Source organism: Barbatula barbatula (genome assembly GCF_947034865.1).
Source record: "Barbatula barbatula genome assembly, chromosome: 10".
NCBI classification, from domain to species: Eukaryota; Metazoa; Chordata; class Actinopteri; order Cypriniformes; family Nemacheilidae; genus Barbatula; species Barbatula barbatula.
In genome coordinates this window covers 15,562,309-15,634,397 of record NC_136773.1, presented here as the reverse complement: position 1 = coordinate 15,634,397, position 72,089 = coordinate 15,562,309, and the positions used below count along the sequence as shown (strand labels likewise).

At 39.5% G+C, this 72,089-nt stretch overlaps 1 long non-coding RNA gene across 1 annotated transcript; it reads right to left on the bottom strand.

Moving 5' to 3' along the window:
- Positions 1–25,548: 25,548 nt before the first annotated feature.
- LOC306899349 lies at positions 25,549–70,943 on the bottom strand. Its single transcript, XR_013787191.1, has 4 exons — positions 70,846–70,943; positions 27,618–27,696; positions 26,978–27,507; positions 25,549–26,561 (listed from the first exon to the last, which is right to left on the bottom strand). It is a non-coding gene; the product is annotated as an uncharacterized lncRNA (long non-coding RNA).
- Between the last annotated feature and the right edge of the window lie 1,146 nt (positions 70,944–72,089).

Genomic DNA, 72,089 nt, shown 5'->3' with positions numbered 1-72,089 from the left:
ATCCATGTCTCTCCCTCAGACAACAACTCCGCCACCCACCAACCCGACCGTATTCCATTCACCCCCAAAGCTCTGTGACACCAGCAGGTGCTCTTTGTCACTGGACCTGCGGCACATGCTCGCAAACTCCAGAATTGCAGCCAAAGGGCCCCTTCAATCGCCCTTCAGCGCAGCACTCTTTTGTTTCACACTGTAGCCTCGGCTCAATGCCATTTTTGTTCTGGCGTGTCAAGAGTTCGCAATGAAATATGGCTCTGCAGAATATTCATTTCAAGACCCATAAGAGGAGCACACTCAAATGCACATTAAATTGTGTTTTATGCCTTCTAATGACTCTTTGATAAACTTTCGCTCTGTAACCTAGGGCTCAATGAGAGGGGGAATCCTAGTCTGAAATATGAGAAAGCCATTCTAAGCTTTACATCTGTCATGTACATAACAGAAAGGAACGTTTCAGACTTTGCCTCACAGGTCATGGAGATAAATCTTGCCTGGGCACATGTGTATTGATGCTCTAAGAACAGACATCAATTGTGTAAAACACAACACTTCTGGCATATGTAGCCAACACCAAAATCTCTCATAACACAAATGCAATGCACACAAAAGCCAAATGCTTTGTAAAAGAGCACACAGAAAACAAGACCCTGGGAAAATACTATAGAGGTGTCCACATTGTTTATAATACAGAGACTTTTTGGACAGTACTTGACAGAGCAATTGGAGGACTTAGCGGCCCCTAGTGACAGGATTGCGAATTGCAACCAACGGCTCACTGCACCTGTCCCTTTTGAAACACTACAGCCAGTGAAAGAGGACAAACATGTCGTTACGTTTTCGCTTCTTTGCCATTATACATTATAATATAAAAAACTAAATCCTATAAAAACACTGTCCACCTCTGCTTCCTGAACATTGATTGTAATCTTTGACATACACGTTCTATTAAAGGTTAAATATTAAGGAAAGATTCTTATCATGATATACGATGATTTCATTTTAGAGAACATTAAATCACAAAAATGACCTTAGCTTTATTTTTTACAGACAGGGTCACAAATATTTTTATGCCATATTACCATTTAGTATCATTACATTTTTAATAAGTCTTTTAAAGTGTATCGACAAGCAGTTCCACAGAATAATTCAACATTAAAGCATGTTGCTGTTTGCCATTATTACTGTAGACAGAACTTGCAAACTTTATTTCTTATTTCCTGCACTGACTTCAGGGAACATACTCGACAGAACGGATTTAGATGCATTAAAATATGTTAACAGGAATTAAGAACATCAGACACTTATCAGTAGCTCAAAGCACAACCAATAAACCAAAATATTATATAAACAGGCATGCGGGGAACGTTGTGTGCTTTCCAGTTCTGCTGTAAACCGTGGCACAGATTCCATGTGGGCCCACTGTTGTAATTACAGTTAATATAATTAAAGTGTGACCATTTGTAAGCGCACTATATGCCCTGGTATTTCTCTTTCCCGCCACTCCTAGTTTGCCCTCTGATTTAATTTGTTTTGTTGGTTCGCTGTTCTCCTCAGAGAGCACTTGTTCTGACAAACACGCAAAACTAGGTGTTCTTGTAGCACAAGGGCATCAACACAGACCCCCATTCACCTTCTGTTTCAGTGCTGTTTCTCTCACCCATAGCGGCTCCTAAAAATCAATACAAGTTCAGGATCTAACTGTGTCTGGGGCACAGATGTACACAACTGTGTGTACAAGTTCAGCCGAGGACAAGCAGCCACAGAGGATTAGTCTCCAACCATATTATTTCCTACGTGACAACTGTACAGAGAGCGTGTGAGTGATTTGCTCACTCAGAGAGTAGGAAATGAGAAATTTTATGGCATCTGGAAAGCAACACTATTCTTTCCCCTCTCACTCCGTTCGTGTCAGTTCCATTTATTTACACCTCTTACAGACCGGCCTCACATCCCCCCCGCAAAATCCATGTAGCCACGAAATAGAGTCTGACCCTTTGGTATTTGCATGCCTCTTTATAAACACCGCCATGGCAGACTTCAACGGTCATGAATAATTGCATACAGCGTGTATACCCTTGGTTAGCGCCGGGCGGATGGTAGAACAGAGCATGTAGCCACCACTTTGATGTGGAACTCTAACCGTGCAGTGCAAGAGCTCGCCGACTAACAAGGGCTCGCAGCCCAGCGTGTATGTCATGGGGGGAGGGAGTCACGGCGCATGCCACATTCATCAAAGAGAGCCTGAGCTGATGGAACCTAAGTGCAGTGTCATCACCGGGAAAAGGCTTGATAATCACTCATGCTGGAGTGGGATTCGCACAGGCCGAGGAAAATCAATAAGAGTTCACTGGACAGCAGCCTAGACAAAACAATCCAGAGGGTGCGTCTTATTCATCTGCCTGGTCACTCACTATGCAGTGAATCGCTATGTAATTTGGGCACTACCAAGGGCTTAGATTCGCTAAACTCACAATGACTCAATTACATTATATTACAGTTATTAAAGGAAAAATTGTACATGTTATTATCGTTATATTGTTCAACTGAATCATATGTATTGAAAAATACTAGCTAGGGGGACCTAGGTACTTATAAAGCGACCTTTTGAGATGGCTGTAGCGGTGATAGCTGACTCGCAGGGAAGTAGACTTACTAGTGCACTAGGGTGTCCTTCATTAGGGTGTCCTTCATAGGCTGCAGAGATAAAAATACACGATTAAATAAATACTGCATAAACTCAATAGCAGAAGGTTAGTTAATCCAAATATAACCCACAAATTTAGGTTCAATTAAAATGGACTTTGTTGTTTTTTAATACCATGCAAACACATCCTAATCTTTACATCCCAATAAACTTGCACTTAGAAATTAGTGTCACAGACTTCAGCTAGATTCACTTTGCTTCTTTGATTTATCTAAAACGCATTCAATCATCCGTTTATCAAAAGCCTCTATATTTGAAGTGGCAAGAAACAGAATTAAACACGTTTCACATAACATCACATGCCTTTCAAACCCCTTTTTTTACAGGAAGAGACATTGTTTTGCTCATTCAGAATTCTCGTCTTGAAAGAAAACTGTGACTCAAGTGGACTGTACGATTACAAATCTCTCTGAGCAGTACATGCTTAACTAGAGCAATGGGAACATGTGGAGAGGGTCTCTCTATTCTAAGTTGTGGTTGACCTCATTCTTTTCTGGCTTTCACTCGAAGAAAATAACTTTCATCTTCTCTCGCCATGGCTCTGTGCTTTTATGAGCAAAAAGAGAAGCGAACAAAACTCATGACCGACTGTGGCCTCACGAGAGTTTTTTAAGATTATTCAACCTGTTTTAAGATTATTCAACCTGTTCTTAGAAAAACTGTATTCCGTTTAATGTTTCTTTCCTTGACTTGTATATGAAGCTTATCAAATGACTCAATGCTTTATAAAAACTCATTTGCTACCAGTTACATGGCACAATCTTAATCTTTTAATTTTTAAATGCACCATGAAGCAATAAATTGTATGTTTTAGACTACCACTGCCGCTAATAATTCTATATTCAAGATTCACTTCTGAATCTGAAGAATTCACAAGCTCCCTCCGAGAAATGGCTCCCTTAGCGATCCATAACGAAAAAAAAACATTCAAACCAGCGCTGTCATGAAATGACGCTTTGCACTTCCAATGGGAAACTGCTGTTGCGTGTCCCGTGCTGGCTAGAGACATGAAAAAACGCTGAATGGAGAAGAAAAACGGGGAGGGGGGAGACGGATCAATACTGCTCGGAAAATAAGGTAGAAAAGGTTATTTACTTGACATTGATCTGTTGCCACGGCAGCAGAGCCGGTCCAGCGTCTCTTTTGTTAACCTTTAAGCCTGAGTGTACTCACAAACGATAGGGGAGTCCACTAACAGGTGTAAATTATGGATCGAAGGAGGTCGCCATACCTCTGTCACTGCCTGGTGCCTGTGTACTTACAGCCCTGAAGAAATTTAAACATCAATAGGGATAATAAGGACAAATTTATCACAGTCAGGTCCTGCTGCCGCACTGCAAGGTCCGCCTGGCGTCCAGAGCAAATGTTTCTCAATCCGAGTTTCAATTGGTTCAGACATTCTTTTCCCCCTCAGAAATGATCAATTGTGACATAGCACATTTACTTTCGCTCTCTGTATCGGGGGGGGGAACGGACTGATAGTGTTTCTTTTACTAACGCACTAATCATTCAAAAAGCGTATAAATCACGGGTGTAATCGCATGTGTGGAATCAGATGAGTCTGGAATGAAGAATTCTCTTGTTAATGAGTGCTGTGGTGTTTAAAGGTCCAGTGTATGAAATGTAGCGACATCTAGCGGTGAGGTTACGAATTTCAACCAACGGCTCACTCTACACTCCTTTTCGAAGCACTACGGAGGTTGACACAGAACTAAGATGTTGTCACATTTTCTCTTCTTTGCCGAAGGAGAAAACGTGTTTATGAAGAAAGCAGTTTGACCATTTAGGGCTACTGTAGAAACAACATGTAAGATGACATAGAAATAGCTCATTCTAAGGTTATAAAAACATACCGCTTCATTATGTAAGGTCCACCTTTGAAGATATAGATATTTTCACTTCAATTTTATAGCGCTTTTCACAATGTGCATTGCAGCTTTTTACACGAGACAAAAAGGTTAAACACAGCACAGTGCATGGTGTTTATAGAACAAGCAAGATTATTCTAGTAAATAATATCTAATGTCAGCAGTCTCCCGGTGGTTTATTTAGCATATTTTGCATGATAGTGAATGCTTGGCTGAAAAGATGCGTCTTTAATCTAGATTTAAATTGGGCGAGTGTGTCTGATTCTCGAATAGAGTCGGAAAGGCTATTCAAGAGTTAAGGTGCTACGTATGAGAAAGCCCTTTGGTGGATTTAGTTATCGTAGGTGTTATTAAAAGTCTGGAGTTTTGAGATCTTAGAGAGCGTGATGGGTTGTAGTGTGATAGAAGCTCTGTTAGGTAGGTAGGGGCTAAACCCTTTAAGGCTTTATAAGTGATTAAAAGAACTTTAAAGTCAATACGATACTTAATGGGTAGTCAGTGAAGGGGTGATAACATTGGGGTTCTGCGATCATATTTTCTGGACCTGGTTAGAACTCTGGCAGCTGCGTTCTGAACTAACTGTAGATTGTTCCCTGATGATGCAGGACAACCACTAAGTAGTGCATAAACGTCACAAATGCACGAATAAGCTTTTCTGCATCAGCAACACACAGAATATTTCGTAATATGGCAACATTTCTGAGGTGGAAGAAGGCTGTTTTTGTGACATTTGAGATGTGATTTCGAAATGATAGATTGCCACCTAATATAACGCCTAGATCTTTTACTGTATTTGTTGGAGTAAGAGTGCAGCCTTCAATTTGCAGGTTATAATCCGAAGTATTCTGTTTACGTGTCTTCGGTCGGATAAGTAATATTTTCTGTTTTGTTCTAATTTAAAAGAAGGAAATTACATTTACATTTAGTCATTTAGCAGACGCTTTTATCCAAAGCGACTTACAAAGAGTTTCGGGAGCAGTCCTAAAAGAGCAAAAGTACAATAGGTGCTAATACAAAGTTACTGTTTTCAACAAAAGCTAGACCACTACCTGTTGAGAGAAGAGGGTTAGTGTACCTTTTTCATTTTTTTTTTCATTTGTCTGTCAAGTATTCACAAAAGAGGTGTGTTTTAAGTAGTTTTTTGAAGGTTGTGTCATCCAATTACAAGTCATCCAATGTTTTATATCTTCGATTCACTCTGCCAATTCGGATAGCTGGAAGGAATCACCTGGTCTTGATGAGAAGTATAGCCGAGAATCATCTGCATTACAGTCGAAGCTAAGTTTTCAAAGATATTTATATTACGTTGCATTTCTGTCGATATATCCACACAAAAATCACACACTGCACCTTTAACTGTAAAATGTTTATATTAGACCATCGACTCAATTTGAAATATTTCATGGTTAGCTCAAACTCTACTCCCAGTCTCCTAAACAATATTTCCTCATTGACAGAAATTTTGAGTTCAGTAATGAAAGAAATGAAGGTGCTCCACAAATCCGATAAATTACAAATGACAAGTACAAAGAGATACAGTTTATTGAGCCATTAACAGTGGCTTTCATAAACTAATAGGCTTGGACACTTTCATTTCCAAAGCGAGCCTCGGGCTAAACAAGGCTGAATCAAAGTTTTGATCAATCTCAGACGACATAACATGCTAATGTTAGCCACTGAAAGTAATTCCCGCAAAGGGCATTGGGTTACTTTTATAAGAAAACCAAGACACCCTGACAACGGATATTCCTGGCAAGCCCTCCCAAGCCAAGGTTGCTGTAACTCTAACCCGGCTGTTAGTAACTATTGGCCGAGAGTCTTGCTTGGATCCTTCCCAGCCTTCATCTTCCAACATCCATCATGTTCCTTTTTTGTGCGGGAAGATGGCACAGACCTGATGCATTGGGTGAGAGACTATTTGTCCTTCCATATGTTGATCTTGTAAGCCGCTGTACACTATCCTGCCAAATTTCGTCCCGTGCCAACGAAGGACACATGTTTTTACAACACTAAGTTTGGCAACTGGTCAAACAGCAGACCTGCAATTTAGGGCTTTGAAAGGCCCAACATGGCTGCATAGGTCAAGAGGAACAGATTTGAAGAACGGTCATGAAGTACACCTGAAAGAGATGATGCGAGGCAAAAATATATTACTGTACAACATGCTTTAGACGTCATACTTTCAAAGGACGGACGTTGACTAACTATGCACATGTAGGGAGAGTGGTGTCAATTGTGCCACGTTTTACATGCAAAGCCGAAATAAGATATAATTAATATAATAAGATAATGTGAATAAAATAAACTGATAATTAATAATTGTTTATTAGCGTCTATAATGTATGGCAACAAAAGTATGATAAACAAGGGGCTTGAAAAGTCAAGGGTAAGCAAAATATCATGTTTTATAATGCAAATTTAGAAAGATTCTGAAGATTATATGTCTATTGTCTACCAATGACCTACAAATTTACAAATTCACTTTACACTTTCCCAAGCAAACATTGTAGACTTCAACAAACACAAAGTAGCAGAAACAAATATTAGAATGCTAACATGCTGTTGCTTCCGAGAGTAAACGCAGAGATTACCTTGCTATTGAGATCAACCTCAGCCACCCCATTTTGCAATAAAAAAGGGGGTAAAATCTAATATTAAGTGTCAAGGCCTCAGAGGCAGGCAAAGCACTTTGAGTATTCAGTCTGTGTATCCGGGTGATTCATTCTCACGGAGAAAGCAAGCCCATGGGGTGAGGTGACCCAAGAAGGCAAGAAATTTGTTTTTTCTTTCCTTTCTGCTCCCTTCTGGACCGCCTATATCTCACTTCCTGGAAGTACCTGTCCCTCTCACTCACTCTCAAGGACCCAACCAATCTCCCTTTGTAAATAGAACTATGTTTTATAATTCTCTCTCTCTCCGAGATGACCGTATCAATAATGCAGGGGAACTGCATCTGTCCGAAGTGATGAGATTATTTTACTGATTCGGCCTGACAGTTATGGTAATAGTTTGCCAAACAATCTACTCTGGCGACAATGACCACAGATTACAGCTGTTTTTAAAACAGCATGGCTGAACGGAGGTCCATGATTGATTGCACATGAAGAGACGGAGGCGGGTAATTCGGCCCCGCCATCTCACTTGCTTTTAACTCCACTGATACTGAAATAATCTCTTTCGTTTATCCTTTTGGGGAAATGCGCAATATGGAGGATACAGAGGGGCTACAGAGTGTAAAACAATCTGACGGCAACAAGTGTGCTGCTGTTGAAGAAAAATAGCATTGTGTTGTTTTTGATAACCCACGGTAAAGACGTGATAATGGACTTTGTAAACCTTGGAGATTCCGCTCAGCAAGGCCTTCCACGCCTGGTACTGAAGTGCATTATTTTAAAAGTCAGTGGCTTTCAACTTCGAAAAATACAATCAGATAGAACGTAAATCTTAAAATTCTTTCACCATTAATTCAACTAAAAACCTGTTTATGACTCTTCTTCTGTGAAACACAAGATGTTTCTAGAAACAGCTTAGTGGCTCTGTGTCCGCACAATGTAAGTCAATGGGAACAATGTTGTTTGGTATGTAAAATATCTTCTTTGGTGTTCTGCGAAGAAAGAAAATCATATAGGGTTGAAATCATGAAAATGATCATTCCAACCAATTAATTTTAATACAGTCAGGAATTTGGTTTAGCCAAAACAAAGAGACACATCTCACCTTTTATAACAAATTTAAGTATCATCCTTGAATCAAAACAACAATCAAACATCATTGCCGTTTCACTGCGCAATACACTTCTTCACAATATCTCAGTTAAAATAAGAAAAACAGACTGAACTGGCCATATTGCAGTTATGCACAACAGTACATCAATATTAAATCGCATTAATGTCAAAAGATTAATATGCAGTACTAATGCAATAACTATAAGAACAATCTGTGCAAATTAAATTCTAAATGCAAAAACAACAACCTTCAAGTCAACTTCCATATGCTTGTATGTTGCTATCAAAGAACACAGACTTTGTCCACACCATAGCCGCGGAAAGTGGGGGTGCTGCGGGCGCTGCGCTATTTGTACTCTGTGTAAATAGACAATCAGTAAATGAAAATGTTTTATCAAAAATAAATATAATACATTTTTCTTAATGTGTCTATTCACTAATATCCATTGAAAACATTATTAACGTTTCAACACAGGTCAAGTGTCACAAGCGGTCTTGTCCAAATGGCACAAAAACGAATACTGAATATTAATGTCCTCATACAGGACTTCATCATCGTCAACACTTTAAAGAAAGTCCACTTTTGGAGTTTTGCATGATGGCCAGTAGTAATGTAAGACAGTTATTTCATTATAAGAGATTGTGGCTAATAGTTCTACTGGCAGAATGTGTAACATGATGGGTTGATTTCTATGTGCTGCCGCCGTGCAGCATGCAGTTGTGTTTAATCGCGTGACCGGTTTGTCCATGTTTATTATAGGTTGATGTTTGGGTGGTTAAGCTGCGCTGCGCAGCTAGTTTCGTACAACAGATTGTGCTTTGGCTATAGGCATACATATAACATGCGTTTATGTGTTTGTTTTATGCTGTATCCTATAATCACACTGGCATCCTTCTTTATTCTCGGCTGCAACTAATGTTTGCCCCTGTTATTTATTAACATTAAACTAAGCGGCTCGCCCATGGCACAGTCATAACTTCTGCACTGGCAAAAAAATTATTCCCCTGCTCTAAATACGTCCACAACAGGTCCACATGTACAAATGTACAAATACTTTCCTTGTCCTTTACAAAACTGTTTTGACAGATGTTTATATAAAGTTCAATATGCTGTCGATAAGTTATTAATTCATCTGTATTTTCTAAAAATAAGCACATGAGAGGGTCAAAGTCCCACACATGGGCACTGGCAGGCTAAAACATCCCGTCATTAATACACAAACAAACACATCTTTTTGTGTCCAGCACTTGCGGTCAAGTACAGTGACATTGCTGGTCACAAGGTAGGTTAAGATGCTATAATAATTCCCTACAATAATGTGCCTCAGGCCCAGTGAATAAAACATGACTGTAATCCACTTCCTCGCCCAAGAGGTCTCAAAAAGGCATGGATGACACTTGTCAGACATCATGACCTAATTACTTTCATAAATAAATGATTGTACTTTTCAATTTTATGTTGCATACTGTAATGGGAACAGAGTTTGAATTAATATTATTAGTTGGTTTTGCGGTGTTAAACGTGCCCGACGAAATAGAGCCAGACAACGCTGCTTGGATTTATAGAAGTCAGAGTATTTAGCATTCCAGGATGTTCTCTCTATCTCTGAATGTTTGTTGTCCCAAACATTGGCAGGCTGAGAGCAGAGAGGCTCATGTTTTATTAATGACACATTAGGAGTAACACCAATCGGCTAATATAAATTTGCATTTTTATTAAAAAGAAGACATTTGTGATTAATGGGATTTTGCTATGCTACATGGAAATGAGGTGAAGACTGCTGGCGAGTAAATCCCTGATCTTTGCTTTCGGATGTGGCCCAGCGTTGCTCTTCTTAAGCCCTGACAAGATTTACAGTATAAATATATCTACAACATTAATAATATGTGTGTTTAGTCAACACAGTCGCCTTAATAATTCCCTAGAACAATGATCCTGTGAAGAAAAAAGTCCAGCGATATTCAATCATAAATCATAGAAGACATAAATGGCTAAAATTATTTTTACCCATTTACTACATACTCTGTCTTTTGGCTGTAACTTGAAATGGTCTCACCTGTTCATTATGCAGATTTCACAATAAATATTCCTCCCTCGCTTCAAATGCTGTAGGAATATCGCTGGATTTACAGTAGTCTAGGGGCCGAGTCGACGACAGGGGCTGGAGCGAGTTCTGAGGGCTCCGTCTACCATCGATTCAAATCCGTCCTATAAAAGAACAAAAACAGGGAGAGTGGGAAGAAAAAACAGAATAAGAAATTGTCTTGACGACAAGGACATTGTCAGATAAGTGGAGAAGGGCAGTCAGAGAGCTATTTAGAGCGCCGGTAAATGGCCTTTTTACCATTCCGGCTCCCTCCAACCCCCCTCGGCTTCCTCCACCTCTGTTTGGGGATGGCATTAGAGACTGGAGACTGACATACATTTTTTATAGCTTCATAAAGTCGTCCAATGACCAGGTCACCCTTCTCATAACTAGGGAGCAGAACGCTTGAAAAAAGCCATTCATCACTGTGAAAGGGCCTGCTTGTCCAAGCGCCTTCAAACATGCAGAGGGTCTGGTGAGAGACGCTCAGCGCAAATGCTAACGTACTTCTGCCGCTAATGCCAGATGACCTTCTCACATCTATTAGCGGGCTGGCTGACGCGGAGGGCAGACACGTGCCCCGCTTGTCTCCTGCGAAAATCGCAACCGCAAAGATTACAAATAGCGTGCGTGATTCCACGTATCAGCATAACCATCGTTCTCGAGCACGAAAAGGAGTACGGAAAACAAAACAGTGATGCATCGGTGAAACAAAACAAAAGCGGCCTGCTTGTTTCACATTGCGCGAGTACGTTGAGAAATTCATTTGCGCATTTGTTTTCGCCCATACGTGGATGAATCTCCCCGCTTTACGATTTATTTGGATTTTAAAATGATTTAAGGGAAGAGCATGACGTGCCTTTTAAGTATGTCCCCTTTGATTTGGCGAGCCAGAAGGACCTCCAGTACAGAATTGGAACGCCCCTCACAGAGAAACCATCACACCACCGCAGCCCATTAGTGGGCAATTAGTGACAGCTGGTGGGTTGTCAGGCTGGTAATGGGCTCAAAAGGAATACCGGAGGAATACAGAAAACAATAGAGCGAACACGGCGAGAGCCTGAAACGTGAGTGTTTAAGAAAAGGATCATGTTAAAAACATGCCCGACGTATATCGTGGCGTCTTTATTTTTGTCTTCCGCGCTGGGGGATTGTCTGCAGACAAATGTTTTAATTTAGTCGGTGAGGCGGAAAGTGTTTCCAATAATCATGCTGTCACAACACCCAAACGCGAGTGTCCTATCCTGCCAGATTCCAAAAATGTGTAATTATCAGCTCGAAATGATCATGTATAAGATGCCTTATGCTACCATATTCATTCCAACTGAGTTGTGTGGGCGTGGGGAGCGAATGCAGAGTTATTCCGTCGTATCACAGGAGTGTATTTCTGCATTTAAAGAGCAATCTACTTACATTACGTTTGTGTCAATTTAAATTACCCCTCGGTAAAACAAAACAAGCACTAAGACGTCTAAAAAACAACATTCGGCTGCAAGGGGCTAGGTAGTTTTCTCCTTTTAAAAATGTAATTCTCCCCGGTTCATGAAAGGCAATAGGGGACGACTATTCTACAGTACTGCGTACATCAGATCTCTCGCTCTCTTTCTGCCTGTTTTTCATTTCAAATGGTGAGGCTGAACTTTGAGAGGCCCAAGAGGCAGGCCGACGGCTGGAGATAGAAGTCCTTTAATAATTTATTTAAGAGGCCAGAAAAAAGGCAGCCAAGGGGAACAAATAGTTGTTCTCCCAGAACCAGGACCCCTCTGACCCCGACGTGACGTACCTGCAGCAACCCCGGCCCCATCACATTAGCGAAATTCTTATTTGATGGCGTTTTAATATTCTGCGTTGATGACTTTTTAGCAACATTTACTTTCGACGGTCTCTGGCGCTTCCCCCGGAGGAAATGAAACATGTCAAAACCCATTACGAAAAAATCAAAATTTAAATACCTCGTCCGTGTTGGTAGTAATACACACAATCCCCGCCGCTCAGAGGCAGGGGCGCACAAACACTCATCTGCTAGCCTGCTCGTAATGAGTCTGTTTGATGGGGAAGCGATTTGTGGGTCACCAAGCATACGTTACAGATCCAATTTAACCCTTGATTGCTTGTTCTCTGGAGGACTGGGGGAAATGTGTTATTGAAATTTAATACCAGATCATTTCTGGGGGGTTTTCCCTTCCTCCTCCCATCCCTCTCCTCCCGTGCCGGCGCAAAGGTGTGCTAATACGCCTCCCGGTGCGACGTGGCACCGGTGGAGGAGGCTGAGATGCAATGAGGGAGAAGTAAAAATGCGGCCGACGGAGAGAAACAAAGACAATTTTATGCATGAACGCTAGGCCAGCCTCCTCCCGGGGTCTTGCTAAACACCAATCCAATTAGCCCCTGAAGACGCCGCGGCGGTTTCCAACTCAATTGAGTTTTGGCTTTTCCATCATGTGATTTATGACTTTTACAATGCTGTTATTTCTACAGCGATGTGATCTGCATGCGAGGACCGAGGGGCTTATACGACAGATACACCGCGTAGCAATTTCACAGACATGCGGACCGCTGCTGTAACAGACAGATAGGATGGCGTCATACAGTAGCAGCTGTAATGTGGCAGCATGCAAATGACTGCTGCTTAGTCTTTAACCCAAGAGAGAGTGGAATGAGAGACGGATAGGCCGGGTTTTTTATGCACACAGACTACATGACATTTGGCAGGATGTAAGGATGACAGCAGACAACAATGACAGGAAGCAGTAGTGTTATTGAGTGAGCCTGTGTCAAGGGTAAAGAAAGTCAAGCGGAACTAGAAAGTTATTTTGTGCACATCTGCCTGTCAGTAAAATACGAGCAAAACAAACTTTTGAACTGATGAAACAGCAATAATGGAGGAGCTTGAAGCCGAACGTTGCAATTTAACATTTTTTCTTTAAAAAAATTTCCCAAACTCTGCGCCGTCTCTCATTGGAAGGACAAACAGAGGGCTCACACCATTGGTTGGGCCGTGCTGGGCTAATCGAGGTGAACAAACAAAAAAAGTTTTAATTTAATGCGTCTCTGCATACAAAGCTGGGATAAGAGAAAGTACACTACTTTGGCTTAAAACTACACACGTCAGCTTTACTGAAGTCAATCAATCTAATATAATAACACAACATGACAACCCTCACCCTACAAGAAAAGTTACAGCAATGATGACAACAACAACGACAACAGAAGACAGAAAAGAACATAAACTATTGTTTTTGAATGTAAACAATGAGAAAAGCACACACACAACACGATTCATCTTCTTTCCTGTGTCCTCTGTCTATTTCCTTTTTTCCTGGACGTTCTAAGCACATCTGTTCTTTTGAAAGCCTCTCTCAGTAAAACATCAAACAGTAAGAAGCTAGTTTTGTAGTAGGGGACTGCAGAAAGTCGAGTCAGGAATATCTCTCTTGTTTCAGCATCCTTTCAGTTCTCTTTGATGATAAATCAAACAAAATGGAAAGTGTTCCTTTTTCCTACACCCTGGCTTTCTTTCTCTGACAAACCCTTTTGTCTCAATTACTCATTGGCTATTGTCTGTTTTTCCTCATCAAGTTGCATGTGTTCTTTTAGAACATCCTCTAAACAATATTCAGTGATTTATAATAAATCAACCCAAACGCAACAATTCATGACAAAGACGAGTCCCCTATTTTCCCAAGCCGAAGAGGGAAGAGTTTATACTCAAAGACGGGCTGTAGCGATGAAATTCTCTTATTTAATTAAATATCCATAAACACCAAAACATCCTGGCAATGTTTATTTTCCTCTTCTATTTGTTCCTAATGGCCCAGAAGTGGCTTTGAGAGGGTGTGAGCGGCAGGCACGGTAGGGCGAGTTTAACAGCAGGGCCTCTAATTGAGAGCTCAAGCGAGGAGTCAGCGCGCTGCCTCACTTCATCCAAGTGTTTGTCATTAGACCTCTCCACCGAGAGAAAGTGCGCCTGTGCCGCGCTGCGGCGGCCCGCTCGTGTGTAACCAAGATTTATGCTAATGGGCCCCTGCATATGCTTATTCCACATATCTATATTAAAGTTAATAGACTGTTACATTGCTTCTTAACCCCAGCCTCCATACATGATTACCTTTTCCGATTTCTTTGCAAAACGCCATATAAACACGGGGCAGGGATTTTTGTCAACGTGTCAGTGGGTTTGTTTCCGGTAGCGGCCCAAGGCTCCCATAATTGTGGTCGGGGACTCCGTCATAAACGCCTGCCTAAAGAGCAGGGCAAGCCATCTCTTCAATGCCGTAATGTTCCCCTGGCTGCTGAATAGTCCGCTGGATTTATCACCCCGCTGCGCCGACTGCGCACCAGCACGGGCCTGCCTGAGAAAATGAACTTGAAATAGCACGTGTTATGGCGGTTAGTTATTGTTCGTCACCTCTGTGGCCTGTCAGTGCTTTTAAAGTTTATTTACCTATTACCCGTTGATGTCAGGTACGTAAAGCTTAGGTAAACCTTTCTTCCTTCCGTCCTTTGGGGGATTGCAAGGTATCTTGGCCATGCCAACAATGGTGGATGTCATTGGATCTGGTATAGCGACTATTCAAATGTAAACAAATGTATTTTTTTACTTTCCACAATACTAATGCAATAATTGTGACATTAGAATGACAATTTTAATTGTCTAGTTACACAGAATTGCAGGAGGTTAGTGTAAAAACCTTTGCTAAAGTGGGCGCCACTGTTAGGCGAATTCGACGCCCTTTTGATCTGTGACTTTCAAATAACCTGATATATAAAAGCCTGATGAAGCGAAAAATAACAAGAGAGATAGAGGGAAATGAGGAGAACACTAGTGGACTTGTGAAGGACAGCAGGGCACTACACTGGGCACCGTTTCCCCCCATTGCCGAACAAAGACCCTAGAACAAGTGGTGGCAGTTTCAGGAGCCAATCTCCTCCGGTCTCTCTTCTCCCCCCCATTACAATCCACTTTGCCAGGCTCTTGACTTACAAATTGCTGCTTTAGAGTTGGTTTCATTGTAACAGCTTTCTTGGGAGAGAGGGAGAAAAAACAAGCACAGAAAGCTCACTTATTTCTCGGCGCACTACAGTATCGCCGGGCCACGGCTAACAGTCAGCGTATTGTTTCTGCCTGTCCCTCAGAGAGACTGGCCGCAGAGCCGTCAATAAGCACCCTCTCTCAATTCGCTTCCCCCCACATCTTTTCTACTCATCTACTTGGCCGCCTTTCAAATAAGAGCCATGAAAAAGTAAAATGCTTAGGAAGTAAGCCCCTCAATAGCTCTGCTTAATTCCTTCTTTAATATGTCAGACAAAAATATCAAGATCTTTTAGCATGCCAATGAGAGCGCTAAGCGAGAAGTGTTCCCAATGGAGCGAGAACAGGGAAAAGGGTGACTTGATTTCGGTATAAAGAGCTTCTGTGTGTTGGAGGGCTACTGAGCAGAGGGTGGGGGAAAGTGGGAGAGAATAGGTGTGTGTGTGTGTGTATTCTCCAAGAGTTTTACTTTGCCGTCTCTGACAGACGCAGGCATTTGTGCACACACAAAGGAGTCAAGGTTGAATCATTGAAACAACCAGTAACAAGTCACAAAACAAGACTATACCACCTGTTACGATTGTAAAAATGTGTGTGTATGACATTACAATTTAATTGAAAACGTTACAAGCGACAGAAGTGCTACTTCATTGAGTAGCTCCTAAAAACATTAGCTATACGAGTGCTAATATATTGACTTAATCATTATGTGTATGCGTGTTATTTACTTCATTTGAGCACGTTATTTCCATAATTGTTCAATAAATTACATTTTCCACTACATTGGCTTTAGATGCATAATTAATTTTTGACTTTAGCTATTTTACAGTTTCAATTCCCATGAAGAGATTGCCAGACACTTCTTTCCTCATGGTCTAAGATGTTTTTAGGAATGTACCAGCAGAGGCTAACTGGGCCATGCTAACCATGCAAACCCATGCTGTGTTTGAAACGGCTCACTCGATCACTCCATTTCCATCATAAAAATGATAACCACGCGAACATTATTTCATAATAGAAACTTGCAAGATGTAAACAATACTGCAGAAGCACTTCCTGATTAAGTTTTTGTGTTCACATATAGAAAATTAAGAATTGAGAATTAAGACTTTATTTTAATTAAGTTCCAAATGTTCTGTTGGTTGTATTTTATTTTGAAGTTTGTGTAGTGAAACAGGAAGTTTACAGATTTTTGCTAAATTGTCTATAGTTATAGAATCATAAAACATTTCGTTTTTTCCTTCATCACAGTTGTCACTATTATTATTATTATTATTATTATGTGTTGTTCCTAAAGACAACAAAACAGCTTGTTGTGTTTACTTAAAATGTAATGAATACATTGATTTACAAATAAAAATAATAAAAACACTAACTTGCCAGATGTTACAGAACAAGTAAATTTTTTCACTGTTCATCACATTTGTCACCATTATTGCAATTATTTGTTTTGAAAGAGAACAACACGGCTTGTTACAGTATGTTTAGTTAACAATGTATTTAATATATAAATAAAGAAAATAAAGAAAAACACACAGACTTTATCAGATTTTGCAGAACAGTACAAATAACATGTTCACTGTTCATCATAGTTGTAATTTGCTGTTAATAAAAAAACATGTTTACTTAAAAAACACATATAGTGCTTCACAAAAAACTGTGACAAAGTAGTGTTTTGTTCTTTTAAAAAATAAACATTTAAAAAAGTGGAAAAAGGAAACAAGAAAGACTTTTCTTATCGGGTGTTTAGAGATCACTACAAAATGGGCCGACACCCAAAAGTGTTTATTTAATATTAAAAGTAAACAAGGAAGTTTTTACTCTTTCAGAGGCCACTACAAAATGGCCGACATGCAATATACTGCAGTGCTACTATATAGAAAATAAGGAAAAGTTTCAGACACAGGTCTGTGTGGTTGGTGTACAGGACAGCCAAGTACCGTGAGATTTGTGGTCATAAAATTGATTGGAGGCGTACAGGTGAGATCATTAAAAACAATGTGAAACGGCTAGAAAGGGTTAACGATTGACATGACGGTTTTCCAGATGAAGTGAGGCTACTGCATTATCATTTCACAAGGCAAAAACAGACGGCCACATATGCCCGGAACCGTCCTTTAGTTTTGCACTCAAAAATATTCATCAAAAAGTCCCCCTGCTCTCCCATGAGCTTTTTGCCATATGCCAACAGAAAATGTCACCAGTGAAAGACAATAATTCACCAGTTTCAAAACACCATTTGATATTCATGTCTCCCAAGTATTCTGACCCAAATACACTCCTGTGGTGTTAGATCGTGTTCAGCGCAGAATGAAACACAGCTGTTATCATGCCCTTTCTACTTTGTGTGTGTGTGGCATTCAGGAGTGTGCTTTGGTGTGCTACAGTAACAAATATTTCCTGTGTCTGATGATGTGACACAAATAAGACGTACAATTAAAACAAATAATAATCGTTCTCCTAGGCTGACAAATGCACAATGTACAACAATGAACAACCAATAATCAGTTGCATTTTTATTAATGAACGCAGTCATAATATTGCCCATGTACAGTACAGTAAGCTAATGCATAAAATAATGTTAACAAACGAGACCTTGCAAAGACTTCCTTTGTATGGCCTTTTTTACAGTGAATCTTTACCCAAAAGAATCCTCATTGTCATTCCTGTCCACGGGACTTTATCTCAAGTACCCTTCGGCAGGTAACTGCGTAATAAAAATGATACTATTAATGACTAGTAATAATACACTTGGCATTTATCAGTTGCAATAATGGCAGATGGGATATGATCGGTGTTATTTCTGTTAAATCATCTAGTACACTTCACAGAACAGCACTGTTCACATTTCATGCAGTTACACCGTTTTTCTAGTCCGTCATGACTAAAAGCCTTTGTTTTGGTTTTCAGCAGTAAGTGCCATCCGATAGTACAGTAATGGCGGGCAGTGCGAAAACACAGCTAAAATCCCTTTCTCCGGATTAGCTGCAGTTCCTGGGAGGGATGCATACTAGATGGCAGAGTACACGCTAGGTTATTCATTCCGTTTCAAATAGCACTGGCAGGAGCTGAGTAAATAATGCTGTTTGTTACAAAGTGCTGCTAACAGCCGGCATCGAAAACCTCTCGAATCAAAAGGAGGCAGATAATGTCCTTCAGCATTCAGGGTTTTGTGGGTTAGATCCAGTTCAGTGACTTCATCGCATAAAAAGTTTTTCTATTCATCTGCCCCCTTCATTTTTCCCTTAGCTGCGCGTAACATAAAAATGTTCTGAATCTCTCTCGGCGTGACTCCTCTCCCCCCGAAGCCCACGCACAAAAAAAGGGTCTTGTTTTGGGTGTCAGTGAGCTCATTGAGATTTCAGAGGGCCACCAGCTTTGCAAGGCCAAAGGGTCCTCCACAATCGACTTCATTAATCTAGCATTTCCGCAACCCAGCCATGAGTTGGCGTTATATGAACCTGCCTTTCAGAACCCAAGCACAGTGAAAGAGGCTTGACCTAACACCCAGCTGAACTCCGCCTGAGCCAAATCCCAAAGTTCACTCAGACAACAAAAAAGCCCTCTCTTTCTCTCCCCATGTAAAAACACAGATCACCCCGTGAACCTGAGCGAAAGAGAACGAGAGGCAGAAAGAGAGGGAAAACTCCGGAAGATTCTTGTCGGACTGTATTACGAACCGTCATACGACACCTGCCGCTGTGTTTGCTACCTTTCTCACCTCACCTGCTGGGCTGCGTGCTTTGTGCCCGTCTTTTACTGGCTTTCATACACACTGCTTTCCGACTGGGAGACATCCAACTGATCTCCAATAGAAGGATTAGTGTGTGCTGCCAAGCCATTACGTCATCTTTCGCCTGGTAAAAAGAGAGATCACAGTGACCTGCCAGAATGTGTCAAAGCATTTTACAGCGCACACCAGGGGAAACTAAATGCGTTTTATCCCAACAAAAGCATGGAGATTTCCATTCTGTCAAATATTACGAGCCTCAGATCCATATTTATTTTTATACTTTTGAGAAAACAGGCAATGACTGCGATCGTTCATATTCTATTTGAGCAAAAAAGGGAAAGGTGGATCTGGGTCTGCTCACTTATATTACATATAATAGATATAACATATTAAAGTGAGAATATGCAAACAGGTCGGATTGATTTAAATCAATAGTCAACAGAGCTATTATGATACACAGTGAACACAGGGTGATACCTCAAGAAGCGGGTTTATTTATTTAGAAAATCATCCATTTATGTATTTATTTATTCATGTATTTGTGCAATATACACCACAAGCATCCGTGCAATTATGTGTATTGATTGTGTATTAGTATGTAGCTTAGTATGCATGGTTTATTGTGTTGGATGAGCATATGAAATCTTGTTGTATTTTTACATGCAATGAAGGCGATTCATTCAATTGAATTTAATGATAAAATATAAATTTATAAAAAGAGCACATTCTAATAATATTAAAATGTATTCTACAACTTTATAACAAATATAAAGAATGACTTATATAGTGTGTTTGGTGAATTTTAGGCTAACTGTGTTTTCAAAATGTAACAATCGCGTAAAAATGTATCACATTTTTTCAAATGTAAACATTTTACTAAATTGTGACAATTTCCTTAATTTTTTAAACAACTAAAAGGGTCCAGAGAGTACATACATTTCTTAAATACTTTAAATATGCATTTACATGTACTGTTAACAGTAATTTGGTGTTATATTTTGACGGACATTGATATTGTTATTTGTGTAGTTTATGTCTTATTTAGAGACTGACACGTTTGGTTTGTTAAGAATGTTACATTCAGCGGTTGCAAATTCTTACTTTAAAAAAAATTCGTTCAATATTTCCTTATTGTTTTGTTATCCAGAACACATGCTTTCCTTTTTGCCACAGTGGCACACTTTGAGCCGTTCTAACTCCTCTCCATCTGGCAAAGCATTAGCTCAAGCAATCATATCAGCCCGAATGTAGACATCCCACGCAAATATTGTGTTTTCCCCTGGTGATTAGTTGAGGTAGAGCCTTAGTTTAATCATCCCATGCTTTTGTGTCTGGAGCGGGGAGAGAGAAAGAGTGCCGTGAGAGGTGCACGGGGGAAACGGTCACGTCTCATCTAGACCTCCGAGGCCAAATATTACTGCATCACACAACAGGACACTTATCTCCTGATACATCCCTCCCCAGAGAGGATTTTACACTCCAGCTAACAGCGTGATTTGGAGGTATACCAAGCGCCCGACCTCGGGGTTACTGAAATCTACAACCGGGCAGGATAAGCATTCTCAGTTAGACCGGAGAAAACGAGAGAGAGACAGCGAGACAAAGGCCCTCTCTCTCGCCATCACACACAAGAGCACGCACATACTAATCTCTGTCATCTAAAGAGGATGATCTTATTTCAAGACCCATCTGAGAAACTATGGTATTTTAATGCAGCTTGTGTGGTCCTGGGGTCTTAAATATCTCCTCACCACAAATTTGTAAGAGAGGATGTGGACGATCGAGTGTCTTCAGATATGAGGGCTGACATCCAAACAAACCGGACACTCTGCCTTTTAAGGCGATGCGATTAAACGGTGTTCTATGACCTATTTTTGCATCAAATATAATGACATGTTTGTTTTGGCTGTTTTTACACCTGGTTACTTTATGCTGCTTTACAGATTTATTTAAAACACATTCCGTAAAAGTGTTATCCGTTTTGCAAAAACAAATTTATGACCTACTATCTCATGTCAACATGCAAATAAAGCGATGCACTTTTTGATGAGTTTTGTGGTGGGTCAGGACCAATACTAAACTTTAATAACCGTGTTCAGATTGCTATGCATCTTAAAGGCTAGTCTCCCTTGGTGTTATCACACTCAGAGTGCTAAGTGCAAATATCCCCTATTTGTTTTTATTAATGGGAATTTAATGTGGGATTTCCCCCCATTTCTTCTTAAATATCGCTCGTGTTTGAACCAGGCCAAAGGCCATTGTAATCTCACAAATGCGCAGAACACGCTCACTCTTAGTCAGCAAATTACATTGTTTTCACCTCTCTTCCTGTACACTTTTCAGAAAGAGGTGTGAAAAGATCATTTAGTGTCTCAGAGGGGAAGCTTCCTCCGATATCCTCGCTACAACCCATTCCGCCTGCTCGATTGTTCTTCGCGTGATCATATAAAAAGATTCGGGAAGTGTTGCCGCTTTTTATATTGTTGTTGTTGTTGTGTTTTTCCTTTCCCGAACAATGGGCTTCCAGGACAGAGTCCCCTAACGGGCGTCCAGATCTCGCTCACCGGGCCTCCACCACCCATCCCGCACTGCTATCTTTCTCTTCCCATCTGGTCCGGGCCCGCTTCCCCGGCCAGGGTCCATTGTGTGATCCGAGGCAGCACGCGCAGGGCCGAGGCCAGCCCAAACATATTCAGTTCACTCTCTGGAGGCTTGCCAACGGTAACCCCCTGCTCCCCCAAAGGTGAAGTATGTGACATTACAGATTAATTGTGAAGACGTTTTTGTAAACCCAAACCATAGCGTCCTGCAGTCGGGTCAGATAAAATATCTTTGTGCTGCCTTTGATGAAAGGGGTGGAGTTGGTTTATTACTCTCTCAAAAAGTCAATGTACTGGGTATTTCATTCAATTATGTTGCCTGGTATAGTGAGATTAAGAGCTATGGTTTCACAATTATCTTGAATGTTTCCTTTAAGAAAAAAATACAGTGGTGGTACCAAAGCACAATCATGGTATCAAATGGCAGTACCAGTGCAAAAGTTTAGGGTCACTCACACATTCTTTAGAATTACTTTTGAATTCGAAAAATATTAATAAACAATGGAATAAAACCTACATCAATTATGTGGAATAAAAAAGCCTTATATTAGCTTTTTCAAAGCAAACTGTAAAAAATTTCCTTAAAATGCTACCTTTTTTTCAAATTAGCTTTACGAGTCAATTGAACTTAAATTATATTGAACTGACTTAAGAAAATCTAGCTGTATTTTGCTTTATTTATGAAGTTATATTAAAAACAACTCGATTTTTAAGTCAGTTCAATATAATTTAAATTGTCTCATAAAACTAATTTGATGTAACTTAAAGATATAAGGCAGGTTAGCTATTTTTCAGATTTTACAGTGAGGAGCTTCCATCTACAGTTTGTTGAGCTCTTTTTGGAAGCTACTACAGCAGGACCAAGTCATCCATTAAATGTTTTTATAATTTATGAAATGAACACGTTGGCACAATTATAACTTTCCATAAAACTAACATATAAAATATCTAAACAAAAGCTTTCAAATAAAAAGGTTTATAAGATCACGATAAACATTTCAGTCAACTGACCCTTAACCTTTTTCTAGGGTATAAATGAAGTACTCCGCAGTACATCACAAAATTCCCATCCTCAAATGTCCAACAGCATAAGTTATATATCAAAATCAAACATGAAACTACTTTTTTGCCATTTCAGCATCAAATATCTAATGTAATTTCTTTGGACCTGTTGCATTTAACTGCACTGCCCACTTTGTGTCTGTGACCTCCCGCAAAACATTTTTTAAACGTCTCCCGTGTTGTCTCTTTGGTGAACTATAGTGTGTGCATGTGAGCATTTGTCACCCCTGCAGGAAAGAGGCCCGGAGTGTGTGTGCGTTGCGGACGCACCACCTCTCGCCAAGGGAAGTGTTCCTATGCAGCGGCCTCTTTGTGGCACGCTAATCGAGCTTTCCTGTCGGCCGACAGAGCTGTCCCCGTGCACGCTGCACTACGTGAGACGGGAGGACTCCAGCACTCCTCCGGGAAGTTCTGGGATCAGCAGATAACAGCAGCGCTCCAACCTCTGACATGCCGCCACTGGGCGGCTACGTTCTCTGTCCATGTTCCTCTCCAACTCTCTCTCTCTACCTCTTTGTGACCTTCAAAAGCACTCTCTCCATGTGCGGCTTTATTCTATCTCAATTGTCTTTCTAGTGTAGGCCTGGCTGTGAAATAACCCCCCCCGCCCCTTCAGACTACACATGGGTCATTGTAACCTCACAGTTTAGCCTCTCTGTCATTTTGCCCGCACATATTGGTGAAGCATTGATTTTTGGATGGCATGCTCCGTAAGCTTTTAATGAGCTTTGCGTGCTGGGTTTTGTACAGGGAGGCACAGTCACACATTATCCCCACTCAGATAAAAATACAAAATGACTGTGATGTCCGATCTAAAACTAGATTTTTGCCTATTATAATAATAATTTTGGCAACAATATTACAAACACGAAGGTCATGGGTTCGACCCCAAATACTGATTTTTTTTACCAATGTAAATCGATTAGAATAAAACGTGTCTGTCAAATGCATTGATGTCTATGTAAATGATTATATCAATAATTTAACTTCGTAATAATAATAATAATGTGTGGCTCAGCCACATGGCGCCATCACATGCCGCACTTTCTCTCGCCTCTGAGCTTTCAAGTCCACAAGTTAGTTTTGCAACGGGTTTATCGCAAAAGCTGTAGCAAAAGTCAAGGCGAGAGGTTGCAGATGCCTATTTGTGGTTGCAATTCAAATCTGAATCTAGGAAAACGTGTAAATATGTGCTATGCATTTGTATCTGCCAATGTTTTTTCTAAATGCCAGTTTACACATTTGTGTCTATTTTTCTGCAACTTCAAATTCAGAAGACAGATTTGTGAGTTTAGTCCACGAGTGCAAATCTCAACATCAGTTTTCACATTGGGGCGAGTGTACGTTTAGTGTACAGGTACAAATACTTTCTGTATAAAGTTCACAAAGTAAAATCTATATGCTCTCAATTTAGCTACCGATTAACCTCTTTCTCTCTTTATGTTCATTATGATAAATGTAATTTAAGCACCATTCACATGGGATTTGAATTATCTGGGGACCTCATAATTCTGGTGATTTAGAAGTTACCTCCCCACATCTGTATTTCATGTGGCGCGAATTAGCATGGATAAATGAAGCCTTAGATTTTACTCAAATTTACAGACTTATTTCCCCGGCAAGGCTTTGCAAATAGTATATATAGTGGTATCATGTACAATGATTTATAACCGTACTTGTCAGCATTTAAGACCAGTGTTCGGGATCTTCTGTCCGGTTCGCATTTCAGGAGTTTCCATGAGAGATGACAAAACTGGAGACTCCCGGGCAAAATGGCAGGTATGGAAATGACCCAGCATCCGAAATAATATCAAAACACTCCAACACAGCCTCCATTTGCGCTATTTGGGTCTATTTATGTTCTTATTTGTTTCGTGTTATATCATCTGCCATGTTATCTGTGTTTATACACTGCACTACACTACATCTTCTGATGTACAGGGAAGATTCTCACTGGTGCACAGTCACAGACCACGACTCAAAATATCAGACTCATCCGCGCAGTTGAGCAGTGCCGAATCACAACTCTCGTAAAGAAAATACCTCCGCACATCACCTGCAGTAGCAATTACAAACTGAGATGGCGACAAAGAGGCCAATTCTACGTAGTGTCGCTGTAAGTAAAAAGCAAAGTGCATTTTTATAATGAAGTGAAGAAAATGACTTGATTTAGGATTATGCTTAATGATGATGAAAAATGAATAAGAAAATACAGAATACTTCATTGCTATGAGATTAGGATTTAGTATTTTATTTGGTTGCTTGATGTAGGTAAGTGAACTTCTAAGTGGTCACCAGGGTGCTGAGGGTGTTGCTATGGTGTTACAATACGATTGCTTTAATGCAAACACCAATAACAAAATATTACAAAATGAAATGTTTCCTTTTTCCTTCAACTCGCATGTGCTCATTTCACCCTGAAATCTGGATTCTAGTTTCTTTTTAGTACAGTATCTCAATGTCTTCTGTGGCGCGTCAGAGCAGTGATTAGAGACGACTATACATACTCCCCCCGGAGCTAGCGAATCACCTCTACAGCCTGTCCTGCATGACTCCGTTCCAATCTAATCGGATTGCAGTACTGTCCGTGAAAAGTGGCCACGAAGGACCATCCCGATCTCGTACTCACAGTCTTTTTAAAGCATCTCAATGGACGTTCCCTTTCATCCCTTTAAATATTAAGGTTATTTGAGCGCTCAAAGATTTGTCAGGAGGGAATCTTCAAGGACTATTCTTTATGACGAATCATGTGGGCTTTTTATTAGGATGAATATGAACCAAATACAATCTGATAAATTGTTCCTTCCAACATTTGTCTATTGTATAAGTGCCTACGGTGTCTAAAAAGATGGAGAGAAAAAACAACATTTTATCTCCAGTCTATTCATCCTTCACTTGTATGGACTAAAGTAAGAGAGATAATGGTTGCACTTCCTTTCTGATGATGCGAGGGCCTCAGATGATGGCTTTGTTTCCAGCTATTAAGAGTTGCTGATTGGAAGCAGTCTAAAGGTTTCTGTACGCCGCCAATGAGAGTTATTGAGCACGCCGTCCGCACATCAGCTCCCTGCATTAAACAGGCAAAGAAGCCCGTTCACTGACACCACTATGAATAGATCCTTTTCCTCCAGAGCTTTCTTTTTTTTTCATATTTGTTCAAAGCTGGTCACCTCTCTCTCTGTGGATCATTATATTTCTCTCCCTCTCACCACCCACCTTTATAAATGTCAGACAGGAATACATCTTATTTGAACTGATATCGCTCCTTGAAAATGGTACTGGCAAAAATAAAAGTTTTCACCGTTGCGTCTGCTTCCACTAATATGATTTGTCGGGCAAATTGTGTCATTAATCTGTTTCTTTTTGACAGCGTGAGTGAGGGGTCCTAGAAATAAGGACCCCGAGAGCAGAGAGGCCCTCTTTCTGTCGTTGGTGAGAGGTTGGTTTGGCAGCACTCTTCCTTTAAGGTAAACATTTATTACTTCAGGGCTGCTCAGCGAGCTGGAGGCAGTCACTTCACAGGGCTGTAAATGTCATCTTCCCTTTGACATGTGCTTGACAAATGAGTCCAGGCTCCAGTGGCCTGGGAGATCTATCAGCTTTCTTCTTCTTCTCCTTGGCTGGAAGCTTAAAGTTATCAGAGCTGGAGAAAGAGCTCCACAGGACCAAGATCAGCCGCTGACCGAAGGGCATCGCATTACCTCATGGTGGTGAAAGCATCCGAACACATGGGTGAGAGAGGTCGGTGGTCTGTGATGCACATAAAAATAACAGGTATTTGTATGCATTATACAGTGGGGTCTAAAAAACTAAGAGCAACTTGATAATCTAGGTTATTAAATTGTATTTAAACCTAAAAGAAAAGTTTGGAACTAAAAACTACATTGTTTGTTATTATAGTTTACGAAAACCAAAAAACTGCAAATATAAAAATGTTTGTCACTGTCCTGCCAAAGCTTTGGATGTTCAAATTTGCTGTTTTTCAGGAAATGGAACAAACTGTACTGGCAAGCACTTTTTAATTATTTTAATGTTTAGATATTTGCCAAACTCAGTGACAAACATAAAGGGTGACTACCAACACCGATTTATATATTTAAATAATTAACAATCAATATAAACCCCACTGTTTGTGTACAGTATCCTATTTGTCATCAGTAGTGTACCTGAGGAGAGAGTGTCACTTGTCCCGAAGCAAATCTTCACTACGTGATTGAGGTGGTCTGTGTAATGTTAAGTGATCTGTTGAGGGCCTGTTGACGTCTTCTGTGCATTTTTAATCTCAGCCTTCTTCATGCGCTGACACCTGTCCCATTCGCACGCTGTCAACTTATCATTCAATGATTTCGCTTGCTTTTGACTCTGTTTATATCAATGTCAGGTTGAGGTGAAATCCCTGACCGTCCAATCAGGTGATTGATAGCCCTTGAAAGAATTAGCAGGTGTGTAATTGTCCCGGTCATCACTTCCTTTGTCGTCAACGTTACTGTTTTTGGAAAAGGTCTTTAGACTCTCTCTGAGGTTGAGTCTGGAAAGTTTGCGCCGGTATAATGGGGTGGCACGGCGCAGCTTGCTGTGGGTTCTGACCCGGACCAGAACACAAGCCGTCAGCCCGAGCGGAGCCTCTCCAGCAACTGTCTTTCAGCGCCATTAATCAGCCTCACAGAGGACCGCCTTCCCGCCAGATGGGGAAGCTCTCCAAAACCCAAGAAAAATAAGCAGACTAATTAATTCTTATTGGCACAGGGCAATTAGATGGAAGGTTGGCAAGAGAAAAGGAGAGTGAGAGGAAAAATATGATGTCACCTTTAGTTCGGCACCGACCTTACGATACATTAGTGTGTCAGAGCTTGGATTGGTTAGGGGACGATTTTCACAGCCTCAGCTGTATGGGAATATTATGGGGTGGGAGGGAGAAGAACATTACAGATAGAGGTTAATGAATGATAAACAGGCTATTGCACTCTGAGATCAAGACTTTGACATTCTAGCTATTTAAAAAGTACACTACAGTGCAGTGCATGCACAACATCTCTACAGTAGTATCGAAATCATTTTTCTGTGTAGTTCATACGTGGGTACGGAGTTCGATTTTATAATGGACGAAAAAAAAAGTTTTCAGCTTAGTTATATTGTTTGTAATGAACTAAGACCATAATCTAAAAACGTCAAAAAGTTTGGTGCTTTATTTATGCTTGGGCACCCAGAGTTATCGATTAATGTTTTTTTTAAATATGAAAAACAAATGAACCATTGTTATGATATTTACCAGCCTACACCAATACTCCAGCCAAAATTTTTGAGTATCATAAAAAATGCTGGATGTAAACACATTTAGCGGATAAAATCGTTGATCAAAAGTGTCACGTGACTTTGCCTCGGCAGTGATCACGTGACAACAAAATGGCTTTTTCTACTGCTCCATCTCTCTCGGTGTTATTCGGTGCAATTATCATGAAGTTACTACTGACTCATTGGATTTGATATGGTGCCTTAGCTGCGAATGTTTAATGCGATATTCCAGTTTTGCCCATAATTTAAATGGCATGCAAACATAGCTAATGATCAAGACAAACTTTCTTCTCAACATTAGTTTATTTAAAGTTTCAGAAGTCGAAACTATTAATCGAAACATCTTGAAACTTCAATTATTAAATATTAATGCCAATATTTACTATAATTACAAAAGCAGCTTGGGAAAAAACGACTAAACGGATACACATTTTATATGGCAGGTAAACAATGTCTCTGTATACTGTTCAGGTTAGGTAATGTACACAACATATCTGATGAGATAGATTTCAATCATTAAGATGCACTATTAGAAAGAACTGCTTTTTATTAGAGTAATGTTATGCTTGTGTTTGCATTCTTCCCACAGGACTTGCTTTGTGGACTCGGTTTTGTCCTTAAAAGAAAAATTCTGCTTTTGGACAGAGTCATTAAAGGAGGAAATTACATTTGCATCCTGTGTAATCAATAAGAAAACTCGAGGGACTGTACAACTCATTCTGTTCAGCATTGTGGAGATTCATACTAATTAGCGCAGTACATACACTCCTCGTATTTCCATATTGTTAGCATAGCACTTTTCATTTCCACGAATTTATTTACAATTTCATTAGTTTATAAATGCATTAAGGTGCTGACATGGTGATGTGCTTCTGAAGCAAATTGTGGCAATAAACGTGACACCGAATTGCCCTACATAATGAGTTTTAAACAGCAATTTAACTTTATTATACTAATAAAACCAGTAAACTACAATGAAAGATATACAGATAGTAAACAAGATATATCTTATCAGATAGGAGAAATGTGGTGTTATTTTGGCCAGTTAATGTTTTTTTACAGTGCACTGAAATCGAATGTGTCCGATGTTGTAAGCACAACCTACACTTGTGAATTGTGCGATGTTCCCAACTTTTCACAAAACACTCACAAAATTCAGTGGAATAACCGTGCCCTCATCAGTCACAAGCCCAGGTCAGCAAACAATAAGAAAACCCCATTTCTCTCAGCGGAGGCCTGCCTCCCTAAACTTCACTGTGTCACAAAGTCATATTTAATTCAAGCTTAAAGCTTTCCTTCATGATGAATCACTGAGGGGCTGAAGGGATGATATCTTTCTTCCTCACCGAGACAAAGACCTTCAAACAGATTAGGTCAGAGCAAAAAAGGTTACTCCCATCATGCAACAGTTTGTGTGAGACCCGGCACCAGAGGATTCTTTCAAAGGCTATTTCGGTTCACTAGGACGCTAGCTGAGCAAAGATGGTGATCTTTTACATATTGCACGTTGTGTGAGCAACCTGAGAGCTATTGGTAAAACTCAGAATGAAGGTGCTGTATACACAAGTATGTAGACAGTTTAAAACAACGATGTAAACACACACTGTTGTGGCCCAAAGTTAACTTCCGGTACGCGGCCGAAAAACGTCCCTGTAGATTATTTCTAATAACATTCAGTTTAAGAACTGTTACTTGGCTAAACTTGGTAAAGTTATAACTTACGACCCATTGATCCAATTGTTTATTTAATAAAATGATTATACAATAAAATATTAATATACGTATTATTCAAAATTAAATGAAATAATTTGGGAGGGGAGTGACAAACTGCAGGTGTGTCGGTTTGTTTTCAGTCCTTGTTTCAGACCGAAACCATTAATGGCATTTTCGGACAAAAATATTTGGCATCCCTACTAGCCGTTTTTATTTTGGGATACCAGTTGAAGACCCTTTACTTTGCTAAACTTAATGTTACATGACCCATTCAACAAATTGTTTATTTACAATTATTATACAATAAAATATTCATATAAAGTATTATTTATATAAACTAAATATAACAAACAGCCAGACCTATCAACAAACAGAACGGAAGTTAACTTTGGGCCATGCGTGTGCGTCAGATTAAACAGTCTACAACATCAAGATTCAGCAAGAATTGTGCAAAACTATATCGTCGCTGTCCTTCCGAACCTCTGATGTCCAAATTCGTAATTTTTTAAGGAAATGGAAAAACACTGACAACACAGTATTTAATCATTTATAAAAACCCAGTTTATAAGCACTTTTTAATGGTTAAATATTTGCTTAACCCTGAGGCAAACATAACCGGTGATAGTAATATTGATTTATGGCAAAACACTAAAATCACAAAATGGAGATAAGAGGATTCAGAAGGACACTTTTATAAAACTCTAAGATAAAAAAAAAAGTTTAACTAAATGGACAACATTGTTGAACTAACACAGCGAGACAACTGCACGGCTCGGTTTTAATATCTGTGTGGATGTGATATCGGTCAGCAAGTCACAAACCTCAACCCCACCGGCTCTAGTCCCTGTCCTTGATGATGATAGCACAAACACGCTCCTCAGTCCCAGCTGTGGATGTGAGGGAATCTATTATTTCTCAGATCCCACCGGAAAAGAGAAAAAGGGCTCCTGCATCATTATTTTGCCTCCAAATGTAACTGACTTTACCACACAACCCTAATTTGCTTGCCATAATTATAGGTCATGCTCTCCCTTTGTAATTTATAAAACCTTTTGTTCTTATCAATAATGAATGGGGCTTGGGTAATTCACGCCACTATAATATTTTGATATTATGAAAATGCTAATGCATCAGGGACCCCAAGCCTTATCGGCCAGGTCTGATGCTCTATTAAGCAGCCGGCAGAAGAAGTCGGACGCAAATTGCTTATGTTAATGCCCCTGTTGTACCCAGACAGGATGAGGAGTCTGCAATTAATTTCTTCCAGGCGGCGGATGGACAGGCAAATTTATTTCCCGTCCTCAGACCGGTGGCTCCCCCCCACACCACCACCCTACCCCCCTATCCCCCCTCCCTTAGTTTTTCCCTGGAACTCAACGGAGGGAGGAAAGGAGAGAGCAAGAGAGAGAGAGAAAGAGAGCGAGAGAGAGAGAGAGAGGGAGAGAGAGGGATGAGACAGAACGAGAAGACTCAGGATCCGTGACCTAATTGAACAGCAGCGAAACGCGAGAGCAGCCGTATCTTCATTCATTCGGCTGACAGTGTTTTCGCAACTTAAACCTGTTTTATTAATTATGTTTGACATTTCCCTAATTAGTTTCATTTAAATCACATCAGCTCCTAGCAGATGATTGTGCCGTACATCAATTCACCACGGCCTTTGTGAATTAGCGAGAGAGGGAGAGAGCTAAGGCCTTGTATAATTACACAGAATAGGTAAGTGCTGAGGAGTAAAGCCATACATTAGAACAACTGGATTTCTGCACAAATGAGCTACACCTTTCCTGGATCGTTTACGTCTATTGTCGAGCGTTTACTGATGTTGTGTGTCTATTATGCAGAGTGGAACTGTACTCGTGTAGTTACATGAGACACTTCAGTGGTACCTCTGAACTCGATGAGAGGGGTATTCACATACAACACACCTGCTTTACTTTTCTTTTGGCTCATGAGTATAGAACTTCAACTTTTGACTAAATGATATCTGGGATACGGCTTGCATTACTCTGACGCATGCTGTACATCTGCAATAATTGGTTTACCTCTGAGGAACTCGCAACGACTATGTTTAGAAAATGTGGGGGTCGTCTGTTTCTTTAATTTGGGGGAAATTGATTTATTAGCTTAAGTTCTATGCTAACAAGTACCCCTGAATCATAATGTTCTGTCCCTCTGCAGCAAAAGTGAAAACATGTATAATATACTTATATAGAATCATTTTGCATGACAACTTTGTGGCCAGTTTACAAAATGAGATTTTGTAACAAAGCAACTTTGACATCTTCTGAAAGTATTGAGTCTTGAAAATAGTCACATTTATGTTGATGAAGATAACAACAAATTTATGAAAATATTGTTGTTTTCGGTTATTTTAATATATTCTTTTCATATGCGTTCTGGTACTATGCGTTTTTCCCAAAGAATTTGAAGCATCTGTAAGAATCAACAGCTTTTGTATTTGTTTGTGTATTTGTAAGATATTTGCGAATCCCAGTGACAAACAGAGTCACTGATAATAATGATTTAGGGCAACAAAAAAACACGAAATATGGAGATATGAGGTTTTAGAAGGACAGCAGCGATATTTTAAGACATATATAAAAAATGCTTGTTTTAAATGCCCCCCATCAATAATGATTTGAAAACTGAACTCTGTTGACTGGACAGATGAATCCCACCTCAAACACATTTAAAAAATCCATTTGTCAAGTCATTTTGGGCGCTCTGTAAGCTTGCCATTGATTCATATGTTTTATAAGAATAAAAACCCAACCTGAAAGCCAGCATATTTTCCATTAGCCATCTAAAAGCCTGAGGAATTCTTCAACAGTAAACTTATCGAGAAACAAAAAAACCTTGTGGGACAATCCAATATATGTTTTAACATATTCCACTACAATGTTTACCCTCAAAAGTATACATTTACTAAATTTAGAAGGATCCCCATTGAGACAGCAGACATCCAAATTGTCACCGTCGTGTTTGCCGAAGATACCTTGGGTACTTATTAAACTATCTTGCTTGCCCACATTTGGTCTTTGAGGTGCAATCCAGCATCAACAGATGGGAGCGCAAATGGGTACAGTGCTACAAATAACCCTCCTCCGAAAAAATACACTTTTCTCTTCAGAGGGAGCCAGACATTTCACAGAGAGAGGCCTGTAAACAGTTGACTAATTGACACTGCTGTTGCCAGTCATGTGTACGGGTCTACATTATGGTGCAATCTTTCTCTACTAGAGGGAAAAGCACAGCACTATTTTTATCCTGTCTCAACATCAAAGGCTTCTCACAGGGACCCAGGGAGACAACATAACTGTGCCCTTAATGTTCATCTTGTTTAAGCCCCTTAGCGAAACCCTTGGTGGAGCAGACATCTCTAAAGCCCCCATTTTCTCTTCCCGTGCTCTTCCTTCCTCTCTTTGCCACTCACTCCTGTCTTTCAGAAACAATGTTCCCCGTAACTGAGACCCGGGGGCAGAAGCACCTGGAATCATTAAAGCGGGGCCCTTTTTGACAGCTGAGCGTGTCATCAGTTAGCACACAAAATGCACAGCAGTCTCACTTTTATCATTGGCAGGGTGAGATCGGTGCCCTTTCTAATCCTGTTTTCCCTTATTAGACGCTGCCCAGGGAGCGCGGCCGCAGCCGGACTGATTATGGGGCATTACCTGCTTGCCTTTGATTAGAACAGTGCTCTGAAAGGGCCCGACAGATAATATGTCTCAATTCAGGGTCAATACAGTGCATTGATGAAATGCTGATGTGACAAAGACTTCAAGCCTTGTTAATCACTTCTCAAAAGCCACTCTATTAATGCTAGTCAACAGTAAAATAAAGTGAAAAAAGGAAATCTCCAAACTTTGATCAAAACTTTCACATAATGATCTACCAAGAAACACTGTATGAACTAAGCACAAAGTTCACAAGAAGTATGCACACAACTGTCATTCAGGGATACAAAAAAAATGTTGTCGTAGTATTATCAGTAATTCATGCTGTATAGACTTCAAAATGTATGACTATAACAAACTATCATACAAAGAGTCACTTTTTACAGACACAGACTGTGCTGTCACAAACCTTTGAAGCAAGCATTTGACACATAGAAATTTGTTTGGTTTTAAATAAAAACAATGTATTGTTCCATAATAGGACACAGATATTTGGTTCTGTTATATTGTCAAACTTGAGATGTAGAACATGTGGTTCTTTGTTGATGTGCTGACCTACACTTATGGTTATTCTGCTAAAATAACTTTAAAATTCAGTTGGTTATAAGTAATAGCAAAACTTTGGAGAAGTGAAATTACACAATCATCTCAAAATATGTTTTAAGTGACAATACACCTTAGTGGGGTACACTACAGAGTATGGTGATTTTCACTGTACTTTTGTTTTGATGTATCTGAAAAAGCTGTTTTTAAGGAAAATTAAGGCGCACGGCATTGTGATGAACCCAAGTCAAGTCTTACATTTACTTTATCATTTTCACCTAATTTGATCAACTCACCCTGTGCTGTACAGAAATGCATCAAACATCCATCTATATGGGTTCTAGCAGGTGTGCAGACCGATAGCAGGAGAAATGAGATGAGACGACCACCAGCGAGGAGGGAAGTACAGCACAATGAGCTGTTCTTATAGAGTTACTCGCTTGGATAAAACTCGGTTTCAGTGATACAGGTGGTCAAAACTAGGAAGACCTAGGTCAGGAACCACCGCTGTTGCTTTAATGAGTCAAACTCGAGACATCATACATTTTGATTAGAAAAGTTGACAATGTATTAGTAGGAAAAATTGCAATGGTAGTCAAAAGTGCCCCAGAACTGTTTGCTTGACACCTAAAGAAGATCGTAGGAATGTATACAAATTTGAAGGGTGAGAAAATATGGACAGAATTTTTTATTTTTGGGGGAACTGTTCCTTTAAATCTTAATAATTAATTTGTATCCAAATGGGTTTTGGAACAGCATCCTCACTAGAAGAAGTCTGTATGCTTCCTATGACTAGTCCCTTCCCGACTCCATCTCCTACTGTAGACGGTAAAATTTTAATGGAAGATTAATTACAATCCCATGTTTACTGAACTTTGTGTAATTTATAATAGATGTAAATAATGGGAAGCTTGTCAGTGTACTGTGCACAAGTCAGCACTTTAAGACTTGACTCCTCCCCCCAATCACAACCTCTGCTATGTTTTCACAATTTTAAGACTCCACAATTGCGAGCTCAATCAGAATCAAGGCAATTCTTTCATTTTTAAATACATAATGGTAACGTACGATGGGTTCCTCATAAAAATTTATACCTCAATTCACAATTCTAATTTATAGCCCTCCCTCAAGGCACATATTATTCAAACATTAATAAAGGTCCTATACATCAAAAAGCTTCGGGTTTTCACTTTTGCTTGCGTTCACAGTCATGCATATTACATATGGCGAGAGGCCTTGGCGGCAGCCGGTCTTATAACAATTATACATTGAATAACAGACGGATTGATTGATCGATGGATCACGTCTAAAGGTTTTGTATTCAATTCGCTAAAATGTTAATGACCTTTTCAACATCCCTGCTTAGCGCCTTATATGTTTAGATAATACCATTTATGCTAATTCTCTAATTCCATAAATTTTAGATTTTCCCCATCCATCTCATTCATTTTTTCAGATGTCCTAAATATCTGTCCTGAGATGTGATTAAAGCTTAACTTGAATTATTCATTTAGCTCCAAAGGTGTTTTTGGTTGAAAGTGGAGAAATCAGTGTCACAGGGAAATGACTGTACCTTATGTATTATAAGTCAGGACGTGTTGTACATGCAAACTCACTGAAAGGTCACTGAACTTCAAAGTCTTTTGCAGAGCACGAAGACGCATCGCAAGAGAATTCACTTCTTCAAGTCTAAATCTCATCCAGCCATCATCAACTTCTACAGAGTCATGAGTACGGAAAATTCGGAGGAGTGAATTAACAATGGACACTATCATCAGTAAACACCATTTACCTGTCATTTCACCCACACTCTGCCCAAACAGATTGTTTGCTACGGGGGGTCTAAACAAACACTGGAGTGGTGATGTTTGTTTTTACCATTCTCAATCCCTAATGTGTGGTAACCAGGGACGGTAAGTCATAAGACATCAGCTTGACTCTATTAATTACCACCTGATCCTTCCTTCCTGGATAATTAGGTACCCATTAGTTCTAATCAAGTAGTTACTTAATTATTGCAGTAATTAGTCTAATGGTCTAGCAAATTGAAGCTTTATCACTTTTGGATACTTAATGTTCTTGGCAGAGTGCATCACAAGTGTCAGGGCTCAAGCTTCGGCAATCAAGCAGTGGAGAAAGAAAGTTATTAGTGTTGCGTAAATGCTCTGCAAGATTTATATTGCTCGACGTAGTCGTGTTTGAAAAGGGGGGAAAGTTGGAGGATGGGTTCAACCGTGAAGCAAGGAGTGTTGTGTAGATCCATGCTAACCGCAAGTGAATCAGCCCACGGGCCGGGAGGTTGGGTGATTTGTGGTTGAACACAACCGTCTCAACTTTGTTTCTTTGTCATTATTTGCCAACCGCACGTGACACTGTATGACTCACAGAATTAGTTATTAGATCTCAAGGCTAAGTGTGCAAAGCAGTACACAGTATATAATACTGTATAATATATACACTATTGAGTTAGCCTGGTAGACGGTTTGTGCCGTGTGTCTTTTTCAATTGGTCAGACCAGAGCTGAATGTAGCATAAAGCTTACTGAAACGCTACGTTTTAGGACACCCATGCGTAAGCTCCTATGGCCTGTAATACTATACTGTTCAGCTCTGTCATTAACATTTCAATGGAAGCGCTCCGGTGCTCACGCTTAATTACTCTTGGGTATTTTATAAGACACGGTTGGAGGGTATTGATCCTCTCTATTGGAGTATTCAGCTCATAAACACAGCTAGCTCTGGGGGCAAGGGCAACCTCCATCAATTCAAAAACATGACAAACACATGGGGATGAGGCGGCAAAACTGAGCTGAATGCAAAACTGATCCTTCTGAAATTACTGAATTGGCTTACTACACTTACTATTACTTACCACCCAGGTTAAACTTCACTTCTATAATTCTATAAAGTGCTCTATTATCACACATACATTTTGTACTTAATATACTGTAGCACGGTTCAATAAAAGGAAGGAAGGAGCCGGGAACCGGCAAACCTAACACAACTTTTAATCATATAAACAAACAATAAAACAAACATAATAAAACAGCACAAAGTCCAGGCCTGGTCCTCACTCGCCCTTCCCTGCTGTCGCTCCTCTCTTATGCTTCCAGAGCTCCTCCGTCAGAGATGCGAGACCGGTGCACACGCAACCATCGTCACGCCGTTCCCTCACGGCTCTCATCCTGCCCTGCTCGCCACAATACTAAACATAGTTTTTGTACTTCTATTTGCGGTTTCTCAAAATAGCACTCTTCGGAATATAATACAAGAGGGTGAGTAAATTATGAGTTTTTTCCTCATTTTTGGTTGAAGTAGCACATTGACACATTATAGCATCTTCAAATCAAAATAAATTCTGTAAATTTCACCTGGGCCAACATATTACCAATATTTTGTTTAGGGGCAGTCGTCCCCATTATAAATCATGTCTCTCTGGTAGCGAATTCAAAAATTTAACATTATCAAATGCAACAGACAGTGTATGATATTTCACATTGAATGCAGTCTACAGAAACATTATACACTTAACATATAATTTCAAAGATCTCTCTTGCAGGTGAAACATTATAAATTCATCTCATCTTACAGGAACTGCTATAATACAACAAGAAATTAAATACCCAATGTCCGTAAATAAATGTACAAATGGACTGATGGACCATTTGTATAGCTTATTAAAAAGCCTCCTGAGGTATCACAATTCAAAGGCTGAAGTTGTTTCAATTTACACTTAACACCACGTCTGGATTGCAACGACATGGCTAACTATCATCTTGCTTTCCATCACTGCCTGACAGAGGTTGAACCCTAGCGGCATGTACACGAGGCGGAAAAAAGTATTCGTGAAATATTTTCTTGTGGTTATCCTGACATGAGCGGGATCGTGATGAGGCCGGAAACAGGACCTGCTGTACAAGGTGAGCTCGGTGTCTGGCATACGGGCAGGGCTCTGTTGAGCTTCAGAGCAAGAGGGAATGGGTCGTCTCCAAAGCACTGCAAATTGAGCCGAGCTTGTCTGTCATCACCTCCCAATTACCTGCCGTTTACGGAGTCTGCTGGAGACGTGCATGTTGGCAGGTGAGGAGAGGTGTCTGAAAGGTGCCGGTGCCAGCTTCCCAACCCGGCTGGGATTGACTTATGACCCTAGTGAAGGTATGACCCGTTTCACATATAAAGGCCCTCCCCCTTTCCGCCCCGTCACCCAAGCTTGTCAAGGCTTCGCTAGTAGGAAAAGGGATCGCTTAGGTAACCTTGAAACACACCGGAACATCGCGTTTCTAGGCACTGTAGCGTTTTCATAGCTCAATGAAAAAGAACAAGAGGGCTAATCTTGTAATCTCAATCATTTGTGACGGCGGTTATTTCTGGGAAGGAAGGGTGCTCGGAGGGGTCCCGTGCATTCCCTGCCTTCATTTGTCAACCCTGCAGAAGCAGATTATTTATGTGTCATTTCGTGTCTCTTCGTAACCGCACTCGGAGCTTGGCCGAGGCAGGCTCTCCTCCCATGTGTTGCCAGGAATTTCGCTGTCCATTTGTTTAAAAACATGATCCGAGAATGATTTACGGGAACGGCGACCTTTGAAACTTTTCCTTCAATGTCAATAGCATTATTCTTACAGGGTTCTAAAGTGCTGTTAACTAGCAATGTGGACAAGAGAAGCTGGAACACCATAAAAGCTCAGATACGCAAACGGAATCGCACTACAGCCAAATGAGGTCAAAAGAAAGGGAATATAAAGCTGGGTTTGGAGTGCAAAAATATTGTTCTTAGTATTTTCTACGACCACTGCAATAGCACCTCTGAACCCAACGTTGGCTCTCTTTAACTTGACCTAGATGTCACATTCTGAAGAATCCTCCTCCAGATGCCTTCAGAAGAAAAAGGTTAGAAAGGAAAAAGAAAAGCCCGCTCCTTGCCATATGACAGCAGCGTACGAAAACTGACACGCAGAGTTTTCAAATTGGGGCCCGGGGAGCTGAAGCATAAAATAACTTCAATCTCACTGGCTCTCTGAGGAATAGAGCAGAGGTGCGACCAACAACAACACAACAACAGCGAGGCAGGAAGGGGTGAAGGTAGGAGTTATTAGAGGATAAAACATGCCTCTCCATCTCACTCCCTCTCTCTCAGGAACCCCAAGGATGATCAATGGATTTAGTCAGAGGGATATTCAAGCAGAAAATTGCTGCCTTTTTGCTTTTCTTTGAAGTATTTCCAGAACACATACCAAAGCCCCAGTCCAACCAGGGTTGAAAATAACAGCACAAGAGCAGTCTCTAAGAGTAATCCTGAAAAGAGAGAAAAGGCAGGCAGTGGAGGCAGGGGGAAGCTAAATGTTAAAGGGGGTGGTTGAGGGCTAGATTGAAACTTTGCAGGTATAAAATTGAAGGCAGCCAGCTGAACGGCCAGAGAGAAAATGGGAGCTTTATTTTGGGTTTCCACCGTCTTCGGGTCTTGCCTGAAACAAAGACGGGCTCTTAGGGGTTTTCTGTGCCTGAACGCAACATCTACAGCAGAAGAAACTGCTCATTGATCGCTTGTCATCTATTGATCGGTGCACAAGTCCAAATGAGGGGCAACAGGATGAACTTCAGAGCAGCCCGCCGCCTCCGATCTCTCAAGACCGGTCATAAACACATCATGATGAGCTGTTGACCACAGGGAGAGATCGAAAGGCAAATCCCATAACCCATTACAGATACAAAGGATGAATTGGTCATAGGGAGCACAGTGACTTTTCCCAGTGGGGTGGTCAACTAGTGGGTCAGCTGTCGAAATCAAACTAATTATGGTGTAAAATGAGAAAAAGTTATCATCTCGGCCCCTGAAACTGCGTTTTAGTGGGTAGCTAGCTCCCTATTCCAGTATTCCCCAGCTGCCTTAACCCACTTTTAATGCTATCTATCTGCACATGGGTCTCCTCAGCTGCTAGAACAGTAAATGTTGGGAAAAAAGCCCGCCTAAGACCTAGTTTATCAAGAAAATGTAATTTATAATTTAAATTATACAGGATCAGAACACACATTCCTCTAGACCACCTGAACATTTAATAAAAAATATTACACTAATTGTATTTGTTCAATTAAACTGCTCTGCCTTTGCAATATAAAGAGCAAAAAACAATTAGCAAAACAGTAAATCAACACAGCACACCAGACTGTTCGTTCCCGGCTGTTTTGAATCCCATTCGATCAATACATAGACACATTAGCACATCTAACCATTCATAATCATAATCGATGCATTATACATCCAGAACACGGCGGTCAAATGTCAATACATCTTCCAATTATTTGCAATCAGCCACAGTTTCGCTGTTCAAAATTTAATATTCTGGAAACGGGTTCATTTTGGTCGGTCAACAACGGCTACCATGGGATTGAACTTTGTAAGACTATCTAGCTGACTAGATTAATGTGTGTAACTCTATCCACTCAGCGGCCCACAAGTCCATTAATTGTTGAAAGATAATCATTTAAAAGTTTGCAGACAGCGCTGTATGAGCGAATGCAAAAGCATTGGGTTAAATAAATGGCAGTTTGATGCAGTAAGTTTGCAGCAATTAAAACTTGGTGCTCTTATAATGGAGTGTGAATACATTGAAGATGCTAAAAAGACTTGAGTGAAAGGAACAAGGTCCTTAATAGAGAAAGACAGACAACTAATTGTTTTCTTATCTCGAGTCAATCAATTAAACTTAAGTGTTTTTTTCTTTATATTATTAAATTATTACAAAAAGCAAAGAAACTTTGTTTGATCTATATGGAGCATGTTTTATATATATATATATATATATATTATTTATATTAAAAAACAATAATTTTATAAATGATAAAATGTGTCATTCACAATTTATGAAATAGAGCTTGAATATTTTTAGAGGGGTTTTTTTGTCTAATAACAGTTTACCATATAATCTTTCCCAATGCCAAGTTACTATATTTCTGCTCATAGGAACAACATGCTGCTCAAATATTTAGTCCAACGTACTGCCATCATGGCGAGCGCCTTTCGTTTTCAGGGCTAAAAGGTTTTCCCACAGCACCGCGGTTGAGTCCTTGCAGTGCTGAAGGTGTTCTAAAACGGGAAAAGCCAAGCAGTGCCAATACGAGGTTGAAACTCTGCATTGGACAGGGAACTCGTGTGCCGCCCCTGGGGGCCAGCATGGCACTGCGCGCCTGACAGCGGAAGCATGTGGCATTCGTGGGCCGTTATGGATAGAGCTGGGCGATGGGGGACCTCGCTCCGCCGCTCCCTGCCGAGCTCACTGACGGCCTCATCCGTTTTTCCAGCCCTGCCCTAATAGATCTGCAACGCCTTCCATTCCAATTAAAAGGCCCGGGCGCCCTATTTGTCAAAGGACGGAAGGGACAACGAGAAAGGGGTGCTTAGCATTAGTTTTTAGAGTAATTGCCAGCCAAAACGTTGCAAATGGGAGAGAAAGGTTAGTACTGTAAAAGTGGACCACTCTGGTGATTATTTCTGCTCTTTTTTTGGCTTGGCTGAATATCCTTTTTTCCCCACTGAGAGTCAAGCTTGAGACTTGAGATCATAATGCAATTTCACAGCAGTGCGATCACTGAGGTTTGTAAGTGTTTAATTCTAATTAAAGAAATACAATTCAGCTGGAGGAAATTTCATTGTAAAATAACTTACACTCAGGGTGAAAGAGTTCATGTTGCCAGATGGACTTGTGATGAAAATCTGCACAACAGACAAATCTGAGAAAATTGTGTGTGTGTGGGTCCCTAAATAAAACAGTGCTGATTTAACCATGCTCATGTAAATGTCATCTATCCTTTAAATATTAAGTCGTATCACAGTATTACTAAAAGAACGTAACAGGAAAGAGAGAAGATGGATGACTACACAAGCACAACTTAGCAATGCACATATACGCACCGGAGCACAACAAAGTTTATTACTTTTTCCATTCTCTTTTTTTCTTTTGAGGTTTTTCTGTTCATGTCTGTGGTGGGGGGGGTTTCTTTCTATGGTTTAATTCAACAATAACATTTCCGATCAGGGTGTTGGGCATCTCAAGGGCATTCCTGCTGAAATTACTGGGACTCTGCACCATTTATCATAGCCTGACATGTGTCATGTTCCAGACTCCGGTGTGTAGAGGTTACGGCTGAAGACAGCTCCTTCTTTGTTGAGCAGCCATCAAAGACAACATCGCTTATTTATTAAAAAAGGGAAAAACAGAAAGGAAAAAAATGAGAGCACTTAATCTTTCAAAGAAGTTATTACTGTACATCTATCCGTGTTTATATTTGTAAAGGCAATGTGAGATTAAAATAAATGAGAACAGTAGACAACATGTAAGAACAATTTACACACAATATTTGAGGCAAATAGCACATCAAGACATCTTCACCCGTTACAACCTCTGTGTGTATAACCTTGTTTAAGGGATGGCAAACCCTAAGCTCTGTAATTATTTACATATAACTGAATTACAAGAGAGGTGACATGCCTAAATGCTGTCAAAATAATCACGCAAAATACCTGTTTACTAATAGATTTTTACTGTATTATTTTTAATTTAATCATCTAGATTAAAAAGCACAGTAGGGTGTCTGATTTACTACAGTGATTTATTTAAAGGTCATTTACAAGTAATAGTTTGCCACTGTAGTCAATTAAATGCTGTTTGAAGCTGTAGACACAGTAATGAAAAAATAAAGAATGTTCCTCCATTAAAAGGTGCTATTGTTACAAATGCTTATGCACTTTTAGTACCTCTTGCCATTACTTTTGAAAAACAATGCACTAAACAAATCCTAATGGGAAATAAAACATCACACTACTGGTATTAAAGCACAGCGGTTCAAGAACAGCTCGCCTTGCAATGCATCAATTCCCCGTATCAATGTAGCCACACACAGGCATAAGAAAAGGCTGATTTAGGGACAGTCTCGGCCATCCTAACGCTTCATCTGGAATTTTGGCATTGTTCCCACTCTGCAAATCTTTGCTGATGTTTTTCTTTTGGCGGATATAAATGATAATAATTAAAGGAAAATCTACAATAATTAGTCACACCAGGTTTTTCCATCTGGTAGTACCTGAAAGATGTTATCAGTGGATGTCTCAGAGAGCAGTTTGAAAGACCATTGGAGGTTTTATACAAATTAAGCACCATCAACACAATGTGTCGATTATTTTCACTAAATAATAACCGTGAAAAAGTCACATTTATAGTAACGTAGCTGTACATGTGATGTAGAAATGAAGGTAAAACCTTCACATTTATAATGCTAAGATATTTCAGTTATAATCCAAAGATCTTCAGAGATTTTTTAATTGTCTAAACCATCTATGCTTTTGGAAGACACATTTAACCAGTGACCTATAGCGCATTCAAGAATTTCTATGAGTATAAACTTTTCATTATTATTTAACCGACAACCTTGGCTTATATACCAGATATGCAACAGGAATGTTTGATTGTCTGGTTAGGCATAACTGACATTTGTCAATGTAAACTGACCTTTTCAGGTGTCAAGCTAAAGTTACAAAGACGCCTGAAATGAAAAGGACAGGAAAGATGACACAGACAGTAAGTGATTCTATCACACTGGTCTCATGCCTACAACACATTTATAATCTTATGGCTATACTTTTGAAACCGTGAGTATTTTAATGTTTGCTACTTGACCATGTGCTTTTTTTTATATGTGCGTTGCTGTAAATCCTGTATGCTGTTTACATACATATTTTTCTAAAACGAATCCATTGTTTTCTTAGGTAATTAAGATTACATAAAAGTAGTTCAGAAAATCTCTAAAATTACACAGTATAATAAAGAACGTGTTTAGGAAGAATACATTTTTGGTAGGCCTGTCAAATGATTAATCGCGATTAATTGCATCCAAAATAAAAGTTTGTGTTTACATGGTATATGTCTGTGTACTGCACAAATTCATTTTGTATTTATAGACACATACACATACATGTATACATATTTAGGAAATATATATATTTATTCAAATATATACTTTTTCTTAAATACCTGCATGAATGTGTAGGTTTTTATAAATACAAAATGCAACACACAGACATATATTATGTAAACGCAAACTTTTATTCTGGATGCGATTAATCACGATTAATCGTTTGACATTCCCGATATACACACACGGACAGAACTGCAAATGTTACAGAAGATCAGAAAAATAAAGATGTTTTGTCTGAGCACACAGCTGGTGAAAGCTCAAAACCAGTAGTCACAACAGGTGAGAAAATCATTACTTTTGTCAATGGTGTCAAAGTGATCTTGATTGATCTGAGATGTCTTGCATTGCGACCAGTCACTTTCTTCATAGGATTAATGAGACCTCTCCAGTCTGTTCAATACACGTGTCAATTAGGGACTTACAACAGTCTTACAGTAGCTCACTACAGCACAACGCATTTTACACAAAACCCTATAGGCATAAATTCAATATTAGTCCATGAAGATTAAATAGGAGAGAAAAATATTACTTTTTTAATTTGACTTTGTTTCATAATTCTTATAATTTGCTTACTACTGCCACAGAGCTACAAGATGCGTGAAAAGAATTACCGGTGCATTCTGCAGGCGAACAAAAAGGCATTGCTCATGAGTTATGAACGTATATGCACGGGTTCAAAATACATAAGTAACCAGTACATTACAGCCGTGCACATATAATACGTTTAATTTTCCGAGTACTAAGTGATTTCCATACCGGCCCACCTTAAGAAAACGGATGTGATATGTCATTGTTTAGGAAGTACATCCGTAATTGCTGACATAGTGAAATGTAAAATACTGCCAGGAATTAGGGGGGTGGGGGACATATAAAATTAATTAATTCCACTGGCACATTATTTATAACTAAATATGATATACTGGCGTGTTTTAGAATAGCACTGTATGTGCACATTTTAGAGATACTAAAAGACAGATGACTAATTATGCATAAAAAAGCCCTTTTGGTGATGGAGGCATGTAAAATAAATTACGAACTGAGCATCTTCATAAATTACCAAGTGTGGTTTTAAACATTGTTTGGAGGATTGCCATGGTGACCAAAGCTTGTCTCATATCTTTCTCTCTGTGAATAGCTCATTACATGACACAACAATCCTTTTTCAAAGTGCTGAGCGCCAGATTAATATATATTAGGAATTGGTGAGGCAGCCCTCATTGTGATAAGAAGAATAGAGCAAACTTCTCCCAGGCATTTACATGTGCATTCAAATTGGGTGTCATTACAGAAAGCAACAGTTTAGCAAATTCTAGACACCTCGGACTGTTTCTTTTCTAGTGGGCATGTACAGGCAAATGTTATGAAAAGAAAAAATAGAAGCTGCATACGGATACCAAACTGTAAATGGGTTACTTTAAAATATGTGTTATCAAATGTCAACACGTGAGATTGTATAGAGCACATGTGTCAATTACAAGGCCCGCGGGCCATAGACGGCCCGCCACGACTTTTAATCAGGCCCTCCAACAAATTCTGGTTATTCTTTTAATGTGGCCCGTTTGCTGTGAAAAATTAGGCCAGTGACAACATTGAAACGCAGGGGGCGCTATCGTGCTCTACTCAACACTAATTGTATCAGAGAATAACTACTAGGTGATGATAACTGTATACAACGCAAATTAAGCTAAAAGGGTGGCTAGCACAATGGCTAAAAAAAGAAAAGTTGACAGTGAATATCGACAATTCCAACAAAGATGGGAAACAGAGTATTTATTCTGTGAGTACAAGAACAAGCCAACGTGTCTAATATGTCAAGAGTCACTAGCAGTTTTTAAAGAGTATAATCTAAGGAGGCATTTCGAAACGAAGCATGACCAATATGGAAGCATGGACATGGATATGCGGCAGCGAAAAGTAAAAGAACTAAAACACAAACTTCAGCAACAACAACACATGTTCACTCGTATGAACAGTCAGAGCGAGGGAGCTGTGAAGGCAAGCTTCATTATTGCGGAGGAAATAGCAAGAGCATGCAAGCCGTTTACAGAGGGAGAATTTATTAAAGTCTGTATGGATAAGGTATGTGGTGTTGTGTGCCCGGACAAAAAGCAAGCTTTTGCTAACATCAGCCTTTCCCGAAACACTGTGGCTAGTCGGGTGGATGAGCTGGCCTCTGACACGCAGGCCCAGTTAAAAGAAAAAGCTAAGGACTTTGTTGCATATTCACTGGCCGTAGATGAGAGTACAGACAAAACAGACACTGCCCAGCTCTCTGTATACATTCGAGGGGTAGACGCACAGTTTTCTGTCACTGAGGAACTTTTGGATATAAGAGCGATGCACGGGACAACATCTGGACAGGACATTTTCTCACAAGTTGAGCAGTGTGTCACTGACGCAGAATTGCAGTGGAATAAACTTGTTGGTCTTACAACGGACGGTGCACCTGCGATGTGCGGTGAGTACCGTGGTTTGGTGGGTTTGGTTCGAGAAAAGGTGAGGCATACAGGTGAAAACCTGACAGCCTACCACTGCATCATTCACCAGGAGGCACTATGTGGGAAGGTGCTGGATATGGGACATGTAATGACAGTTGTAAACAAGACAGTAAACTTTATTCGTTCACGGGGTTTGAATCACCGGCAATTCAGAGCACTTTTAGAGGAGGAACATTGCGTGCATGAGGATGTCCCCTACCACACAGAAGTGCGCTGGTTAAGTCGAGGTAAAGTGTTGCGAAGATTTTTTGATACTCGCACTGAGATCGCACATTTCATGGAAAGCAAACAAAAGTCCATCCCCGAGCTCGAGAATGAAAAATGGCTGAGCGACTTGGCATTTTTGTGTGATATAACGGAGCACCTCAACGATCTTAATGTAAAACTCCAGGGTCGAAAGCAGCTAATCACGCAAATGCGAGACTCTGTTAATGCGTTTCAAATTAAACTGCGCCTGTGGGAGGGCCAGATGCGCCAAGCCAACCTGTCTCATTTTCCCGTTTGCCAGTCAGTCAGTGACACAGTCAACATCAAATTCCCGACTGAACTGTATGCCGACAAACTGAACACCCTGAAAGCTGAATTCAGCAGAAGATTTTCTGATTTTGAATCTCAGAAGTTCAACTTTGACCTGTCTGCAAATCCATTTGCAGTTGATGTTGACACTGCACCTGAGCACTTGCAATTGGAACTCATTGAATTGCAATGTAATACTCATCTAAAAGCCCAATACCAGTCAGTTGGGGCAGCTGAATTTGCACCCCTACTCCCTGAATCGATGCCACACCTTCGCCTTCATGCTGCACGCATCATGTCTATGTTCGGAAGCACATACTCCTGCGAGCAGATGTTCTCCATAATGAAACTGACTAAAACATCCCACCGGTCCCGCCTCACAGACAAGCATCTTGTCTCTGTATTAAAGGTAGCCATGGCAAAAGACATTAACCCTAGAATAGACAAAATAATTTCTAATAAAAGGTGCAGAGTGTCTGGTAAGAGTTAAAAAGTGTCATGTATAATTTCTTAAGATTATAATCAATATAAATCCATGAATGTGTTTAATTTGAAAGCAAAATAATACAATATCCGAGAACTTGTTGACTGTTTTCATATTCTTCATAACAAAGTCTTGTTGACATTTTGTTTTGTAAATCAGTTTTTCTTGTCAAAGACTTTATTTCTTGTTTTGTTTCGAGAAAAAAATATACAGCATGTGACAAAAAAGTTTTGCATTATGAAGTTCTGAAGTATCTTGAAAAATTTAATTAAAACTTTGTTATTTTAATTAATAGGAGGTTTCGTACAGTTACTAGTACACTACATTAATTCATTAAACAAAAGAACACTTTAAAAATGCATGTCTGGCCCCTGAATTTATCACTAACCCCTCAGCATGGCCCTTAATAAATTTGAATTTGACACCCCTGGTATAGAGGATCAACGACGCAAAACATTAAAAATCTTCACTGACCATTCGATGGCTATCATGCAACATAATGTACGAGACTGTAAAAGAGAGTCTGCGTTTGTGCACGGACGTGTACGAAATAAAGAGTGTATGTGTATATGTGGATTTGTGTCTGTGTTATATGTGTGTTTTGTATTAATTCTTTGTGTGTGTGTTTGTTCGAGGGCTGTGTTGTGTGTCCTGCAATGCCTGTTCGTGATTGAAAGATTGCTTGGGCTCAGGCTTAGGGGGATTTAAGCTTCTTGAGATCCGTTCTTAAAATGCTGGCAGTTTCTCTTTGTGTATCTCTTTTTCCTTTTCTCTAGCTGCAGCTTATATGTACTTTAATCTCAAGTACAAGAAGTGGCTTTGGTAAGAAAGCAAACGTCTTTCAAACGAATGCCTCGAAAAAACAAGAAAAATAATAACTAGCAGAGCTTTGGAAGAGAATTAACTTTACCATTAGTTTTGCTACGATATGATTTTTGTTTGGCTACTCTTTTCACAAACACACATGATATAAGTGTAATTTATAAAATGATTTAAACATATTTTTATACATTTACAGTCTATATATAGTAGTATTTGCGGGGAACACACTATTATTACGGTTATTCATTTAAACTGTAAACTGTAATATTTAAATATTTGTATAATACAGTCAGCAGTGGTTTCTCTGCATCATGCAATTTAAGGGCCTTTTATGCACCATTCTTTAAGTCAGTCCAAACAACTTCTGCACACATTCTGGGTTCAGTGCATGCCTTGCCAGCAGTTATCTAACAGTGCCATGTGTCTTCAGTGCCCTCTGCAGGCAGAAAAGGTGCATTGGATCAGGAATACTGCACAATAAAGCACTCGCTCTCTCTCTCTCACAAACCAATGACAAAATTATTACAGATTCAAACTGAAAATTCATAAAACCAAACATTATAATGTCAAGCACCCATTTAGAAAAATGGATTTAAAACTCCAGCCAGTGCAATAATATATCTAGTCATTTAGAGTGGTCATCTAGTCATGTTTTGTAACAACTAATGAGACAACGACGGGTTCTGTTCGCTCTTTACCACATGCTGCCATCACCTTTGCTACTAAAGCATCTAACAACACATTATCAGCCATGAACCCAGTGACCCAAGTGTTTATACAAGTGACTCTGTATCTCACAAGCTCGTTGGGAACTTCTCTAAGCGTACCCCATCAGCTCCTCGAGTCTGTTGTTCTTTCTCCTCCTTTCTTCAGCGCTTCATCTGGATTTCTGTATTCTCGTAATAGCCTTGACCTTCACCTGCGATTCTCTTTAAGCAACTGTGTGCTGCCATTGAAAGAGTCGATAATGGCAGTGTAAACAACGGTGACACTCTGACATTAGGTCACAGATAACTTAACCTCACCATCTGACACCGCAGCTTCACAAATGACCCGATTCGAGGTCTAAAATTCAGTTTTAGAATTAGGCACATAGAATATTTAAAACACACACAATTGTCGATAAAGAAAATTGAAAGATAAAAATATAATTATTGACCTAAAAGACATTTTGGTGATGTACATCCTTCAACAATAATGTGATATTGAAAGCAGTGTATCTATATATAAAAAAATAAAAAAGCCCTCAGACTTTTGACCAGCAGATAATGACCAGGAACAGCTCTGTTTGCTGTTGACTCTAATATGGTGGATAGAAGTTTGTCAAATGTGGGCTTGGGAAGGTCAAAGAGGTCATTCGCACCGGATTCCCACCTCTCCTCCGGCACATCAATCAAAACAGATTGGGATGCCAATCATGCACACAGCTGGCTTCATTGTGTTACTGCAGGGTGACATATCTCTCTTCCACACTCTCACACACATGCATCGCTACACAAGTTGCCATAGTAACTAATATCCAAGTCTAGTTTTACTCCTGTCATGTCATCATGTGAGCTATCACTTGTTGAGTCTCCTGGTTGTTTGACTCTGGCAAACACTATTAAGCAACAGTGTTATCGCGTTTGTTCAGTTCATTTACGACGATGTGAAGGAGTAGTAATTGCTATGTAATGGAAAACAGCTGTGTTTTCTTATACAGTATATAGTGCACAAACTGAGGAGACAGACAGATAGATACGAGTTTTGGGGAGGACAAATAAACAAATTACCGCACACCGATTTAATTTCAGCAATTTAAGTTGGAGCATCTGAAGCGAACTGTCCCTTTAAGAGGTGGTGAAGATAGAAATCACAAAGCAGTGTCGAATCAGACGAAGCATCTCTTTTAATGACATCATAGATTAGGTCGGAGCTTAGCCTCTGAAACCCAGGAAGACAATATTTGACTAAGTGAAGAGGCTCAGATTCAGAACCTTGGCTTTTGGCTTTCCATAGGCACCCCACTCTTTAAAACCTTTATCAAAAACATCTTGATGTGCAGAGGCCTTCACTATACTTCTCACATGCCATACTTCATTCTTGCTTTGGAAGATTTTTATATCCCAGAAACCTGCATACCAGCTCTAATGGTATAACGGTGCGATCAGACAGGAGTGGAGGTCACTGATGTGTCATTTACAGGAATTTCCTCATCTATTATACCTGCTCCATTAGGCACAATTTGGCATACATCTACTCATCCTATTCAAGCTAGCCTGATAACTAGGGCTGCAACAACGAATCGATAAAATCGATAAAAATCGATTATTAAAAATGTTGGCAACGAATTTCATTATCGATTCGTTGTATCGCGCGACTATAACGCGCGCCGCATGTTTGAGTGGCGTGAGCGTGGCGTTTCTGTTGCGTGTCAGCTCTGTGGCGGCTGCGTCGTGTTTTCTGTATCTTTGCACACCAGCACCGTGCCTGACGCGGCGCTGGCGCGCTGCTGCTGCTATGGTGACATAGAGGGAGGCCGCCGACAGACAAGGGTCTTGTATTCACGACAAGTTTAAACTTTTTTCACATAACCTACACCTTCCAAAATCCGAAAAGAGTAAGTAGGCTGTCTGTTTATTTAAATAACATTTCCAAATGTTTTGTAGCTTTATTACCTGATGTTGGACCGTCACTCAGATGACACACTAGACTACGTTGTTATTGTAGTGTGTCATATTTTTTTCCATTTTTAATCACATTGTTAAGAGCATAAAAAACAAAAATAATTCAGTCACCAATACATTTTGGGGTTTAATACGAACCACAATTCGTATTAAGATGATTCTCAGATATGTTATTAAAGATGTAACGTAATCAATTGATGCACGTGTTTACTTTATGCAATATGTGTTTAAGATGGACATAAATTAATATTCCCATTCAATGCAATGTATCTTTTCATTGGATATAGCCTAAGCATTTTCTTGGAGGAAGATTTTATGGAAAAAAGTAGTTAATTGGAGTATTCATTTGCAACATTTTAGTAATAATATCTCATACTTAATAGGAATATTAATGTATAATTTATTTCAATATTCACTTGTTGTTTCTCCAAAAATGCATTATAAACATGATTTAAGTCCTGATGTTTTCTACAGTGGACATGTAAACCCCGTAACGTGTAGATGTTGGTTTAATGAAATTCAATTTGAAAATACGTTCAAATAAATGATGATTAGCTTTCAAACATCAAAATGGCATTCATTAATATGTATTCGTGTACAAAATTACATATAAACATCTTTTCCTATTCTATTTTGCCTGGAAACGCTTCCAACACGCTTGCGTGTCTCGTGAAAAATAGGCGTCGATTCAATTCCTAGCATGCGCGCGTTTTCCGTGCGGCTCGTCTCACGCAGGCAGTGTGCAAGCTCTAACCTGTTAACATGGGAGCCGATTTAAAAACGGTCACGCCAGGCTTCTGAGACGCTCACGCCACGCATCTAGTGTGTCACAGGACTAAAAAAAGTTGATCGCGCCGCGCAGCATAGCGGAGAAAAAATAAATTAAAAAAGCAGAGCGGAGGTAGAGGAAAGACCATCAGAGAGACCCGAAAAAAACAGCAAACCATGAGAGGCTTCTTGATGGGAAATGCATCATGTAAACCACAGCAAGCTGTAATAATAATATAATAAGTAATAATAAAGCTTTTGAAATATGTTTTGCAATGTCAGTTCTATTTTTCAATAAAGGGTTGAAAATGAATGCTTTTAAAAATTTGTATCCGATTCATCGATTAATCGAACAAATAATCGACAGATTAATCGATTATTAAAATAATCGTTAGTTGCAGCTCTACTGATAACACTGATAATGATGTCATCCTTTGTAAGGTGCTACTATTCAACCTACACTTGAAACATAGGTCTATTCCACCTATTCTACTGGCCTATACGTTGTAGTGTAACAAGCTAACATTTAATTACCGATTTTATTTTAAGCTTAATCTTTATCTTAATTATAAGTAATTCCTATATTATATTCATTACAAATAATAATATTTAAAAAAAAAAATTCCAGAATAAAAAAACTATATGGTATTCATGTCCAAGAGATTCCACAATAATGATATTATCATGATGTCTATGTATAAAATAATCATATATATATAACCCCATCATAAAAACTCTTTTATTTTGTCTGCTTTTTTTTACCAAACATACTCAAAATATGAATGTAGTGAGGCGGAGATATAGTCTTGAACCATTGTGGCTCCTAAAGCAAAACTTTTAAGTGATACTTCACCCAAAGATTTAAATCTACTTTATAAATACATCATTTACACACCTTCGAGTTGTTTCAAATGTGTATAAATGTCTTTCTCTGTGTTTATCAGAACAAAGACTTTCTGAATAATGCTTATGACCAAACATATCTCAACACCCACTGACTACCGAAGAATGAAAAAACAATGGTAGTCAAAGGTTCCCCAGAACTGTTTGCTGTCCTACATTCTTCAAAAAAATCTTCTTTTGTGTTCAACAGAACAAACTAAATTAAAAAGTATTTTTTTCTACTATGGGAGTCAATGGATGTTGAGATGTGTTTGCTTCTAAGCATTATTCAGAATATCTTTCTCCATGTTCATCAGAACAAAGAATTTGATAAACATTTGGAACATCTCAAAGGTGAGTAAATGATGACAGAGTTTTTGGGTGAAGCATCCCTTTAAACAGGTCAGGTGCTGAATTATTTACGATATTATCATGTTTAGAAATATCAATAATCATGGGCTTTGATTTCACGGTTATTAGCGATATTGTGAAACCCCTAGTTGCACTTTGAAATACTACTCTTTAGATACATCTGCATTTTTCATGGGGCTAAAGCCTTAGCTCATTCCCGCTGGTATCTGACAGGAGCTGCCAGCATCCCTGTTCCCCTGCAGTGCCCACAGCTACCCAAGCAAAACAAGGGCCTCTAATCTGAGAGGGCCCTAACCTCTCATCATGATCTTTGTCACTGACAACACAGGGATGTGGCTTTTAAGGACATTGATTGTAATTGGTTCTTTTGTCATGTGTCCTGTTCTTCTTTAACAGGCACGTCCCTGGAGCTGTCATCTGAGCTCTCATGTACAGCCAGTGTACACACACCATCTGAGCTTATTCCTATACATGCACGTCTCCGCTCACTAAATGGCTACACACAAACTCATTCGTCATCTCGTTCTAGCCACCTTGTCCGGGTTCAGCAGGTCAGGTGGAAATAACCTGGCTCGGGCGTGGCACACGTTGGTCTTGCTGTACTAAACTATGCATGTAACTCAACGGGAACGTCTCCCTCCTTCCGAGCTGCATTTCCTGTGCGAGTTCCCACCGTTCGCAGTCTAATATCCTGTCCTGGATTAGAGCGTCACATCACACCAGTGGGGGGTGCTGGAAAGGTGTGAGATTGCTTACCCAATGCCAAGTTGGTAAATCACAGCTCGCCAAGCCTAAAAACAGTGCGGCATTATTATAAGTGATCGCATCTTTAAGTACAAGACTGTTTGAGATTACAACATCCTGAACAAGAGCAGCTGATTGTCTTTGGTCTTGGAAGTGGGGCTTAGCGGTAAAGAAGATCTGGTGTTGAAGAGCTAATGGAGAAGCCTGCCGCCAGGTACTGATGGAGATTTAAAAGATTCCATCACTGTACGCTATCTCTACTTACAGAAAATGCAAAAGGGGCGGAAGGGTATTAGAAAGGAAGCGTAGGGGTTTAGGTCTAGTCACATTTGACTACATGCTCATGGTCAGATCCAATCATGCCCTGAGTCCAACCCCCAACTTACCCTTCAAACAACCCCTGCCCTATCCTGTTCAGCTGTCCCAAGGGTTAATTCCTTGTCCGGGAGCTAAAACAACAGGATCGCAGCCATGGTGCTAATACTCAATAGACACTGACCTACTTTGCAGGATTTGTGTTGGGAGAAAATCCCTGATCCACTGCCCTAATGCCAGCGATGAAAGTGATCTAATGGTCCTAACTGCTCTGTTTAATCTGAAATCATGCTCATGTTATTAATTTCCCATTATGGGAATGCGGCTCTGCCGATGGAATTAAGAAAGCCGTGCTATCTCTCTCTCTCTTATTTTCTCCATTCCAATGACCTCCACATGTAAACGTGCATGCTCAAACCATCTGGCAGTCACAACTCTTATTTGTTTGTTTGTGCATGTGATCGGATCTCCAGTGACTTTTTGCCCATGTTTTTGACTTTGTCACCATTCGCATACAGTTCAACTTACGTATATAATTATATTCGATTACATGTTTGCATAATGTTATAAAATATTGTTCTGTACAAATCTGTATTTTTCTTTTTTCTACAGGTTACATATTGTATTAATACTGATGCAGGTAATGGTCTACACGACATATGCGTCAAACGCCGTTTGTAACTTGCATGCAAACATCAACAAATAGCCTAATAACTATTTAACCAGTCAGTTACGAATAGTGTGAATTAAATTTAAAGTCAAATTTTACTTTTACATTTTTTTGCCACCAGGGGGCACTTCTTTCATCAAACAGGAGCACGATTAGACCAATTACAGATGCATTCATCATGGTGCAATAATGCAACAAAGCTGACACTTTGATGAGATGTTAAACTCAAGACCAGCAAACAATTTAAATTACAATGGCCATAGTACACACAGAAAAAATAATAGGGCTGTCGTCGACTAGAGATTTCTTTAGTCTACTAGTAGTTGTTCCTTTAGGCTATTAGTCGATTATTCACACATTTATGATATTAATATAATTATTTAAATACACATGGGGAATGGGGACATCATATGATGGAAAAATTTATTTTATGTAACATTGCTAAGTTTGTTCTAAATTACGGAGTTATACAAAATCATAATATTAAACCTTTAAAAATATAAATTAAATGCAATCCGCTGTGACACAAGTTATGATTATACGTCTAAATATAATATTTCTCTAGTGAACTAGTGAATATTGAAAAAGAATTGAGTAAATATCAATTTCAGGCAAACAAACCAAAACATCAAACTAAAAATATTAGTGCAAAAAATTAAAAGGGTTACGGCCATAACTTTTTCTATGGATCAGACCAAATAAATAGGAATAAATAATTATATTCAATACATTGTATTAACAAATAAATAAAATATAAAGCAGTAACTAACCACTAAAACAAAATAGACCATTAACTTAACTCGCCTCAGTTTTTCCTTTGTTTTCCGCGTCCCTCCCATCATGCCCTTCTTCTCAAAGACGGCGCACCCGTTTCATGCACGGAGATAAGTTTTCCCAACAATTATGCCAAACTTATGTTCCTGTGACATTCCAAAACACTAGATGTTCTGTATACACCATATAATAAAGCATATTACGTTAAGAAAAGCAGAAGCCTCGAACATGAATGCAAGCGCTGACACTTCGGCCTGTGATCCTTTATTGATGAGCTTTCTATTCACGTTTAGCCTCCTCTGCATTTCTTAATAATAATTAAGATAATAATAATAATATGCTTTATTAAGGTGTAAACTGAATCTGAATAAATTAAGCCACGTTTAGCTTCTTGGAATGTCGCAGGAACACAAGTTTGTCAGTCCGCACCGCTGGAAAACTGAGCTCTGTGTCCCGCAAACAATAAAGCTGATGCGGCTGCCGTTAGAAGCACACAGATGGTGGAGAGATGCAGCGCATGTGCTCAACAGATCTGGCAAACGTAGGATTGCATATTCCTCACATTTTAGGCACCATGTTACTCTTACACCCTTGGACAAATAAGGTAATGGTAGTGTTAGAGCGAAAGGCGATGTAAAGCGACTAACGTGTTGCATATACACTTATAAAATGATAACTAGTCAATCGGCTAGATTTGTTTGAATAGTGTCTTCTAGACCAATAAAAAATAGTTGACAAAGGGGGCAGCCCTAAAAATTACAGTGCCAACAACGATGTACAGACTGTTCAATAGACACTACATTTAGTACTGACCACTATAAGTTATAATTTTTGGCTGATAGGTAATTATTTCTGTAACTGACAACATTCAAACATAAGAATGTCCACGTTTCACTCTCACTATACATAAACTAGTTTTTTGCTTGAGATACTAGAGAAGCAGATACCTGCGTTACACGTGCACAAGGCAGTATGCCGTTTCTTGATCAACAGATGCCACAATCCGTGTTGCCAGCATGCACAACCATGCCAGCCCCTCTCTTTCTCTCCCCCTCCCTGTTAGTACATGTTTTCCTATCAATCCATCAGAGTAATTTTGTATATGAAAGGCGAGAATTCAAATGGCTGAATAAGCAAAAAAGGAAAAAAAATCCTTATGAACGAGAGTCTTTGAGTGCGTATCTAATAATGCCAAGCTGACATGCAATACATCATATTACCCATTAGCAGTTACCGGGTAAAAGAGGAAACAAAATCTGCAGGCTGTTGACAGATCAAAAGAGCCATTTGCATCGCCTTGTGGTCTTTTCCATTCAATTTCACCAGAATCAGCCATCAGAGTAACAAATACTTCATAATGCTGTGCACGAAAACAAAAATCGCACATATACCGACTTGTTTTTCCACCTGTGGCTTATTGGTTGAGGTAGCTGAACCATGCATGCGTTTAGAAAGTAAACAGGCTGAAATAAATATAAAATGACAATCCATAGGCAATGTAGATGGAGGGGCGAGACTAGTAATGCTTTAATTCATTAATATAACATGAAAAGTTTCATCTGCATTTTAGACTTAACAGTTTAAAGAAAACACACATTTTTAAATGATAAAATCCAACATTAGCTACACATTTAACAAAAACACAACTAAGACATTTGTCAGCTACTGGTAAGTACACCGTATGCAGATGCTATAACCTAGAACTCAACAGCCTACAAATTATTGTTATAAAACACTTATAATGGCAGGATTTCATGACAATGTCACTTTGGGTGGCATTTTAGGTTTGAGCCTAAAATTTCTAACTCCGCTATAGACGATTGACTCAAAGATTCCGCAGCCACTATATATGAGAAAATAACAGTGTTAAGTAATTTGTTATCTATGGTATGACCCACTAACATGCCCACATAATAAAAATCCAATGAAGCATTCAAACTAAGTCATGTTAGCTTGAGAGAGGTAGTATTAGATGTCTTACTCATGAGTCATTAAAGGGACAGTTCCCCCGAAAATGAAAATTCTGTCATCCTTTACTCACCATTAGGTTATTCTAAAAATGTCTTATTTCTACTGAACACAAAGGAAGGTATTTGGAAAAATGTCAGTAACCAATGGGAGTCAATGGGGAACACTCTCCATATATCTTTTGTTTTTAATTTTGGGATGTTTGAGTGTTTCACAATGTATCTTCTATGCAATCATATTTCTCTATAAGATCAATCAATTCAATACTGCTCTCTAAAAGCTGGGAAATTGTCCAAATGCCCTACACACGGAACGGAACATCTTTTGGCATAGAACATCAGCAGCATCAGTAACTGTCAGAAAGTGCTCTTCGATCAGGGCGGCTGTACACTAGGGGTGGGAGTCATTTGGTCCCTGATGATTCGATTCAATAACGATTCTTAGGGTCACGATTAGATTCAGAATCAATTCTTGACGTAATAATTAGTATACAGAAAACGTTATTATGTCGGAATTGCGCTCAGGAGTCGGACTGGTGTTGGCATTTCACATCTAGTCTTTAAACTGTCACATATTGTATTTTAAGTGCCCAATAAAGCCATTGTCATTGACATTTTCTGTTGTCAGACATTAAAACAAGTGTATAATAGTAAAGAAGCGCGAACCTTTAGTGCCACATGTTAAACAGCAGTCACTGAAAAAATCATTATATACAAAATAGGTGATTTTGGCAATATTACTGTATTTTTCTCATGCAGCGCGTGTGAGCTGGCAAACAAATTGTGCATATTTACAGAAGTATGATCATGTTCTTAAGTCTAAACAGTGACAGGTTTTTGGAAACGCTTTATTGCTCCGGTATGGTGAATTTACATGCTTTGAAGCTGCACAGAGTAGATGGAGCGAAAGACCATCCTGAAATTATTTTCGTTTATATTGAAGTTTAGTACAATACAATGGTTTTCTCTTTCTCTACTGCTCGTGTATGCTCAGCTGTTTCTCTGCGATTGGTGTGGACCGGGTGCTGCACCTCTCTCGCAGGTGACTTCCACCTTTTTTGTTTCCGATGACATCACGTCATTATATCTACTTATAACATTTAAAATAGATTTTTGTTAAATTTGTGAATTTGAATCTCTAGAAGACTGAATCGTGATGCATATGTGAATAGATTTTTTCTTCCACCCGTACTGTACATGCACTGTTTAAGATTCATAAAACCACAAGTGCACAAAAAGTATGCGCGTGGAAGACACGTGTATGCAAATATAACTTGCAAACAAATTCATGTGCAAAGACTCATACAGATTAGGGCATTTAAAGGCAGTCGTTTCCTTTATTCGGTTCAAGGTGGTCCTAAAAATACCCCTCTAGCGTGAGTTACTCCAAGGACCTATATTTAAACCCTGTACTTTAGGTTCAAAGAGCAATGCCCGTAGAAACTTGGCACCATGAATTATTTGCAAGGGAAAAGGCATGATGCATCTTTTAACATGTGCAGTCACTTCAGAGTGCAAAGCCTACAAATGTCATGTCCTCTTAAGATCAAAAGTAATTGGTCAGGCTGCACAACAAGACACAGGGGTAACGAGGCAGTTTACCAGTGTAACAGACTCAAATGACATAGTGTGTGGTGCGGCAATGAGCTAATAGACTCTACAAGAGAGGAGGGAGGCAGATCTGTTCCATTTCTCTTTAAAGGCATAGTTAACCTTCAAAATTTTAATTCTGTCATTATTTACACACCCTCTGGTCATTTCAAACCTGTATGACTTTGTTTCTTTTGCAGAACACAAAAGATGATATTTTGAAAAATGTTGGTACCAGAAAACTGTTGGTTCCCATTGACTTGCATTGGTTTTGTATCTATACAATAGAAGTCAATGGGGACCAACATTTTTCAAAATATCTTCTTTTGTGTTTTGCAGAAGAAACTAAATCACATTGGTTTTCAAATTATCAAGTTAATGAAGACAGAATTTGTATTCTAAAGGTGAACTATTAATTTTAAGAATATATATATATATTATTTTATGTATATACATATTTGTTTTTTAATTCTGTCAAACATCCATGCAAAACAAAGTAGACTCACGGTTCATAGTAATGCACAAGCGCAACTCAAGCATATTTTCTAATAAACAAAAAAAGGATACACTACGCTCATCCAGTGATCGCATAGGCTCTTATAAAGAGGCATTTCACACAATGTACTGAAGACGGGAGACTGACAGAGAGCGAGAAAAGAGAGGGAAATACGGTGTCAAAGAAACAAAGATGGTTCTTAAGGTGTTGACAGTTGTATAAGTCGGTGTTGTAGGTCGGGCTAGGGTGCATCTGGAGACCACAGAGCACGCAGGGTAGATGAGGCTGGTGAGCGAGACTGTCTGGTAAGAAGAGAGAAGAGGAGGGCTTTGGGGAAGAACGGGTCAGTGGGTGTCAGAGGAGGGAATGTGATGTCTTTCTCCACACTTGAAGGAGGTTATCTAGTGAAGAGCAGGTGTTGGCCTCTCAGTGTCCATAGCCAGCAGTGCTTCACACAGCCCCAAGACCCCAGCTGTCATCTTTGACGAACAGCAACTCTGGACAGAGTTCTGATACCAAGTGAGAAGTGTATAGTCGTGTTTTTTTACTATGGGCCATGAACACGATAGTTTGCTTACATCCAAACAATAGCTAGACCTATACAGAATTGTTACACTATGCTTTCTGCATTTATTGTGGTTGCAACTCTGCTAGAAGATCCTTTCAGGGTAATTTGTCCCACTGACAGGAAAATTGCTGTATGTTGCAATACAACTGCAGCCAACCAGAACATTCGATGCAACACAGTTATGAGAAGTGAGATTTTTGGATCAATTACATTTGATTGTGGACGGAGCTACAGAAATAAAACAAAGCATACGACAAAACGTCCTGTTGCTGAATGCAGCTGTTTTATTTGAGCAAACCCATATTTAAGCCATAGAAGCCACATATTTCATACTGCTAGTGACAACTAAATAGCACATAAATAACATTAAATCTACACTCTTCCTGGTGGGTTAAAATCATAATCAAACAATGAAGCTGCATGTATTCCTCAGAAGCTTTTCAAATGGCGAAAACCAAAAACAGCTACAGTACGAGGTAGGAGATGGTTGGAATATGATAAATGATAAAGTTCAGAAATAATAATAATATGAATGATCAAGTTCAGTTTAGTAACTCAACAGATCAAAAAGCCTCTTATACTTTCAGATATTAGCCCAAATGTCATCTCTTTAACAAAAGTTACTAGGAGCATCTGGAGGACAAATCCTAAGAACAGCAGAGTCAAATTTGCATTTGCCTTTCAATAAATGTCACATAGAAATAATGTCTCTTTGTAATGTAACATAACACGTAAGTGCATTGACATCTATGACATTTCCCATCTAACACAATCCGTACAAACTAAAATGATTTTACAATACAGAAAATTACAGACCCAAGACATGCCTTTATTACACTAAAGGTGAAATGGGGTTATTTTGTTTAATATCGCATTCAGAGTGCATCCGTGATAGCAGTAAAGCCAAACTGTGTGTACCTTCAAAGAACTGAGAGCAGTGGGAGCAAAATATAGTATGACTGAGGTCAGACAACTCCATTCAGAGACACATTAAGCAATGTGGGGCAAGATGTGCTGGAGAAACGTCCTGGCTTCTCAAAGATGAGTGGAAAAAAGAACAATCTTTTGCTCATTTTGTGTAAACTAAACTAGGACACATGAGGTGTTTCTCACGCAAATATGCGCCTGACTTTATAAATGTTTATTTTACGGCTCATTTGAATGCTTGATTCTGATTGGCCAGTCGCGACATTCCAATTCACATTTGACTAATAATTCACAAAACTAATAACACCCTGTAACCCGGATGCTGCAAAGGGAGGGGAAGTTTAATATTACACAAAAGTGTATAATAAATATGTCTTTTAATAACATATATGACATTATATTGACAAATGATTACAACAATCTGCCTGTTCGTGACGTTTGAACATTCGTGACGTAAACGGCTTTTCCTCGCGGAAGGTCTGCATTCATTTTATGTCCAGTTTTTCTCTGTGGCAAGCACCCGAAATGATCCCCTTCAGTGTGATACAAGACCCTCCGCTCATTTATGTGATAACAACCGCCTGCCTGTACATTATCCCATATATAAAGACACGTGTCTGCGCAGCCCGTGTTGTATGAAGACGCATGTCTACACAACCCGTGTTGTATAAAGTCGAGTGTCTGCGCAGCTCGTGTTGTATAAAGAAGACCTCACTTTATAACTATTTTATTGAATATAACATCAGAATAACAATACAATCAAGCCTCACTTTATAACTGTGAAGCTTACGATGTACAAATGACATACACCTTAAATGCCCAGCTCGCACTGGAGAGCGATGTCATCATCCATCGCAATATTTCACTGTACACATTGTCTACACAATTGACATCGGACATCGCCAAACCCTACTCAAAACTGTAACTGCAAAAACAGTGAATTTTTGTGTGTTAGAGACACAAGCAGGGCAGCTATCAGGCTCTTGTCAGGGAAGAAGTGGGTTACAGAAACCTACATGACCCAGACATGTTAGTCACCCCCAGGGTCAGAGGCCAGTCAGGCGTGCCAAGCCCTCACTATCCTCATTCCACAGAACAACTGAAGGGAAAACAGGATTTGTCAAGAGGTCTAAAAGGACCCAAAGGGACAGTATTGCACATCGAGGAAGAATCCACACACAATAACTTAAACAGGAAGTTCTTCTGAACCAGCGTTTTTTACATCTTCCAAAGTGATCTATAAATGCCTATAAGTGTTTTAACAAAACACAAAAGTACTTTAATACACATGACATTTGCCAAATGCAGTGCTCCTCCTTACTTTACTATAAATATAAAATCTTGACAAATTTCCATACCAAACATGTTATATGTAACGCACACTTTTCATAATATAAGCAAGATTAATATATTAATCCAATACCAATTGTCATTAATCAGTGCATTCCCATGCATTTCACAATGACTATAAACATTCTGAACACGGTTACATGGAGTATGTTAAAGATACAAGCGGTCACTGGTAAAATTTTCATTAAACTTTCTAATATATTTCTTGGGGTCAAATTAACCATAGTTATCTTACAATTCTGGTCATTTGAATGTCACAAGGCAACTAACAACTGAAAGGAGAATTTTCGTGCTGACTGCAGATCGCTCTGTTTTGATCCATAACAACTCAGTCCAAGTGCCCTGTAGCACTGAAAATAACTTTGTTAATTACTGTGCTTGCTGTTCAATTAACTGTGCAGCGGAGATCCCTCGCAGAGCCAGTACTGATAACAACTCTCAGCCATTTGGAATTTATAGAAATTCATTAAAAATGCCAACACCTGAGCAGATTTCCAATGAACCCCCAGGGATAAACTCATTTCCTCCCCTGTTTTCCCCATTTTCTTTTTTTCCCCACAAAGCCAGCAGTTACATTCTAATGCCTTAACACATGCGCATTTCATACAGTGTAAGACTTAAAGGGATAGATCGCCCAAAAAGTACAGCTGAAGACGTTTAACCAGAGGAAATGGTTTATGATTTATCAGCTATAATATATCGTCCTAAATTGTATTATCGGCGGATAACCGATAACATTAAAAATGACCATTTATCGTCCAATTCCGATATGGCCGATAATTTATCATCCATCCCTAGGTTGAACACAATGAAAGATATTTGGAAGAATACTTGCAAATGACATTTCTGGGACATCATTGACTACCATATTACGACAGATCATTAAAAACAGACCTTACCGTCAGACACTAAGTGTGTCTTATTTCATAAAAGCTGGTAGGACACTCCGTATGCACCCTTCTAATGCGACCTACTTTCACAAGAATTTGGAGGACACATGAGGTGTATCCGTCGATGCTAGAGACAACTCACAATTCTTTGCATCGGCCAACGTCTGTTATTTAAATAAACGCCAGCAGCTGCACATTCAATCAAATATGTGTTTACAAGTGTTAAGTTATTTTTAACAGTAAGACAATTTTTTTTACATTTGTTTAACTCTTTTGGCATTGTTTAGAGTACAAAGTAACCAACTTTTACCTCTTAAAATCATGTAGAAATCATCTTAATTAATTTGACAGATGTGCAACGTGTTGTCATAGCAACATGGTACTTCCTGTTTCCTTTTCTGCCAGTGTGTCCTACGAAGGACATCTCGTTTAATGCCAAGTTGAGAATCCTCCGTATACCTTATCCTTAGAGGATGATACCTCTGGAGGACGCAGCCTTTACGAAACGAGACACAGCTACTGACAGACAGAAATGCGACAGGGCAGATATGATGCTTCACCTCACGGGCTCACGCTGATTTTTCTTTGAAGTTTTCAAACACATTGCCTGTGAATTTTTAGTAATCTAACAGTGTTGATTTAATTATTTACTATATTATATATATTATCTTGTTGTAGTTTTATTTACATTTTCGTATCAGTGTTGTAATTAAAATCCTTTTGTCACCATGAGGAATACGCCCTCCCCAATTAATGGAGTACTCATTTTTCAAACCTGTCATGAACAAAAATGCCCATCCCTACTAGTGAAACTTCACTTTCCCTCTGAAATGTTCAAAAATCTTTTGTGCAAGATTTTGACGGCCAAATTCAATGAGGCAATAACAGGAATTCCTGTGTATTCTGTGAGGCGTTTTTAATGTTTCCATGGACACGGAGGACAGACAGTTAAAAAGCAATTATTGGCACAGCACACATGAATTCACCTCTTTGTCAGGATTTCATAACAGCTGCAATAACACTGGCCTCCACGCTAATGTGAAACTCCTGAATGAATCTGCCTCATATGATGGCACATGTATCCGCTCTTCCTCTCCGAAAACAATACATGTTCTCAGGTGCCAAATCAGGCTTTAATATATTTATATGTTTTGCATTAAAATGTACTTCCTCTGCACAAATATTATTCTAAGGTTATTAAAATGTTTTTTCTTTTTGCTTATCCTAGCCCGACATTATTCAATGCTTTGCACAAAACCCTGTACGTCCAGTTGCTCAGACAAGACAACATCTTGAGGTATATCCTTACTAGGGATGCACCGATACCAGTTTTTCTCTGCCGATCCGATTCCGATACTGAACTTTCAAATATCGGCCGATACCGATCCAAATCCGATATCAGTTATTGTTGACCTTTTAAGGTTTAGAATGTCTGTAACTCACACAGTCATTAAATTTATCTGCTTAAAGTCAAGCTTTGCATATTCATGAAATACATCAAAACTTAGATAAATATTATACACAGTATGACGGACATCTTTATTAAGGACACTGTACTAAACTTATAATTGAAATACATTATATTTAATCAAGCTATGGAGTCATCCAAATGACTGTGGTGAGGAAGGCGGGATGAGAGCCGTGACGCGGGGCCGGTGGCGTGAGTGATAAGTGCAATCAGCTGTGCGCGCACCGGTCCCGCATCTTATCACGGAGGAGATTGGGAGCTTAAATGGATGTTCGTCAGGACTGTTGACGAGAGAGGACCGGGCCCGAAACTGTGTTTAGTTTGTGTATGTTTTATGGCCGGCAGTCTACCGTGAGGTGGCTGTCGGCAACGTCCGTGTTTATTGTTTGTTTATGTTTAATTAAAGTTTTATTATTTGAATGTTCGCCGGTTCCCGCCTCCTTCCTTCCCATCTAACGAACTTTATTACAATGACAATCTGTATTTTCCAACCATCCAGCATTTCTTTGATTGTAGCTGAAATCACGCTGTTGTGTGTGATCCTCGCAACTCTTTAGCATGTAGCACAGCACTCTGCAATGCGTAACCAGAATCCATCCCATGCGCGGTTAAACTCAAAAGGGACATGGGACACACGTCGGAGCTCCAAATATTAGCAGTGAAGCTCAAAGATTTTACATCTTTTAACTGATCCGCAACATGCGACGACACTATAAAATAACTCGGGCAAAGCTGTTTCAGAAATGTATTTACGCGATGGTAAACTAACGCGGTTCAGGCGACGGAAGCCTACATTTTCCACAACAGAGAGAGGCTGATTATCTAGTACAATAAATTCCACAACTTTTTCTGTGATTTTTACAGATTTTTTTGTCGTCTTTGTGAAGTTTTTCTTGCCTTTGAAATAATTCCTGCAAGGTTTGGTGCTTTAATTCGTCCTTTTTGCGTTTCGCTTGTACAAACTCTTCGTAATCTTTTCCGTGATGCTTCTGAAGATGTTTGATTAAATGTGTCGTGTTGTAACGCGCAACAGTACTTACACACTGGCAGCTGTGCTGCTTTCTGTTGTTTCAAGCGTGAAATATTTCCACATCTGCGACATCTTCAACGCGCTGAAATTTCCATATAGGCGTAAAGTTGGGTCCTGAAAGGTCTCCCCACTAAACTCGCCTGTCGGGCCATTACGCAAAATAAATTTCAAAGTATTTAATTATTATTTTTAAGTAAATGCATTTTTCTCAAAATAAACGAACGTTTTCTATTTACTTAAATACAGCTCCCCGTTCAACAATTGCTGGTAATTTGGTATCGGATTTGGATCGGTTGTGCTGACTCGCGCATGATCGATACCCGATCCATTCAAAAAGGTATGGATCGGAGCCAAATCCGATCCAGAGTATCGGATCGGTACATCCCTAATCCTTACTGATCCCATCAAATCAAATGTGTATCCAAACTGAAATAAAATGAGGAAGTAATCTCTCTTCTCCCTTAGGAAACTAATCCCACCATCCCTCCAAAATGTCCTCCATCCCTTTTTTGGGTGAGCTGAGGTTGTGCCTACTGATAGAATGGGTTTACACCGTTCCCTTCCTCCAGCCCTTTTAAAGACCACACCTGAATGCCGTAATCCTACCTGAGAGTGACAGTCGCATTAAAATGCCATTAAAGTGTGAAATAGGAACAAGGCGTGAAAGTAGGTTTAACCCCGAGCTGCATCCGAGTTCCCTCGCCTTATACAGATGAGAACATTAGGTTTGCTGTTGCGGCTTTCCTCCTCTACCACTTTTTACAGGTTGCCTTTGTTCTATTTGAGCAAGGCCGATGGAAAAATGTGTGCATTCGGGTCGGGTCCTGTGGGGGCCGATGAAAGAATGGCAAGGTTATGGCGCGAGTGCATTAAACAGACATGTCTACCTTTATTCTGCAATCACTCTATTTACTATCGGTCTTTTAGCAACGTCACCTCTCACTCCACACATGCATGTTTAAGCGATGGGGGATGACACTCTGTGCACCTGAGGCTAGCTGTAAAAACAAACTGCGGTCATACGTGCCAGCACCTGCAAAAGACCCTGAACAAAGACGATGATATTTGGAATTGTTATTCAATCACTGTAACAACAATAGTCACGGACACCGACGATACAACGACCTGCGTTTAGCCTGCCGTATCTGACTGCAACGATCATTCATATTTTGATTTGATTTGAGTGCATTGTAACACTACAAGACTAAAAGCACTGTTGGGGTTGCTATAAGGTCACAAGCTGTTTCGAGAGGGAAAGGCACACTGATCTGAAGCAAGACCCTGGCTTGTGTCAAGTCAATAAGACCGAACACATTAAAACTGATGAGAGTGTACTTACACAGGTTAGGGCTCACCGAGCACTTGCTGCTTGGATGCACTAAATCAATCAATACATCTGTACACAAATCCACAAAAACAAACAAGCCTGAATCTCATCTTTACTGCTTCTAGCTCTATTACGATTTTTACTCGATACAATAAAACTTAAAAAGCATTCACATTCATATTCACATTGGTTTTAACAGTGACTATGTAGCTTTGTTATTAACCAAACAGCAAAAAATCTTCAAATTTTAAAGAAAAAAATAAAGATTTCTACAGACATTTTTGTCTACTTACTGTCTGTAGATAATTTAGGCAGAGTACTGTGTTGCACCACTGTAACCTCTGTGCTAGGGCAAAGTGCACTTTTTATACAGCCATACTTTTAACATTTTAATTTGGTCTGAGATAGATTAAGATAAAAGCTTTCCAGACGCTTTCTCTTTAACATTCACAATAAAGTGGAGTGAAAGCTGATATCAAACCATTTAAAGACCCCCTTCACACCTCGACCGCCCAACTACGAAAGTTAAACTGCGTGTGTGTCTATGGGGGGGTATAAGAATTCTTTCCTAATTAATTCCTCTGCCCCACGTAACCCTCACACTATTCGTAATCCAGAAGGGAACATCTTTATTGATCTTGGGAACGCTTGAGTAGACTCCCAATGCTTATCTCAGCATAAAAAGCATCTCTTGTGACGAGCCACGATTTAATTAGATGACAATCACTGTTAACAATGCACTGCCGACATCACAAAATTTGCACACTGGTGCTGGCAGTGATAAATTTCAGCTGCTCGGACAGGGACAATTCACATCCTTGAATTAACTCTTCCTCTATAAGCAGGAATTTCAAAGAGGCACAGCAGATATTGTTAGCGGCGATAAACAATCGTGTTTCATACAGAATCTGTCAAAGCACTGCTGAAGCTCCTATTAAAGTTTGCTTAACTGTAAACCTAGGTTACTTTGTTATTGCATGCTGAAAATAATAATGTTGGTGAGCCATGATATTTGTCTGCTATAAGTCAAAATTTAAAAAAAGAGCACATTCTCTGCTATTTGCTAATACTTCCACAAGAGGGCAGTGGACATGATTTTCTATTTTTTCTAGATGTAAAAGATATCTAAATGGTATTTGAAGAAATATATACAATTACAAATCTGCACGTTCAAATGTTTTATGTAGAATCAAGCCTTTCTATTTGACACATCCTTTTTTAACACATCCTGTAAACACAGCACTTTACATCTTACCTAAACTTACATAATGAGTCTACTGCGGGGATGCTTACTAAATTTAATGCATAATGATATTAATAGTTACATGATATAACAACACCAGATGATGTGCTAGACGGTGGCTGTCATAAACATCTTCCAACACTTCAAGCTTATAAACCCAGGCAAATGTGCCCACACAAAAGACATTTTGGCAAAACCTTTCCCTCATAAGTGTCATAAGTGACTCATATTCGGACCACACATTACAAATTCTCAACCTCCAATGGCCTGGCACTACGCATGCCATCTTAAAAAAAAAAGACATTTGTCGAGCCATGGTACAGTATTTTTGGGGAAAGAGGGGCATAGGTGAAGGCCAAGGGCTAATGGCAATGAGGGATTTGTCAGTCATCCTAACATTTAATAATCCCTAGCTCTCCATTTTCTGCTGTTTGTTTATATTAACCTCTGGCTGAACCCACTTTAGAGGCAGCCTCTGTGCCAGAAAGTTCACTGAACATTCAGCATGGAAGCGGAGAACATGTCATCTCGAATCTATTAGCCCACAGGGGAGATTGCAGCAGTCCACGCACCGCACTCACACACGCACAACTCACACACACTCTAGGTAAGTTGCAAACACTCACATTTGCTGTACTGATGGCGCCTGTAACGGAGATTATTGCATGCAATGACCTGATTCTGACCTCTCGTTTTTGCTCATGCCGAATAATCTTATCAAACAATACACGACATCTCACTGTCACCGCCTTCTACCACGATTTGTACAGCTCCCCTGCCACCAACATGAATGGGTTTAATAGACATGCAGTCTTTTCATAAGAGCGATTGTGGTCTTCATTAATTGATATAATCTTAAATACAACAGGTGTAGTGTAGAACAAACCTGGGTGGATTTGTATCTGAAAAATCATCAATAAACCGATATCGTCTGGTGTATTGGAGGATGTACAAGCACCAAAAGGAATGATCACCTTCATTCTTTCAAATTCTATTTGTAAAGGTTGTGTGTACAGAATATCGCAAAACCACTTACAATTGCTAACACACTATATTACATTTACACTTACGCATTTGGCAGACACTTTTTTCCAAAGCGACTTACATTACATCATACTATACATGATTTTGTTTTTAAGTATGTGCAATCCCCTGAGATCGAACCCACGACCTTGGCATTGGTAGTGCCATGCACTAACCACTGAGCTACAGGACAGCTATGGCGTTTTAAGACAGTTTTAAAATGTAAAGTCGCCATGAAACGGAAGTTGCGATTGTTGTCTTTTCGGTATGGTGATGTACATCCAAGTGAACAGATTCTGAAATATGAAAAATTGATTTTAATTGATTGGATCCTTGTAAATTGGCCTGATACATCACCGGTACCCACTGGACGGTAAGTATATAGTCCTACGTCTTTTTCAGGCAAATCGTCATGAAGAGGAGAGTTGTTGTTTAGAGGGGAAGTGGAGCTTTATGTTTTTGATAAAAGATTACAACTACGAATTATTTTAACAAAAATAAAGATGTGCATGGATATATCATTAATAATAATCACTGCAACGCTGCGTAAGAGAATTAGTATTTTCATTTTTTAAGGCACGGTGACTTTAAAGACAAGCAGAAGGGATTATCTTCTATTAATATATCGAATATTCTCGTTTTCATATAATCCATAGTTTGTAGTACTAACTGGTTACATAACACTAAACACTTATTCTGTCAATACAAAGATTATTTAAAAAAGACCGTTATTTTAAGTACCACCATTTAATCCTAACAAACCAACTTTCGTAAAAAACAGTACATAGATGTGTCCACATTTTTACCTAAATAATGCCTCAAAGGGATAGTTCACCCGTAAATGAAAAATCTGTCATCCTTTACCAAACCTCTATAAATGTCTTAGTTCCGATGAACACAGAGAAAGATATTTGGAGGATATCAGTTTTGGGACATCAACCACTACAATAGCAGGAATAAAAATATGGAATTTTTGTTCAGTTCAACATAAAGAGATATTGTGAAGACTTTAGGAAAACAAACAGTTCTGGGGCACCTTTGACTACCTATGGTGGTCAATGATGTCCCAGAACTGAAAATAACTAACATTCTTCCGATTATCTTTCTCTGTGTTCATCAGAAAGAAGTTATTTATACTGGTGGTATGGACAGGAGGGCGAGTAAATGATGACAGGATTTTCATTTTTGGGTGAACTATCCCCTTAACACTGACAAATATAACGTGTATAATACTTTAGCTCGGAATTTTCATTTGTGATAAAAGGCCTTTAGTTCAACAACAACAGCTGGTGGACATCATACGTGCAACTGTGACGTTAAACACTGAAACTTCAACCAAATAAAAAAGCGTTCTGACACTTCAACATAATTGAAAACACAACTAAGCTTGCATCGGTTCTTTGGATGTAGTGGTCTGTGGGGTTTAATGTGCGTTTTAAGGACCATAACAAATTTACCGTTGAACGAGATGACTTCATCCATGTCATGCTGGAGCACCCGAACACGTGACTCGCGTATGGCGGTAAAATCTCTGCCTTAAAAATAATGACCGTCTCTACAACAGTTAAAACAAAAGTGATAACAATGTCATAAGTAAAAAATCCAAAGACGATAACAGCTCCAGGTCAAGTGTGGCCTACTTGTTAAGAATGCGACGAACTCTCACTAAATTCGGATAATTCGGGTCAAAACGATTCTGTATGTTCGTGGCAAAGAAACTTTCAAAGGCAAACATTACCTGGTCAGGGATCAGTTCCGAAAGACAAAGATGAAAGACTGAGGACCACGCCGTTGGTTGGTATCGACACGGGGCCGAACTGTTCGAACCGATTCGGTCCAATTTGATGAGCTTGTTAAACAGATTCATTGAAATGAACCGGTTCAAATGAATGAACTGTTCACCAATCGAAACGAACAAACGGCTTGAGACGGAGCGTGTTGCGTCCTCTGACGTTTGTTTGTCTGTTTATTTGACGATTTTTAACAATCACTTGTGCATTTTAAGTTTGCTTTGGTAATGGCAATCTCATAATGTTGAACAGAGAAAATATATCCTTCCTTATCCAAGACTAACAGGTAGGCCCAAGGGCGTAATTTCCACTGGGTACAGGGGATAATGTCCCCATCACTTTTCAAAATCCTGTTCATGTCCCCCTCACTTTCCAATTAGTTTGTAATGATTTTTTTAACCACGCCGTCATCGCCACGGATGCTACAGGACCGAGCAGGATACATCTGCCTGTAAAAATACTCAAAAAATATATCACTGAAAGATTGTATTCAATCACGTGAATCTGAATTTATTTGAATTTATAGGAACAGGTTTTTACGTGGTTGTTGTTTCGGTAGGCTATGTTTAGCTGTTTCATTATAGTGGGCTTCTATGGGGAAGAAACACCTAACTTACTACTTTTTTCATTTAATAAGGAATTTCTTTTGACGGCAGTAAGTGTTTATGACAAGGCTTGACAGAAACGTGGGCTTCCCTAGTTAGGATTTCCGTATACCCAAAAAGGGCGAGGATAAGCAACAACTGACTTTTGGACCATGGGGAAACCGGGAGATATGAAACAAAAGGAGAAACGCAAGCATATACTATTTGATTGTAAGTAAACCCGCCCATGAAACTACTGCTGCTTCGGGTGACACTGCAGCACGCGTCACAGAAAGTGAGCCCAACGAGGCCCGGTGTGTGTAGGCC